The sequence below is a fragment of the Seriola aureovittata genome, chromosome 1, assembly GCF_021018895.1.
Source record: "Seriola aureovittata isolate HTS-2021-v1 ecotype China chromosome 1, ASM2101889v1, whole genome shotgun sequence".
NCBI classification, from domain to species: Eukaryota; Metazoa; Chordata; class Actinopteri; order Carangiformes; family Carangidae; genus Seriola; species Seriola aureovittata.
Window position 1 is genome coordinate 26372451 of NC_079364.1, and position 72089 is coordinate 26444539.

The following is a 72089-nucleotide window of genomic DNA, read 5'->3' on the forward strand; positions in this document are numbered from 1 at the left end:
CTATGGAAGTCTCCGTCCAGAGCCTCAGAAGATGTTATACAGCTGTTATCAGAGTAGCACTTCTCGTGATGACTAAACTGAACTTGTGTAAGATCAGTGTGTGCAGCTTTAATGCTCACTCTACTGTTGTATCTATTGTAAACTCAAAAGCTGAATTTTTCTGTAACAAATGTAATAACACATAGAGTTGGTTTTATATCAAAGAGAACAATGGCTCGACCAGTAGGACGTCGGTGAGCAGGCTCCTGCCCTTGCGTGTGCCCTGATCGAGCAAACCTTAATAGGATTATTTTGGACTGCAGGTCATGACACCTCACATGAATGTTGCCTGTGACCTAATACAAATTTACAGAATATCCCATTCACTGCATTATGGGGAAGAATTAATATAGAGCTAAAACTGGTATGACTGTGTCAGACATTCAAAAGTCGTTTTTGCTTTATCTCATGCTCTGCAAAACTGCATTCAGTGTTTTCTAGTACACATTATTACATAATCTGTTGTATGTACTATGGTCAAAGTACTCAGTTTGATAGTAAGACAATATACAGCTCCTTGTTGCATGCAGGGTGTAACAGTGCTTGTTTCATTAGGTCGTGGCTACAACGTGCAGCACGCCACTCTGACTGACTGGTGCTTGAATACCTGTTGAGTCATATACGTAGACAAACACAGTCATTTTGATTATATATTACCTTATAGGTTAGCTACAGTCTTGATAAAATATAATTTCTCCTCTTCAAAATCTGACTATTTTGTTGTTTTAACCCACAGTTACTGTGAATTTCCAGTTTATTTTAAGGTGAGGTGAATCATGAAATCTGTGCCTGGACCATTCACAGTAGCTGTAGCTGTTAAAAATGTTGTGAAGTAAAATACAATATATCCATCTGAAATAGTGCAGGCCACGTAAAATGGAAATACTGTAGTATACGTTCCACCCAGGGAACGTTCGGTCACCAAGCCCTCAAAGAGAAGTCATCTCATTCTTGGAAATATCTGGAAGATGCTTTCGGTTTTCCTGTCATCAACTCAGACATAACAAATGACGGTGGTTTTCTTGTTATCTGAGAAAATTGACTTAAACAACACCAAGTAACATTGTTACTTTTATTATCAGCAGAAATGTGAATAAATAGAATGAATAGACAGGTTAGCAACACACATGCTGTCATACATTCATTGCTGGATACATTGAACGATACACTGTAGAGCACATGTTGCACACAGAAGATGTCGATATCGTCTTTTCACTACAAAAACGTTCAGTTCAGACATGTGCATTTCCTGCTGCATCAAGCTTTCATCCACTCATGCATGAAAAATGTTACACATAGTGCTGAATTTTATGAAATGATGCTGATGATATTGTAATTTTGTCCTTTTATTTTTATTTCATTATGTGGAATTAAAGGTATTACACTAAAGGTAACTCATGTTGGGTTGCCTTTGTTGAGACCTATACATTTGACTTAATATCAAATTAATGTGGAAGTTATAAGTTCAGAGTTTTAAGAATCAAAAAGCAATAAAGTCAAGTTTGTCTGGAAACATTTGATATTATTTGTTCTTTGTAATTGATTGAATTGAATTGATCTCAGGATAAATAATGACACGATGAGACTGTGGTTTATCAAATGACAGGTGGCTGCTGCTGCTGCTGCAGGTGATTAGAAGTCAGAGTCAGTTCAGGCCAGAACAGAAGTCATGATCAATACGTAACTGGGTCAGGGTGGGTCGCCACGTAAGCGCCAAAATCAGCTGCTGATATGACTTTCACACGCAACTGTGAACGCAACACAATACACATACAAACACTGTGCAGCATTCTTGGGAGGAAAAAACCTTTTCTCCTGGTGTGTGTCTGGGTGTGTGTGTTTGCATGACAGGGGAGAGAGATTTCGTGTGTGTGTGTCTGTTTTGTGTTTGTGAGTGTATGGGTGGGGGGCACTGGAATCACCTTCCCTTCCTGACCAGGCGTGAATACCAGATTAGTAACTGAGCTAATGGTTTCCCCTCCCCTCCCCACAACCCTCCTCTGGCCTTATGCAAGCCCCAGTATTTGCGCTCCGCGGCAATAACAATAGTTGCGTGCGGAAATATCTCGGTCATCCATCTTTCTGTCACCTCTCCCCCTTCAGTGGAGCACGAAGGTGTCATATCTGAGCGTAAATAGGCAGAGCCAAGGAGGGAAAGAGAAACCCCTGATGATGCGTGTCTTAAGGGAGTCATGACCCACAGTGCAAGAAAAAAAAAGTAATTAAAAAAGTATTGTGTGTATACATATATATATATATATATATATATATATATATATATATAGCAGATTTGTAAAGTGATTAGTTACTGGTGTGTTTTGTTTTTCTTACCTCTAGATTGTGTATTGATAGATGCAGTCTAAAGGTGCCATGGAAAGTTTTCTTGTAGACAAACAAAAGTTATCTCCGTATGTTTGTGTGAGTAACTGGCCACACCTGTTGCGTCATGTCCTATTTATTTTCTTAAGGATAAATAATAGTTTATATTTTTGCTGTGGAAGTCAGTCAATCTTTTTTTTTCTATTGGGAAATAAGATATGGATAAGCTTGGCACGCAAAACAAGTCATGCATGACACAAATTAACCCTCCTACACACACACACGCACGCACGCAAGCACGCACGCACGCACACTCACTCACTTACTCACACACACACACACACACACACACACACACACACACACACACACACACACAGACTGCCCCCACTACAACCTTCATTCTTTTTGCAGTGCAAACCAACAGGGCCATCAGCCTATCATACGGGTTAATCCACAGACGATGATTTCAGAGTAGAGGTCTCACTCTGACCCACTTTGGGGAACTATAGGGAATGGGCCATGGTGATTAGTGTATTATTATCAATGGGAAATTTATCATAATCAGTCGTTGTAGATAAACCTCCATGAGAATAATGTCAAAATGGACCAGAACTGTCTTTTCAAGTTTCAGGATAAATGAGTGAGGTCTGATGGCAAGCTGACAGAAAGTGAAAGATACTCCAGCCCCCTGTTATCGAAATCCACAGACGGTAGATTCAGCAACAACATAGGCTAAATAATAAATCAATATAAAATAAATACTGCACTAATAATACTTCGACCCACATAGGACCAAAAACATCCATATGCACATTAATGAACGTAGCAGAGACATCTGTTTGATTAAATGGATCACATTAGCTTTTAAATTGTTTCTACCACCAACAGACAGAGTGATACTGTTGTCAGCTGTAGTTACAATAGCAACATGTACAATCCCATAAGTATCAGTGTCCAGATTCCTTTAAAGAACTTTAAAATAGTAGGCATAATATGGATAAATAAATACAATAAATATTGGAGACACCAATATCCACAAATGAACAGTAAGGCTGGTGAGAGTTGAGTCAATTTACAGTGCAAAGAAAGAAAAAGAAAGACACACAGGAGGGAGCAGCAGTGTGCGTGTTGCAGACAGGCAACTGGGACATTTTTTTTTTTGCCTACGGAGTGATTCCTCCCACAATAGACGATCTGCGGGTTAATCATTGTGCATTGCGTGCAGACTGTGTTTGCTCGGACAGAGCCAAGGGTCGGGAGGTTGTGTACAGAAAGAGTTGAGGGAGGTATCGGGCACCCTTTTCTATCAAAACAATCAACCGGCCGTTTTTTTAGACAGCACGCTAAGTTGTGTAAAAAAAAAAAAAAAAAAAAATGCAGTTATGCATTTCTAGGCCAACAGTGCATTTGTACTCTATCAGCTGGACCGCTTGGATGTGCTTCACAGCCGACTGTTTCTAGATGAGTCCCTCACAAGTTAAAGAAGAAGGTTTGATAAATGTATAACTTTACAAAACAAAATTAGCTTGAGACAACGCTCTGGTGTAAATGAACACCTCTCACTTCTCATGTGACAAAGTAAGTTGTAGCAGTGCAAAATGTAATGAGCCAAATCTACATTTTCTGATGTGTCATCCCATTATTAAGATATGATAAAATATGGGCAACTAAAACACTGGAAGAGCACTGCACCTCCATCCACCATACTTGCTTTAGTGTAAGAACGACACACTACTTCCTGCGTTTGAACTGAGTGGGTCAGAGAACTGCTGGAACAAACAACTCATACAAAGAAAGTGAAGAAAAAGGAAGTTTTCTGACAGACAAACAGACAGTAACTATTCACTTGCTATACTCACATTTAGCCAAAAACAACAGTGGTGTGCACAAAGACTTTCAGAGTCATGGGGAAAGAAGGGGAAAAACAAAACCTCTCTGGTGTGAACTTGTGAATGTGAGTACTCTTCTGTGCACGTATGTATCCTGGTTATCTTGGTCTCAGAAACCTAGAAACAAATGTGCAAGCTGGAGAATACATGTAATGTAGACATTTGTCCCTCTCTTTTGGACATCCCACACCACCCGTCAACATCGTTGCTGCTTCACTGGTTGGACTGGGAGACCAATGCTCCTGACTTTCCCTCTGGTCCACAGTCTTAGCGTTCAACCACCTCCGAGCTGTAATAGACACTATCATTGTTACTTTTGTTAAGCAATGACACTTCCTGCTCTGCATCATAATAATGAAGAAAAAAAAATTCCATATTAAAAGAAACTGGTTTGGACGTTACCAAACTTACATTACTCAGCTTTTTAAGGAGATGAGAGAAGCCCATGTGAATGTCAGTAAGTATTACCAGCCGTTAACACCCCCACTGATAATTTATGATAATGGATTCTTCCTAAACCCACCATGTTTCCATGTGGCCCACGGGTGCACCGTATCTCTAGCCACAGATCTACCAAAAGTGTGCTGCACATTGTACCTCATCCACTTGATTGTGGTTTTCTTCTCTGCCAAATTCACCAAAATCTATTTTTACTGGCACTGCTCTGTAGCACATACAGTGCTCATGTATGTATTGTGTGGCTTATTATTTTTTTTTTTTGGCTTTTACCACTTCCTTGGTGAAGAATTTCAACTTTTAACTTTCTGCACCTCTCAGTGTCTTTGAATAGTTTTTGTGACCCAATTCGAAGGTAACAAACGATCACATGACTCAACACGCAAAACTGTAAAGTTAGCACAGATATATTTACATGTTCTGTCTTCTCTAGTCAAGAAACGTGAGTGAAGAGGGTGTAGGAATCCGAAAAGAATGATTGGCAGAGATGAATAATTCCTTTGCGTGAGGAAGCTCTGGTTATGCAGGTACACGTGGAGCACTGAGGCTATTGAGTGCCAAGCTTTATCTCCTTAATCAGTTCTGTTTGCCACCAGTTAATCATTTGTGCATGCCAGGGCTCAGACACATTGGATTCATTACACGCAGTGGGAGAACAGAGGCAGGATGACGACACCGCGGCTGATAATGCTGACTTAGCCGCTGGACAGTGGTGTAAATTACACAGCACAGTCACCGACCCTCCTTTTGTACCAGTGGCAATAGATTTAATCGTGTGCATTGTGAAGCACTCCAACATCTGATCCCTGTGCCTCAACATGCTCTTTTATGCAACACAGTGAGCGACAAGGAGGCAGGTGAAAAAAAGAAAAGAAAAAAAAAAAAAACACGCACAAGGGCTCACACATTTGGCCACTAGAGTTGGGTGTGTGTGTTTGCAAGGATGCATGCATGCATGTGGATGTTAGTGTGTGTGATGGGGCCTATGTTAACATTCACAGTTTGTGCAGTTTTACAGCATCGTATTGTCCTTATTGGCAAAAATGATAAAACATAAAGGAAAAGTGAGCCACACAATCCAACAACACACTGCTATGTACTTATACATGCATGTAAATATAATGCAATCCAGGCAGAGGTAAATAAAAAGTAAAGATGTAAGTTGCCGGCTGCCTTGTGCCGTGCTGGTATGTGTGATAAGTAAAGGCAGTAATCCAGCAGCTTGTTAGCTTGCAGGCCCTCACACAGCAGGAGATTAAAGATGGTGATCATGATACAGGAATGTTAAAGAGACAGGACACAAAAGCGCTGAAGGATCTGCCACACCGGGCATACAGTACATTTATGTCGCAATGCTAGTCAGTATGTGCGCATGTCTGCCGCTGTAGGTATGTGTGGAGGTATGGATGCGTGTAAACAGGAGAGTGTGTGTGAGAATGACACACGCACACACACACACACACACACACGCACAGAGAGGTGAGTCTGGTTGTTTGTTGCCAATGGGTGTAACCTGGCTTAAATAAATTTCGATCCCTGCAGGGCAGCGCTGCCTGTCATCCACCCATCTCTGGGATGTGAGCATCTCATAAACACAGCAACAAAAATGTCTCCTTGTCTCCTTCTTCTTCATGTTTACAAAACGTCCGTCCACACTCATGCACGAGCACGCTCCATAAAAATTGAGAGCCGACGAGTGATGTGGAAATCCCATTTAATAATGATTGTTTGGATTGGGGAGGGGTTGTTGAGAAAAGACCATCTGACTAGGAAATGCTGCCGATGTCATGTCACATTTGGTGATGGGACGCAGGGTCCACACAGTCTGCCCAGCAGTGCCACAGCAAATGAGGTTACAAATAGATCTGCCAACAGCCCATTTCCCTGCCTGTCAAGTGAGAAATTACTCTGATTTGATCTCAAGCCAGTTCTCAGCTCCCAAATGTAATTTATGAGCAATCATAATTGTAGCAGTTACAAAAAAAATGTTACTGCTTGGCCTCGGGTTAATGTACTGTAGCTTTTTTTTTATTGTCGGATTGAGTGTCTTTGATGTTTATGTGCTCTGCTCAGTGATACTCCAAGATCCTTCTTGGTACCTCTACAAGCTCCCTTATCAGGAATGGACTGTCACTTCCATCAGTGCTGTTAGGGATATTGATTCATTAATTCATTCAAAGGTTGTAGTATCAGCTCCTGTGATATTGAGGTTCAGAAGGTGGACACTATAGCTGCTGTTGATAGTAAGATAAGCAGATAATTCACCATCATCAGACCCTGTAATTATTTGCTTGAAGTCAAAACTGCCGTTCCTGTTTTGGTGCGAGCTCCTCGTCAGCTCTGTCACAATTCACCTTTGTTCAACTTTGACCTCAGTCAGCCAATAGCAGTAATATTCTCTCATTGCGTCTTGTGATTGGAAATGGAGAAGTCATTATTTTAAGAGTTTGTCATTGTTCAATATTATACGACCAGACTACATATACAGCCTTTATTTCTTACTCACATTGTAGCTATGACATCACATCCTTTTTATGCTGAATGCAGGACAGTTCCTGATCAGTGAGCAAAGCCTCTGCGTGCGATCACAGAAAACAAAAATTACCACAAGTATCCATCATTCTATTTTTTGAATGGAAGACCATGATTCACTCTCAAAAAATTCCTCTACAGGCTCAGTGATTGTACTTTGTATCGTGACATAATGACACAACTTGACCTGTTGTGCAATAGGTCAACCAGCAATGATACACCACATCCAACTGTAGGATGGAGCAATGGACTGACAGTAAGCATGACACGACAACATGTGAGTTTCCGTAACAGTGTCATACTGGAAGCTGCAATAGTCCCACATGACGTTGATCACGCCTATTTAGTGGTTATTTCACCAGGCGCTGGGAGTTTCATTCAAAATATCAAAGACACACACAACTCTTCATTGTCCAGGCAGATTTTCTGCAAGAAGGATCTTTTTGGTTTTGCCAGGGTTCCAGATCACAGCAATCACTTTGGTGAACACAGTGTTATCATAACTCACTGAAATGAAATGAAGTTGTACAAAGCTGGAATTATCCCTTCAAGTTGGTATCTTGATTACATATTACAACAACATAAAGCATGTACAAATGGCTTGGAGATATTTAGACACCTGTGAAGGAGTTATCTTTAAACTCATATGAAATATTTGTGATTGCAACACTAAATATCCAAAGTACAGGCTTGTGAATCCATGCAGAGGGCAGTAAAGGAAATGAATAAAGAGGAAAGATGTTCACGCATGGGAGCAGCACCAATTATGTCCTTTCTAAGCATACGCCCCAGTTTCTTCTATATGTACAAAGGCAGGTGAGTAAATGTAGAAGTATGCCTCCTGCATTCCAGCTGCCACAGCGTGACTCGTATACGCTTTCGAGCAATCGTGATGAATGCTCCAGACGTGCAAATAGCGCTGTCACGTCAGCGAGAGAGAGAGAGGTCTGCATGGCCGCAACAATAATTCTGTTCAATATGGTTTGATAATCTGCATAGAGACCGATGATTTAACTGATTTAGCTGGAAAATGCACAACATGTTATCTCTGTGTGATCTCATAGGTATTAGCCTAATATTAAATACACAACACATATACAGAATACTGAAGCAAGCATTGAACAGAGGGATGTGCGTGTAATCTCGGTTTTCCTGGCTCCACAGCGAGCATGTAAACAACCTTGGAGCCACTCCCAGGCACAGATGAATGAAAAAGTTTTTTTTGTGAATGACAGCAGCTGCTTGACAGAGTGTTCTCTGTCTGTCATTGAGGATCGTTCACACTGTACACAAGCTGTTTTCTTTGTCAGTTGTAGGGCAGAGGAGAACTCTGACAGTAAAGACACAGGAGCTGTTTACCACTATTATTGCATTAACCACCCAGAAATAACAATACAATAAAATTGGAAACACTTGAAAATAGAGCCTGCAATGCACTGTGTAATTTTGTTGTGTGATTCAGGTACCAACAAAATACAATGAAATAAAATAAATTACACCCTCTTTTCTGTAAATACCAAATACCTAAGGCGTAACAGTTCTGGGAGCCAAAACTGGACTTTGGGGTAATTGGTGTAGAAAAAAGGGTGTATAAAAACAGACACTGATCCAAGGTGAGTGGTCTGTGGGTGCTGATTTGTGATCAGTAATTAATGTAATTTCCTTAATGTCAGTGTTGAGGTAAGTACATTTAGAAGTCTAAACTGAATAGGTGATGTGTGATTTACATTTTAAATATTGAAGTATGAGCACCCGGATTGTTGTTTCCTCGTAGAATTGCATCTTCTGTTCTCGTTAGACTTTTGCTGTCTGTAAAAACTTCTTTTCTGAATCTTTTACTGCAGTCGATTTCACAACAGTGTTTACTATTATACAAGTGTTTTCCTTGCTTTTATCAGCGTGAATTCGCCTGGCAAATGTTGAGTGTTTGCATGTTTGCCACGCAGTGGGGAGTGACTCTGGCAACAAAAACACAATCTCTTATGGGCTTGCCACCCATAAAAACCACTAGCTGTGCTCAACGGAGCCGGAGGCACTGCAGACAGGACTGAACCCAGATCTTGCACTGCATTTAAAAAAAAGTAACTATAACACACATGATTGAACAAGTCATGTTTATTTGGTGTGATTATCAGATGATGAAAAGTAAAACGTGCAAAGTCAAATCCCAACAGGATTCAGATGTGGAAACTGACTGAAAGTTGACTGGCCCTGACTGATTTGTTTCTTGAAACTCACAAGCCATGAGAAAAATTATTTAAAATTCCAAAAGCAACTGTTTTTCAGCTTTAAAATCTGAGGTAAATATCTGTGACAGTCCGAAGACTGGTGTGAAAGAGAGAAGTGAATATTATGTACAGCCCCAAGTAAATGACTGTTTATGTATGTAGGAATATCACAAATGGGAGAGGTGACACCCTCCCCAGAATCCAGTACCCATCCTCCACATGCCTGACTTCCTGCCAAGAATGTAAACATACAGTAGCTCTTACTTCCAGCATACAGGAAATGAGTGTATTGCTACACGACCCCTGCATACGCCAGTAAATCCCACACTTCCATCACTTTGCGCCAGACTGAAATATCTGAAACCCTAACGGGTTTATAGCCATGAAATTAGGTACGGGTATTCATATTACACACAGGATGAATCCCAATGACCTTATGATTCCCTAACTTTTTATGTAGTGCCACGAGCAGGTCACAGTTTTGACTTATCCTGTGAAATATCTTAAAGGATCAGGCCTTGTGCCCCTCTCACCACCGCTGCTTGCATCAGGTTGGCAGGTGAAAGAGGAGGGAGTATCAAGATGGTTAGAGGAGGAAACATCAGAGAGACTCAGACTCAGATGAGGAGTCTGTTGTGAACCAAAATTGGCAAACTAGCAAACATATCAGTGGTCAGTGCAGTTAACATCTTTTATTTGTTCATGTTGTTTGTTAGCTTGTAACCGGCAGTGGCTGACACAGTGTTAGCAGCTGTGCTAATGCAAATTCTATACTGACATGGTTTCAGGTTTATTTTGAACATATGGGATGGACTGGCACTAATTTTTGATTTCCCTGTGTCTAAGTACCGACTTACACAGTCACTAGCATGGCTGTACTCTCATGTCACCGTCGTCTTTATCAGTCTAAGGCCCCTGTTCCACTCCATTATTGAGATGTTACAAATATGACGGTACAACAATATTTAAAGTGGTCAACCTCTTTTGGCCTCTTAACACTGTACTTCTCTGTTGAATCCAGGGTCACCCACGCCAAACAGGCTTTTTAATGGTTAACATCTTCTGTCAATGCAATTATTCACCACCTTGGTTTGCGGCTGCCATCCTCAAAAACATAGCATTTTTACAGCAAGCTTTTGCATGGCTGGATCTCTCAAGGGCAACATGGTTGTTGAGGTGTCACAGTAGGACTATGAAAGACAATAGGTGTTTCTTGTCTTGTTGCTCTGGGATTAATCATCCTCGGTTGACCCTTGCAGGAGACTTGGTTCCTAAAAAAATTGCTCCCAGAGCAACTGAGAAACATCCTGAGGATTAGTTCCTCATGAATATTTCAAAGGTGAAAATAACCCAAGTTTAAGCACAAGATATCAACAGCTTATTCCCACAACCCCACCAACCTGCCTCGCAAAAGAGAAATAAAAACATGTCGGTATAATTGTCACCTTCAAAATGCTATGCGTCAATGATTCACAGTTATGCAACAGAGAAATGTGCGCACACTGATGAATGTAACCCACATAACAGTAAGCAAGGGTTTAGAACAAAACATCAATGCCTTACAGTGCCAGGCTTAATAACATGGTCTTGTTTTATTAACGAAATTTCATGACCCAGCAGGCACTGCTCTGTTGTTACCTAAACAATTATCAACAGGAAAGGCATGCTCTGTGTGTGTGAAATTTACTTTGGACTATGTGTGTATCCACTTGTTAATAAATACTAATACAGTAGAGTCAGATGTATAATACTTGGACTAATAGTCACAAATAAGGAAAGAAAAGAAAGAAAGAAAGAAAGAAAGAAAGAAAGCAAGAAAGAAAGAAAGAAAGAAAAAAGAAAGAAAGAAAGAAAAAGCCCACAGCTAAGACATCAGTCTTGAAACAACCTCTTTGGTGTTACTGCAGCAAAACCATTAACATTTAATAGACTGGCGACACTGATTTACTTTCATTTACTAAAATTTCATAGATCAAACTGCTGAGGAAGTGCCACTGTGCCCCCAGGAGACATTCATCAAAGACACACGATGAAATGCCACCAGAGCCTGTTGATGATGCCTGATTTCCATGTTGGACTGTAAATCAAAACTCCTTTTTAACTGTCTGTCAGACATTTTTATAAGAGGAAAGTATCCTGCCTTTACTCTCCACCCAGGAAAGTTGTTTTCCACCTTCAATCTGCACACCTGTTGATGGAGGCTGATTTCCACCCGTGCAGACATAGCAGCACAGATGCCCATAAAGTCACATAAAGAAAAAAAATGTTTACCTCACATCATTTGCTCATGGTATTTTCACCTGAACATAATGACACTGAGACTGCCATCTTGCTTTTGAGCTGCCCCAGCTCTGAGTTAATGAAGTGTTATGTTTTTCTTTTTTAATATCATAAATTACTGATGTGTACTTTTACTTTTTTGTGTTTTTTAGTCAGCCCACAGTGTGGAGCAGTAGTTTTTAGCCTGCAGAGCCATATGTTATGAAATTAATAAACCTTTTGTTATTTCTATAGCTAAGGTAAATTTATTTGTATAGCACCTTATCATACACAGAGTCATTCAATGTGCTTAACAAAATTAAAAGAAGAATAGAAGTAAAAAACAGAATAAGAAAACAGAAAGAAGAGATGATAAAACATGTAATCTCTCATTAAAGTGCATGATTAAATGAATAATTGAAGGCAGTGGGAAATAGGGCAGTTTTAGTGTGTTTTTAAAGCAAGTTGAGCAGATTTGATAGCTATCAAGTAGGAGCCAGCAGTGGGCAGCATAGTGGCTGAATGCTGTTTCACCCTATTTAGTTCTAACTCTAGGCACCACTTGCTGAGCAGCTCCTGCAGATCTGACAGACCTATTAGGCTTATTTCAGAAAGGGAGACCATTTAGTGACTTGTAGACAATAAGCAAAATTTGAATTCAATTCTGTGTTTGACTGGAAGCCAAGTGCAAAGGCCTGAGAATTAGAGTAATATCCTGTCTTGTCTTAGTTTTACTTAGAATCCGTAGCAGTAGCATTCTGGATAAGTAGCACAGACATTTTTTTATCATATTTCATGCTCTAGACTCCAGGTAAGCACTAAGTTGCTACTTTCCTTCTTTCTTCCCAAATAGTACTATCTCAGTCTTGTATTTATTTAACTGAAAGAAGTTTTGTTGCATCCAGATATTCACTTTTTCCAGACACAAACAGTCAATGGCACTGAAGTCATTTGGTGAAAGAGATAAATAAATCTGTGTGTCATCTGCATAGCTATGCTAGCTATACCAAAAAAATGTAGTAGTGTTGATAACCGTTTACTGTAACAGTGCCTGACATGTAACCACATATCATTTGGGAGCTTGACAAGTTGGTGATGGCCTTTAAAAACATGGTGTTAGTAATATAATGTATATTATATATTGTTTTATATTTGTTGACACAGAAAAATTTGTTAGTATTTCTTAAGATAAAAATGGAGATGGGTATGTTCATGTTGTTCTGATGTTGTGACTATTACTGATGGCATTTTGTTGGCATTAAATGCTTCTCTGTTATAGTAATTACAATACAGCACTGCTTTGTCCTCCAAGAAGCTGTCAAATTCACATTATCCCCATTAACATCTTTTTTAAACTGTGTTTTGATTATTGTGTCAGGGACGTAAGTTTGATGAAAATTTAAACAAGATAAATTCACTAAAGGAGTGCCTAGATTAAACAGATGTCAAGTCTCCACAGGCTGATTTTCACAGTAAACCACTGACTGGAAGGTAAATTAAAAAAAACATTCAGCTGATACTTTTTCCTCTGTCACTTTGGTACATTTCTCATATCAGAGTTGAAATTCTCAAAACTATTTGTTCAATCTCAACATCATCTCGTCACTTGTGCACATCATAAAAGAAATTTCTCAATCTTCTGAACAAACTGCAAATGCTTTGGCACTTTCATGTAAATGATTATGTACAATCGTCTGCCGTTTCCTACATTGTCAATTGCTTGTGTGATGTTGATCAAAATGTGTCATACTAGTTCTTTGTTGAATAGTCTTACCCGTCAAAATCAGTTGTCATAATCTCTAAAGCATATGTTCTATAGATTTCTTTTAGACTTTTTTGTAAATGTGTCCTGAATTGACGAATTCCTGTCAGGTGTATCTTGAAGTTTCACTAATGATGGGGAATGTGGGAAATGTTAGATCAACCACTGATCAACCAGTTTTCTAAAATAGCTCAGAGGTGCATCTGATGAAACCCTTAATTGGCAAGCATATACAGACAGAGCACAACACAGTGTTAAAATTTCTGGCAATGGAAGAACAACAAGGAAATGAACAGAGTGGAAGAAGAAGAGTAGTAATGCTGCATGGTGGAAGGGCAGGGAGGCAAAAGAGAGGAAGAGGTGGAAGGGGCCAAGGACTCAGACATGGTCCTGATGAAATAAGGGCCACCATTGTGGACCATGTTCTCAATCATGGCCGAGGCTGGCCGTTAGGAGAACAACTGCGTCATCCATCAATCAAATGTTTTTTAGACAGAACAGGTATGTAATCCAACAACGTGCATTGTACTGTAATACTATATACTTACTGTAATGCTTCATAATGCATTTTACAATATATAGTAAATTATATACTTGGCTTGTTCACAAAATTACAGTCCAAACAGAAAAAGCGGAAATGTAAATCCTGGCAAATCTCTTGCAATCAGTCTCCCACATACAGCAATGTGTATTTTCCATTGAAATTGATATACCCTATACCATACAGAAAAAGTCCAGCATTGTGCATTTTCAATCATTGTCATCAAAACCTTAGCCATGGTTTACATCAGAAAATACTTAACTGTCTTGTTTGTAAACAATGACACAAAGACTTGTCATTCTGATGGTACGGACATTTTCATTGACATAAATATTTACTTTTGAGGGAAAAACTATAGGATTTTCAGCAAGGTATGGGCTTTTAGGTAATCCACTGTGTGGTGCTGTACTTCCTGATGTTAAGGATGATTCAAGAAATGTACCAAAGCAAAGTAATTGAGGAAAATCTGTTATATGAGAGAGGTTCTTTACTATTTAGCATATGTTAAGTGTAGAATTACAATGATAGAAAGATAAAATGACAGAAAAGGCCAGGCCAGCAGTCATGTGAATGCCTGCTGCTGGATAAATAACAGTTCAAAAACTGGACCCCAGTCTCTGAGCCACTCTCCAGCCAGTTCCAGGCAACTGCTGTCTAAGCAAGACCTTTGTTATGGTGGGAGTCATTTCATAATGCTAGTGGTGTCTGCACATTGGTTGCCAAGCTCAAATTGAATTATCAGCCTGTTTTCCAAAGGAGGCCACTTGGAAATTCCACTATTATAGATACCATTATCATGCCAGAAACCCCAGCCTGCGTGGGCCAAAAACAACAGTTTGTGATGCTGCACTGTGCGTGTTTGTGTGTGTGTCTCGCTCTCTATATGTGTGTGTGTGTGTGTGTGTCTGATCCGGTGTCAGCAGGATAAGTGACTGTGCATGTATCAGTCTTGACAATCAAAGTGATTTGTACTGAGATTGAATGCTCCAGGTGTCTTAAACAGATCCTTGCCCACATGAGTGCCATTCGTTGATTTAGTGGTTCGTGCCATCGCAGTTATCCAGCTGTGGTTTGGCCCAAAAATAAAACTCCTCCTCTGATTCACAAAGCAAGTAACTGGGAAGCACATAGAAGATTAACTGCCATTTGCAAAGCTAAGCACTGTTGACAGGAGATGTTACAACTTGCATTTGTTTTGAAGAATGTGAGGACTGTAAGTACACACGTCATTAAAGCAATATCGTTATTTCCTCTAATCATAAAACAAGCTGGTGTAAACTGACAGGGAAATGACTGGCAGAGTGACATTGTGCAAAGAGCGGCTGCATTGTTCAGTGTTCATCATGTTCACATTGTGAAATAGACCAATAGATGCTTTGATGAGGACGAAGCACAGCAAGTATCTGTGTAACTAATATACCAATAGCTGATATTTGCATATAGGGAATTATATTTTCCTGCATCTGACATACACAATGAAAACATGTCATCAAGTGTGAACTAGGTAAAAGCCTCCCTCAAGTGAAGCATTAGTTTAGTGCCCAGCTGATTGCATTATGTAACAATCTCTCTATCCAAGGGGCCATCATTAAGTCACAGTCACTCTAGTCAGGTCAGGTCCTAGTGACCCCTGCACTAACAGCTACTGCCCTCTATTTACTTTGTATGGTATTCACCATGTTGCTTTCGAACTCACAAATTCTTGGGGTTTTTGGTGCCCCTCTGGAGGTAAAAAACAATAGCCTATTTTGTCCATTTGGTAACCCAGCCTTGCAGAACAGGTCACATTTGCACTGATGATAAAGTTAGTGCTGTCCAAAGCAACAACATTAAGGGGGAATCTTTTTGAATGTCTGAAAATGACCTGTTTCCTCTTTAAAACTGCACTGATTGATATTTGTCCACTTTTCCTTTTTCTGTAAATACAACATTAACATATTATCACCACATAAAGTCGCCTAATTACATGGAACAACATTAACATTCATTAGAAGTTGTGCTTTAGGCCACCTGATGATTTTCTTTGTGATTTTGGTCTTCAACCCCAGAGTCAAATATCTGGCTTTTTAGTTGCTACCACTTTGTTACCACTACTTTAAAATACTACTATTACTACTCCTACTATATATGCTCCACTATGTTCACCAGCTAGCTGCTAAGTTTTTCTGTCTAACTGAAATTTAACTGAGGCTGTTGCATCTTGGAAACAACGCTGATGAGAGTGGTGAGAGAGAATCAAAATAGTCATACAGTGGGTCATGAAATCAAAAAAATGAGCTAAAAGACAGTAAAAATCTCAGCTGAGGGGAACAGCGGACTTGGTGTCTATGTAGCTTGATTAGTGCAGTTTTAAGGACACAGGTCAGGTTCATCTGCTTTATGAGGAATGTTTTCAACGACCTTTGCTACTTTTTTGATGTAGTTAATAATCTGCAGTACTTTAGTCATTTATTTTGCAAGTATGTACTTAGGTCTACAAGATTTCCACAAGATCGAGGTACTGGCTACATCAACAAACATTACCAGAGTTAGATGTTTATTTCATGGTTTGTTGCTCACAGTGCAAAGATGCATCTGTCATCGTAAGATGCTCCAAATAGTGAGTCACTGGAACACATAGATGTTTAGCCTGTCAGTGAGAATTTGTATGCCTCTAAGCATGCAAAAAGAAAAAAGGCAACTTATAAAAGTGCCGCTGCCACAGGCCAGGTCAGGAGGTTGATGGGACTCAAAAGATGAAGCTGTTGTCCTCACGCAAGGCAACTGCGCAACCAGAGGCAACGCTCTCTTTTTCCCCAAAAGACAAGAGAGCTGTGGACTTGTTCATCCGGTTTTTCACACTCCCGGCTCTGCTACGTGCATGCGAACACCTTGTAAATGACAGAGGAAGCCAAGGTGTATAAAGACCAAGTGCCTCAGGCCTGGGGAGTTTACACAGCGTGTTGCCATTAATCCGCCCTCTCAGATTTTTCTATCCAATCCTGCCATAACCATGCCAATCAAGTGCAACTGTCCTGTGAAGCTAAGTAAAAGCTTTTGGCAACTCTTTGATACGCATTCTTGACAGATATGATGTTGTATCTATGTTAAATCTGCCAAGAGGCACTACAGCGGAGAATCAATTCTTTCACATGGTAAATAAATCTGGCTTTTCTAACTGGGAGGAAATGTGGAAATCTAGTGGGTCCTGCAGCCATGACCATATCATTTTATTTTTTGCATAAATCCAAATCCGTTTTGTTTTCACCATTTATTAATACATTGGGCATCACTGAGCTTGCATGCATGTGTGTCTCAGAGGGACCTGCAAAGAAATTCTCAAACACACCAGAACCAATTACAGTGTACAGACAGCTGCCTCTGACAAAAAGTGAGCTTAGCCACCACTGTTGTAATGTCAGGTCTTGAATGAGGGATCATCGCTTCTGAAAAAGCCTCATCCAGTGGCTTCTTATACAGACACCTGCAGGACAACAGATAATACATACTGATCATGGGATTGGTGGCGTGCTTTTGACACAGCTAATAAGTCCATTACTCATCAGACAAGCTCAGATTCTCAGGCCTCTTAGCAGCTCCATTATGAGCAGAATGACAGAAGTCAGCCCTACAATCGGAAGAGGGTGTGCCCAGAGACAAGTACTGGAAGAGGAACAGGCTTCAGAGAGTAAACTAGGGTTCTTAGCACTCAGCCTCAGGCATGTAACTCAGATTTAAGAATGAGTTAGCGTGTCAAGATAGCGTGTCTCGCAGCAGACCACGCCTGCACCTGTCAGGTGTTCTGTGGCATGCCTGCTTTTCGTGCAGGAGATCATGTGTGCGTGCGTTGCTGCATGCTAGATAGTAAGACATGTTTATAAGCGTGTGCGCTCCCTCTTCTTGTTGCACGCAGCTGCATACCCTGGCGATGATGGACAGCTGTGATTTACCTAACGCCTGCAATGGCTGCAGATCCCTGGAAACACCTAAATAGTTGTTAAGCGCAGCCGTTCACCTACTGGGCCAGGCAACTTCCTCGCCCTTTTGCTGACAAATTAAATCTGGTTACATAAACTGTAGCATTTCTGTCACCTGCACCTATCACAATTACCTGTGCCTGTGGGTTTGAGTCATGGACTCAGACTGAGGCTGTTCCAACCTGTGCTGTGATTGAGTAACATTTTTATGGGTCAAAAATTTCACATTACATTATCCATGCTTAAAGCAAAAAACAATTGTGTAGGTAATATCTGTAGATAACTGCATGTTACAACAACAAGTGAACCCCCAAAATGTAGGTAATGGATACTCCTGCTTATAATCTATAAAAATCAGGTGAAGATTCTCCAAAAGCCTGAGTGGGTCTCTTCTGGATGATCCACTGTCTTCCCGCAATCCAAACCCAAGATTAGGGAAAAGGTTAAAATATAATATCCCTGTGGTCATGATTGTCTTTTCTCTGTGTGTCAGGCTTCTGATGAATGGTGACTTGACCTCAGTGTGCCCCACACATCCGTGCTATTTCCAAGAAAGATCAGCAAAGTTTGTCCTTATCTTTGACATATGTACGTGCCTATTCTTTCTCTTACTAAATAGTTTCTTCATGGATTACGCAGAACAGATGAATGATAAACTCGCATCTATTCTGGCCCTGAATCCTGCATTCATTCTGAAAGCTATGTCTGTACATTTGTGAAGGAAGCTTACTCATGCTTCTTTTGGGGTGAATTATGAAATGAAAATATGGTGAAAAGACAGTACTTTCCGTATTACTGGAAGGCAAAGATGAAACGAGAAGTGCAGGGAAGTTTGAGAGAACCCACATATAATTAATTCCATCAAGTTTCTCATGTCATTGTAAGAATTTAGATTAGAATTGAAATGAAGAGATGTGGTCAAACACCTTGCAATCTAAGCATGGTGAAGATTATTGAAGTATTAATAATGAAGTGAATAATGGTGAGAATAATTTGGTTGTAATATAGCAACTGGTGTACTCTGTGAATAAATGCATGTGTTGATCCTCCATGTTAAATGATGTCAGTCAATGAGAAGAAGATCCAACAGCCATCACTTCCATTATCATGAGTTTGATTATGTGCTTAGACATACCAATCTGTGCATGTTATAGCCCACTTACTACAGATTACACACAGTTTACTCTCACAGTAACATCTAACAAAGCATTAGATGCAAAGCTTTGCATATCATGTTTAATAGTGTGTTTTATGTAATTACTTTTGGGGCATTTCTTATATAATCAATAGTAGCAGGAAACCACATTTTTGAATGTATTTTTCCTCCCTTCAAGGCAGGACACTCATCCTCCAGAGGTCTGAGGCAGGTAATTAGTGCATGCAGCTGAAAGTTGGACTCATTTGAGAAGCTTGAAATAGATTACTTTGCTAAAATGGCATAACTTTAAATGACTGACTATGATGGATTGATTTTATTCAGTGCTGTAATGAGCAGCTGTCAATGACTGCCAGGAATGTATAAAATCAGTCAATAAATTTAGAAATTTGCGTGATTCATAATACGTTGTTTGAATTTGCAAAAGTATTAATGCAACTGGGACATAGTGAGGTGGAGACGGACTCTGACTCATTGTGACCTATTGATTTGTTAAAAAACTTCTTCTAATTCTGATTCTGCATTGAAGGCAGCCAAAAAAAAAAAATAGCAGATCAACAGAAGAGCTCATAATAACTGCATTAATTGCTGTGACTGTGCACTTAAATACACACACCTGCATTGCCAAAAAACACATAAAATATTGTGTGTACGTGACTCACCTTACATACACACCAACTTGCAGACATGCACATTCCCCCGCTGTCATTCCTTCATGCACAAACACACACACACACACACACACACACACACACACGCACACACACGCACACACACGCACACACCCAAAGGCCCAGACTGTGTCTGAAGTGACAGCCCTGTCGTGCATGAGGTGTATTTATGGATGGCCATAGTGTGCCAGTACGGAAATTCCTCTCATACTAGGAAACATCTGGGCAAATTTTATCTGTTGTATCTTTATTCTCATCTAAAGATGCCAGCAAATAGCCTAGTTACATAACTCTACTGAAAGTACATCAGTGGAGTCTGACACCCAAAACTGCCTGGATGATATATACAGTATTTATATATATACATACATACATACAGTACATTTATATATATATATATATATATATATATATACACACTGTCTCTCATAAAGTTGGAATAAAATATTTTTGACCTCTTTCCACTAAATTATTGTGACAATGTGATTTATCTCATTTCACCTGGGTAATCGGGACACATAATATAATCATTGCACCTGGTCAAAAGTGATTATTGATGCTTTATGCCATTGATGATTTAAATAGGAATAAACAGAGGATTGTATCTGAAAACAAAATCATTCCAAATTTAAGGGCAACAGTGTATATATGCATATATATGATTTTTTTAATCTGTCATGTTATCATTCAATGAAGCCAATAAAAATAGGTAATAGGACTGACAAGAGGACAGTTTCTGCTCCCATTGCTGATCTTAGTGTGATGGACAGATCTATTGTCCCAGGAGGTATGTGAACCTTTTGCTTCGGAGTGTACTCTGTTGACCTCCTCTCTGCCGTCCCCTACAGGTTGAGAGGAAAGCCTCTGGTTGCATGACAAGTGGTGAAGGAAATAAGATAATCTCTTTCACTCTCTTGCCTTTCTCTCACTGACATGGTTCTTAAATTGTTTCATGTTGTTTTTCCTGATCCTGGTTGCCCTGGCAACGACTGTACTGTGAGCAGTGACCGCACGACAGGGGGCGGAGCTGTTAGGTGAGAAGCTTGTCAAGTAAAAACACACACACCGGCAGACACACACACACACACACACACACACACACACACAGGCACACGTGCACGCGAACACACACACACACACACACACACACACACACACACTCACACACACTCACACACACAAGCATTGCAGATCACATTGAGATCTGTTCATCAGGATCAAAGAATCAAAAACACCAAAAAGGCCAGAAAGCGTGAAGTCAACCACGGTAGATCAAACGTGATGTGTGTTCTTTTACTTTTCTGAACCCACACTCCTCGGTGGTGGGTACGAGCCCAGACAGACCCCCTTCTGAAAGCCTGCAGCCTATAATTATCCCCCCAGCTGTTTATAGCAAGGCATTTGACCTCTGACCTCTGATGCTCACACTTTTCATAATGACACCCAGCCACGCTAGAGTTCAACAGTCAGTGCTGAAGATAATGAGTGGGGTCATGTGCCTTGCACATAAATGCTAGGATGAGTTCCATTTTTTCCATAACTTGCATGTTTGGGAAACAATGAATATTTATGGATAGTAATTATGAGGATGCAGTGCTGTGAAAATCACTGAGACCATGGTTGTCTCACCTTGCTGGTATTTAAAGAGATGCAACCTTGAGGCTGAATTTTTGGAGGGGTTTATCTGTGACTTAGCACCCTCAGCTGGTGGCACTGAGTAAAATCTGATTTAGGAATCTACTAGTACAAACTGTGCTGCAAGTCTCTGCTCTGTGGCACTTTGACAGTAGTGTTGAGGAAGAGTTTTGCTTTCACACACACACACACACACACGCACGCACACGCGCACACACACGCACACACACACGCACACACACACGCACACACACACACAAATCTTCCCAGCATGTCTTGAGACCTTCAGTCTTTGGGGCTCTGTTGCCTGCTCATGATAATCATGGTTTAAATTGTCCAATTTAAACCATGATAAACCATTAATTGTGCTTTCAAAAACCTGGGCAGGAGGAGAAACATGCAGTTATCATCCCTATTCAGCCACCAGTACAATTCCCCTGATCAAGAAATAAGATCTGATCTAATCAAGCCGTTCATTGCTACCACTGTAATATCAGATTTACTTTGCACACTTCAGCTGAACTATACAATGAGGAACCATCAGTGCCCGTACAGTGAGTACAGTTTTGTGTCCGGTGGACAAAACAACCAAATACAGTGCTGCTGATCCTGTTTGAATGTTCCACAATCACCAAAGTGCAAGACGTGTGAATCTGATTGAACTACTGCAACTTTACTCACTCTTGCATAGTGGTGACCTGGACCAGGATGATCTATGCTCATGCTTATGCAGCATTCACATCATAAACCATAAACACAAGCAGCCAGTGTAAACAAACTGGTGCCAAAATCACAGCAAATACACTATATTGGGCAATTAGAGGCAGGGACTGACACTTAATCGCTTTCTTAGATGAGAAAATCGATAGCACTCCCTTTTGTGTCACTTAAATTTGAAGGTGGAGCAAGGAGATGGTTAGCTTAACTTAGTACTGGAAACGGGGCAAGTTAGGCTAGCTATTACCAAAGATATTTAAAAAAACAATCAAAAAAAAAAAATCCTGCCCCCGTGGAGCTCGTCTAAAGGTTTTTGTACAAATTAAACAAAGATACAGCGTGTTAGTGATGAACTTTTTCTCTTTAGCCAAAAGTTAGACGAGAAGCTTGATACCACCATGACTGTACGATAAATATGACGCTACCACCAGCAGCTGTTTAGCTTAGCTTAACATTAACGTACAGTCTGGAAACAGCTAGCTCTGTGCAAAGGCAACAAAATCTGTCTAATAAAGCTAATTAAGGTGTTATATTTCATTTGTGTAGTGCTTCCCTCAGTTTACAGTGTTTATGCTAAGCTTAGCTAGCTGGCAGCTGGTGGAAGCTTCATATTGAAATAGGAGTGGTAGTAATCCTCTCATCTAACTCTTGGTAACAAAGCAAATACTCATATTTCCCAAAGACTGTTCTGAACTGCTGTGGCTCCATTTCTTTATGATATTTTGCTAACAAAGCGTTACTGTATTGCAGACACTAGAGTTACTCATTTTATCATTCTTATGCTACAGCAACAAACATTATTTTTGATACACTCACCTTTACCCTTGTCAGGTTTGTAATATTGACCATTTTCAATTTGATGACCCTTTGACAAAAAAAAAAAAAAATCTAAATTTAAAAAGTTCAAATTTAGATTTAGACAAACCTTTATTGAGCAATGACTTGATGAAAAATTTCAAATGTTCAAGCTGCCTTCCTTCTTCATGTCCATCATATTTCTGATCAACTCTGGTGAATGTAAGTATGAAAATATGTGCTAAACTTCCCATGAAACTGCTCCCGTCGGACCATATTTCTAATACAGAATACTTTATGTTCACAGTCAACTTGCCTGATGATATATGAGCTATAAAAAAAATATATATAGAATCGCTTTTTGAAACTGACCTTTACTATTCCATACATTCATTTTATCATTTTAAGTTACTGTTACTTAAGTTACTGTCAGAAGATTGGATGTCTTGTATATGTAACATTTCTTTTAGATTATATTTTGAACATATTGCTGTAGTAAATTTTTTTTTTTTATCATACTTGAACTTGAAAGTTGTTTAATTGCAACAATACTTCAGGCATTGCTGTTTTTGTCCAACAGTAGCCTACAACATTGGGATTGTCCATACTCATGAATCTCATGAATTCGCTTCTGAAGATGCCTCAGACTAGAGAGAAGCTGCAGAGCTCAGACTTGTGGGCTGGATACTGCAGACAGGTGCGGGGAGGCACTCAGTGCGGGTCCTGGGTCTTTGTACCAACGCCCTGCAGGCAAACTGTCAGTGGCTGCAGAGCCTCCATCGACAGACTCAGGAACAGGAAGAGATGTAGACGATAAAGTCCATCGTTTGAAGTGGTTCAGCTCAGAGGCACAGCTCAGAGACTCAGACATAAAGGCTCACACTGTGTCTTTCTCACTCTATGTCCTGCACGCACACCTCTTACTCACACCACAGCATGTGAACGGCAGCAAGATGGCGCTCACAGAGAGATTGGGGTCCAACTTCTGATTTTGTAATCTTTGAATCTCTCTGTTTTACGGCCTGTGGCAGTGTTGAGAATTAAACCAAGGGTCCTTGCCCAGTTCATCCCAGCTGTGACTTTAGGAATTATTTACATGTTGGCACTTTGTCCGCCAACAATCCTTTATCAATGAAGAAAAGAGTCAAGGTTGGTGATTGTTTCACTGGGTTTGAGTGTCTTTTACTGGGACTGGGAAGTCAAATGTCAAGTATTGAGCATGAGATCTCCCTGTCCAGAGCCCCACTCTACAAAATCCACTTCCCCGCTGGATTGAGGAGGACTGTCCAGAGAGATACTGCGCCGCTCCCCAAACACTTTTTCCTGCAGTTCAATTATGTCATTGCGGATGTCGGCCATCATGAGCAGAAGGAAGTCGAAAGAGCCAGGTGGTCCCTGGAGACAGATGGGAAATTGAAGAATTGATTAAGGTGCCTTGCATTTTGCAAAATTGCAAAAAACACATTTATGTCTTGTATAAATTGAACTGTGATAGACTGATTACACTAATTAGCTACGAAAAATAGAAGAAAATAACTAATTGAAAAGAACTAGACGAAAACTCTTGATCTGGAAAAGAAAACATGGCCAGTATGGCAGCAAAGAACAGTTCAAATCCAAACTAAACCACATATAAGATATGCATTATGTATATGTTGGATAGGTGACTATTAATAGACTAGCAGATGCAATTGTTAAATGGCAGTACAATTTCTAGGTATACATAGATGTAATGCCCATTCTAAAATAGGTGTGTAAATTGTCTACAGTTACATTATGTAGATGAAGATATGGAGGCTGTTTTTACAGTATAAAATGTATTTGTTTGCATTTGTAAATTAGTGAAGAATGTGTTTAATCCATAAAATAAACTTACAGGGGGACCTCTGGGACCTGGAGCTCCTCTGTCACCCTGTAGATGAGAAACAGCACAAATTAACCCAGTTTCAATACAGCTGTCTGAGACTGGAACTAAAGTTACAGTGTAGCATCATATATGCACAGAGCACCAGCAGTGAGTCTGAGTGCCACAATAAAGACAGTGACAGTAAACCAAGTGGTTTCAAATAAATATCATTATTTATTTGCAGGCATTAACAGAGTTTGTGCAATACAATATATTTGTCAATGTATCTTCCGGGAAGGAGGACCCAAAGAAACAGGAACCATGACAAAGTTAGCTTCAGTGGAGTCTATTCACTCAGTGACACATGTTTGAAGGTATTTCAGACACTAGATGGCGACAGTGTGGCTCCACACAAGCATTAAGCAGACACAACTACAGTCAAGAATTCCAAACACATATAAAGAAAATAAAGATAATATAATGACCTTTATTCCATGACTTCCTGCTGCCCCAGGTGGTCCCTGTATGAATGATAAGACATGGGTATAAGATGTTCTGCAAGCTTTTCAAAAACAACACCTGCAGACTGCTTTCAGCTGAGAAACCCACAGTGAGTGAGTTAAAAAAATAGCTGTCATGGTCACATTATGAGGAGAAATAAGCCTTCGTGGTGCAGACCAGTGGATATACTTGGTTCATGTATGGTGTTACATATGTAGAGCAGTGGGTTTATTTTCCTTTAGAGCAACAGTGTCCTGCTGAAGAGATGCTCATACAGAAATTATGACATGTGGTTTATTATTATTATGATTATTAACACTACTGCTGGTTGCTGTCTATTCAGGTGTGTCGATTGCAGGGTCCTGGTATTGGTCCCAAAGACTTTACACTGGGATGATTTGACTCATATAAAATGAACTTTTATGGCCAATGGGAAAGTTTTATAAGTATAAAACCTTCATGGTTTAAAAAGTCATAATAGTAGTATTTGACCTTGTCTTGTCTACAGTTCAGTAGACAAGACAGTTCAGAAATCTCTTTTAAGATGGTTTTTGGACCACTGGGACAAATATAAAGCAAGGCTGAGAGGCAGCGCCGCATCCAGGTCCCTGAATACACCCATGTATGTTTAAGTTTCATGGGAACTGTACGTGGTGTCATGTGTACTGTGACTACACAGTTAACATTTACTAGTTTACTTGTCATAGTTATTGATCAGCAGGCCAAAGAGCTACCAAGTGAGTTACTGATATGACACAGTTTAGTGAAAGTTTGTAGCAAGTAGCCTAATCGACAAGGGACAACATGATTTTAGTGTTTTTTTGTTTGTTTGTGTTTGTCATAATTCTATGGTTTGCTGTTGTGTTGTGACCTCCAGGTTACAGGACAGTTTTCTTTATGTCACTATGACAACCTGGACTAGAGGATCTGGAGGGAACTAAACCTTGTGATAACCTCTGAGTTATAGAACCAGGAGGTTTTTCTTACCACTGGCCCCCTGCGGCCTCTCTTCATATGCTTCGGGTCAGGCTCTGGACCCATGGGCCCCATGTCTCCCCGTGGACCCCGAGGACCAGGTGGGCCCCTCTCCCCCGGGTCGCCTGTGTTTCCTGGTTCTCCTGGGTGTCCTGGCGAGGACAGATGGTTCAAGTGAAAGATGTTTGGTGAGTGATTGACATCAGACGAATACATAACATAACAGCAATATCATAATAGAAAATACTAAGCTCCTCAGATGAGTCATTGAAACCCTGCTCACTTTAAAGCTCTGGTTTTAGAAATTAAGTCTAAATTTAAACTTAAAGGTGACTAAAACTCACCTGAGATGAGTTTTCAACTTGCCTGTATGTTTGCTTGCTTTTACTGACAATTTTTTTTTTTTTATAACATCTTAAATCATTTTGTGTATGGCATTTTCTTTTCTTTTATTGTTTTCTTTTCTATTCATTTTTTTTCTTCCACTTTCCCTTCTTCTTTCTTTGGTGTTTTAGCATGGTGATATTGTGATGTGATTGTAACAAGCACTGAGTGCATTTGTCAATAACTGTCCCAGCACGAATCTGGAACCAGAGGTGGATTTGAGTCTGTGTCTATCATTTCACTTGCCCGATATTACCTGGTACCCCAGGGGCTCCTGGAGGGCCGGGGAGACCAGGAAGACAAGGGCTGTCAGAACTTTTTCCTGCCCTCCCCAGGGAGGGCTTGTCACTGCTATTAGCCAGGCCAGGTACCTACAAACGCAAGAGGAAAGGCTAAGTAGCATAAATACAGATAAAAGGTGTGTGTAGTTTACTGAAATATTAGCAATTGGACCCCAATCTAAAAATTAACTTTTTGGAAATATAAATTCTTGCTCACTTTGCATCCATCACAATTTACATAAAATTATAACTGTAGTAAATGTTGAGACACAGAGTTTAGTTTTACAGTTGACTGTGATGTTTCTGCTTCTTTGCAATGTTTTTGTAGCTAAAACAATGTGGTCCAGTTGTGTATAGAGTAAACATGTTACCTGGTTTGGTGACGGTGTGTTGCCCAGCCTCAGTTTAAGCTGTAGCAAACTGTTTTTCATGTTCATAAAATCCTGACAGGTGAATGAGCAAGTACCAGCGCTCATCAAGGTGTCTGACTTCCCTGATGAACTCACTGCAAGACGAAACATTTAGATATGAAATTCTTTACATATAAATTCAGGCCAGGCATCCATTGCTATTTTTCCCTCTATCCAATCTACACATGCATTTATAAACAGGAGATTCTCAGTCACTGCTTGATGATTATACTGAAAAAACATAAATCACAGGTCGTGTCATTACACTCGTGAATTAAAATTTAAAAGCTGACCCATGTTCATCTTAGTTTTGATATATCATACTTTGTCCTCTACTGATACTGACATTAGCTACAAACCTGGACTGACTTTAGGCAGGTGGAAGGAAAAGGATAAATTCATTAAGCTCATGCATCTTGTGTATCTTGTGTAGGCCTAACACCTTCCCAGAGTGAAGACGCTGACTCAAATCTGCAGCTGATAACTTGGTGACCACCATAGGGCATAGGAACTTACAGTTGTGCACGGGGATGCAGGAGCGTTGGTCCGGTGCCAGTATGTAGCCAGTGTGACAGCGACACAGGAAGCTGCCCGCCGTGTTCACACACTCGTGGTCACACACGCTGCTTCCTGAGTGCTCACACTCATCAATGTCTGTATGAGATGATCAAAATCCAAGTTTGGAGGTTACTGTAAAATGAAAGCTGTTCGTGCAATGACACAAAGTGAAATGAAAGTCCAAGAGAAAGTGAGCAAGAGCTAAAGATTGAAGATGCTACAGTTCATATATCATGTTGACATTAACACGTCGGTACAGATTAGCTCTGAGATGTTCTCTGTCCTGACAGGTGAGATTTTTGTGGAAGTTGTTCATCCTCACTCCTTGGATATAGGTTTCTTATAGGTTTCTTTCATAATTTGGGAATTGTTCAGCCCTTTGTGTTATCTTTGAGCTATGTATAATAACTCCACATGATATTTTACATCATGTGTCACTGTGGTGCAGGTTTGGTCAGATATCTGCTGAATTGCTTTATGGCAAAGAAGGAAAATACTTTGCTGAACAAAACAGAAGAAGGAGTCATTTTCCAGTTAATAAAAAAAGAAGCAAAGAGGACGTTTTTTGAAGTGGGAGGGTGAGACATATACCAAACCAGTAATAGACATGGGGGTGGGTTGGGTGGGGTACTGACCCAGACAGTAAGGCGATTTGTGGTTGCGGTGTCTTTCTCGGTCGAAGCGATAGCCGGGGTAACACGTGCAGACAACTCGCCCAAAGTTGTCGGTGCACTGCTGCTCGCAGGGGGATGCAGCACACACATCTACGCCTACAGAGAGAGGGGGAGAGAGAAGTCATTAAAGTTATTCAGGATCACTGTCTGAAAACCAAAATCACCCATGAACACTTTTGCTCTTTATGACCACCACCTCCTTCCATTCATAAAGTTCCACATCCACAAGTGGGAACTGCCCAGCACAGCTACAGGTCCTGGGTCACTGTCATGATGTCATGTCTTACTGGGACACTTGAGAAAAGAGCCAGTTCTGCTTTTTCTGCTATGACGGGTCAAAAACTGTGTCCGAAACCTCTACCTCGTTCGCTCTTTCACTGCTCCCTGGTGAGTTAACACTCAGCAGTTTACTCTATAGTGAGCAGTAAATTGAGATGTGTGATACTTATGAATCATCATATTTTCATCATATCATCACTGACAGGTTTAGGGTCGCACAACTGTATTTGCATTCATGAGATGCTGTGCATTACATTGTGGGACTGTTGGCAGAAGGTTGTCTGCACTCATGGCCACAGTTTTATATAGTGTGTAAATTTCACACTCATTTTGGATACTCAAATAAAATGACAAAGGGTAAACATCGTGCACTATATAGCAATATATATATATATATATATATATATATATATATATATGTCCAAGTTTGCTATGAAACAGGCCATGTAATGACTGGACTGCCACACCTGACGCTTTTTAAATTAAATGGGAAACACAGAGCAGAACTGAGGCCTTTTCACTATATGTGATATATACAGCACATACATATATATATATATATATATATATATATATATATATCAGGCACAAACGCATCAGTTGAACATCCCATCAAGGTGCTATTCATTGGGGAACAGTGTTCTCTAGTGGCCAATGTAAATCACTGTTAGTCTTTGGAGGCATACTACAGTGTATTTCAAGTATCGACACTAAACTTACTGTTCACCAGTGTAACCAATCCTGATTAAGTAAGTACAATTATAACTATAACCAGATTTTTTATGTGGATGACTACAACAAAATGTGGCAGCTGTCTGTGCCAAAACTGTGCGCATTTTCTTTTTTGGCTGTTACGTTGTTTGTCCCATTTATGCACTGCAACGTGCAAGTTATCTGAAAAGACGCCTTAAACATAATCACTCCAATTACTCAATAGGTCAAGCATAAAACCCACATTATCTGGACTTCTTTGACGAACGTGGTCTCCATATCGTGTTGTTCTAATTTAGAAAATGCTCAATTTGAAGTATATCATATTAGGACCCTGTGAAGTTCATGAGTCAAATTAAGAGGACAGTGTGTATGGTTTACCTACTTTCAGGTATGCACTGGCCCATCACAAACCTGAATCCTTCACAGCATTTCCTCCTGAAAAAAACACAGAGACAGTGATCACGTTTGTATTTCAACCACCATTTTCAATATGCTTATTTGCCCCCTTGACAATACTGATACCAATCTCATAACTATCCAGAAAATATGAAGCTGCAGTCTGTTAGCTTAGCTCAGCAGAAAAACTGGAAACCGGGAGGAACAGTCAGTCGGGATCTGTCTGAAGGTAACGAAATCCACCTGCCATCACCTCTGAAGTTCACTAACTAGGCCGTTCAAACTTGTTTGTTTTATCGATACAAAAACTGAAGAGCAAAACTCAGTCATCAAACAGACTATACACCAGGGGTGGTTACCTGAGGAGACCAGGTGCATTTAGCTGTCTCAAATGTAAGTCATCTCTTTCACACAAGAGACACATTTAAAATACTGGCTGCATCCACAAATCAGGCCATGGAAGCTAGCTCTAAAATTTCTCATTATATTCCTAAATATACGGGAAACCATACACAGAAACATAAATGAGGCTTTTGTCCGCAATGAAAAGACTTTGCTTGATGAACTGTCGAACAAAAACACCATCATATCCAGGATTTAAGTCACTGACGTGAGCCGCATTACTGAAATGGTGGAAAATGTACACGTCCAGCAAACTGTTGAAAGGCCATTCAGCAACTGACAGTATTGACATACAGACCAGACCTAGAGAAGCAGCAAAATGCAGAGACAGTGATCACAGTAATTGGTAAGCCCAGTTAATATTTTACTTATTAGTAGCCATCATTACAACAAGGTAACTGAGTGAGGAGATCCTGCACAGATAACAGGCCTGCAACTCTATTATCATAGTACACAGTCAAAAATAAATAACATGCAATCAAATCATTTTTGTGGTCATTTCTGCACAGCCAGTTTATATATTACATAGTTACTGCAAACACTGCAGCTCCTGACACATTAAGGCACTACTTATTCTGATTTGGCATATTTCTCTTTTTGCTCCCTATACAGTACTTGAACTCTGACCAAATAAACAACCAAAAACCATTACTTAAACTCCAAGTTTTGACTCTTTTGCAGTCCCTGCTTTTGTGGATGTAGAATTTTTTGAATTACAGCGTTGTGCAATGGAGACTGGGCAACAATTTCTCCCAAAATTGATTTATGGTGTTTGGCAATGACACTCGTCCAGCATTCCCACAACAATCCACCACATGTTACAGACATTACAGTTGGAAAAACAGAGAGGAAATGGCTCAGAAAGTGGAGTAGCACAGCCACGCAACAAATATCACGCACACACACACACACACACACACACACACACACACACACACACACACACCACACACACACACACACACACACACACACACACACATGCACACACATGCACATGCATGTACACACACAACCTTGGAGAAAAAGGGGAAGAACTGCAAAAGTCCTAAAAACTGCATGCTGTTACCGGAGGGGGCGTAGCTTGCTGCCTCATTCACAGCCCCCTCAAGACAACAAGTTGCTTTTATTCTCCTCCAGTCTCCATGCAGTGTAACCCTAAATCACTCTGAGATGCCCCCCGCCCCCACCCCAACCCCCACCCCCTCCTTCTCCTGAATGAAAAATAACCTATAAAACAGTGAGGCTGGCCCAAACTGATGAGATCCAGATGAGAGCAGCTTTAATCTGCAGCCTGTAGCCGCAGAGTGTTGAGAGGGATGGATAGGGCCGGGTATGGAGCGGAGGTGGAGACAGGAGAGTGAATGCTGAGACGAACATCGTCACTCATTCCGTCTGTCAGTCTGACAATCAATCCATCAATCAATCAATCAGTCGGTCATCTAAATTGGGATAATGTGTTGCAGATGCAGGTTTGTCCTGGAGGGGAACTCCATAAGTTTATATCTTTGCCGCCAGACTGATAGAGGTGCTGAATCTGACCTGACTCTTTGTTTCTTTTTGAATGTCATTATCATTATCATTAACCTCTAGCAGTGATGGGTAGATAGGGTACACTCAGTTACAATGTTCAATTTTCAGTACCACAGCAAACTCTGACCACGTTACCTTTGATAAAAGAAATGGCTTTAACAATTTACACTCAGTGACAAAAACAGATTTTAACAATGGGAAGAAGAGCACACCAGGTCCTGAGAAATACCGGAATTAGTTGTATCAAGGCATCCCTATTGAAAGCAGGTGTTTTATTGCAAAATAACTAACAGATCTCATTACTCTTTAGCTGGATTAAGTCTTTTAGAGGACAGATACAGATTTAATGGCAGTTCCGATATAAATTTATTGCAGCTGAGTATTTGCAGTACAACTATTGAACGTTGCTGAATTCAGTGATTCATTTTAAGCAACGGGATCATGTAATATGAGGTAATAAAATACCTGTTGTTCTCTCGGTTTAGACACAAAGTCTAATGTCAGAACTAATCTGTAAACGTCTGTGTTTGAATCTGAAGAAGACACACGTCATGTCATCCCAGCATCTTGTTTTGCTTCATAACTCAAGTCTTCATTAACAGTCATTGTATTTGATGATTTAAACCAACATTTGTTCTTATGACTTTATTCATTTCTATTACTGACAGGTTAGTGAGGGTAGAAAAAAAACACAGAAACATGGTGCACAGCCAAAGACAGAAAAAAGAGCCAGGGTGTGTGCAACTACTCAAAGCTGAGCAAGTACCAACAAAGTAGACCGATGAGTTTAAAAGAAGATAGACATTTATTTATCTGTATAGTACAGGTAATTTAACAACACTAAAGGTTTCAGCAGAACTGCTTCTCAAACAGTCAAACAGCCTCATAAACCCTCTCACCCTCACCTTTCTGACGTCAGAATAGAGGCAGCTGTGTCCGACAATTTCTCTAACCTATAGCCACAAGTAAGCACATGATGCAGTGACGGACGAGGTGTGTGTAGGGGAAGGAACTGTTTCTCTCACTTTTCATGTGACCGAGCGAACGCAACACTATGAACCTCCTCCAGGAGACACTGACAACGTGTGGCGTTATCCCCATCTTTAAATGATATCACATCTCCTCCCTCTATTAACCTCCGTCTTTTAACAAGTGTGGCCGTTTAGAACGGCTATAAACACTTTTGGCCTCACACGTGGTCACCCAGCTGAATGTATGAATGAATTGTTTTCAGGCATAACATGAGCCCAAGAGTCTACGGCCACGCTAGCTGTGTATTACAGTTCATCCTGAATCCCATGAGTATCTCGAGTTAAAAAGATGTAAACCTGGTGGCACTGTAGAAACAGAAACAGAGCAAAACTGACAACCCAGGACAGAGTGTAGCAGAGGGTAACAGTATCTAAATCACAGGACAGGACAGGACCAGGACAGCAGCAGTGAAAGCCATGTTATCTCCCTGCAACACCCTCCGCACCCCCCCTCCACATCCACATACGTCAACAGGCCTCCGCAGCTCTCCCCTGGGTGTTCCTGACAGACAGCACAGGGGAGGCCGGGGTGTCTGGACAAGCAAATGAGGACGGAGGGAGAGGTGACCCGTGTGTTTTTGTTTGGGAATGTGAAAGTATGTTGGTCATACTGGCAACAGGCTCGGTCAACATGACTCTAAAACACAGACCATTACACATTACACTACGATGACCTGTGTGTGTGTGTGTGTGTGTGTCTGATGGGAATACACATCTGTTTCTTTTGTCAGTGTAATAGTTTCAGAAGTTGTAGTGGTGTTATTACGGCTATCGGCAGCTGTGATTAAAAAATGTACAAATCCCAAGACTAGTCTAACTGTGTGTGTGTATGTTCATGTCTGTGATTCTACATCTGTACATACAGCATGCGTGTGAGTGAGAGTCTGTGTGAGGGCTGGGATACCATCCAGTAATTGGGTACAGCCTTTTAATGTCAGTCAGGGCTTATTAGCGAGAGCGATCCATGACGCTAGCAGGCTCCGTCTCCTCCTCTCTCCTTTTTCATGTCCCCTCCGTGCACTTTTACTTCACTCGCCCTACATCTTTCCTGTGATTTGAAACATGTCAGTGTATATTCAGGACGTTCTGTCAGCCTCTTGTTTCACAGTGTTGCTCCACTGGTTCGCTAGTTGTTGACATAATCTCTGTCTCTCTCCCTTCTCCTCAGGCTGACATGTTGTTGGCCTCACCGTTGCCCTCTGTTCATGAAACCTGATGAGGTGTCTGCTTTTTCCATCTTTATTTCATTCACAGGGATATTTTTCTGTCCTCTTAAGATTTGCCGAAGCCAGGAGCGCTCAAAGCCTATAACAGCCACTTTTACATTACAGCACTAAACAGGAATATCTGTACGCTAGACTTCGAGTGTTGATTTCCCAGGATGAAAAGCTCTTTCTTTGTATAAACGCTGTAAACAAAGTTTGGCTGAGGGACAGCAATCACTACCTGGAGAATTTAACCTGATGCTTCAGTGTTTGATCCCCTGACCCTTAAATCTAAAAAAAAAAAATTTGGTTTATGACGAAATACCTGCACATCAGCTGTAGTTTCAGTTTTACTGCTAATGTTAGAAAACACTGGCACCTTAGCATTGACATTGTGAGCATGTAAGCATGTTGATGTGTTTTTAAGTTTAAATCTTAAAACCTACATGTTTTCATAGGCTTTTGAGTCCCTAAGGTTTTTATCTTTCACTTTTATCTATTATTTTTAATTCAAACTGTTCCATGTCTGTCCCAGACCATGATATAATTAACATATCACATAAGAACTATTTCTATGTCTTGTGTTTCTTGTTGTATTTTATTGTACAGCACTAAGGTTGTTTTAAATTAGCTTTATAAATAAACTTGATTTGATTTGATGTTAGCATTTAGCCTCACGGGACAGCTAGCATGGCTGCAGATGGTAATGCTGTGGATACCTCAAGCTGTCTCGCTTTTTTTTTTTTTTTATTTGTTCCTGCAAATTCACTCAGCAGTGAACGCACTGTCACAGTCACGGCCCTGGAGCGCAGGGTTAGCACAGCACTCTTGGAGCACACAGGACTTCAGCTGTAAGACCGTGTGGGGGGCTGAAAACTGGGTCTTCGGACTGACCTCTCTGACCAACGTGGATGTAATGATTCACACAAAGTTCTCATTAACAGACTCACTGCAATGTTCAACCAAAATGAAATATTCAGTTCATCACAATTATTGTACTGAATTGAATGCATTGTACTGAGTGGTAAACATGACACAGTATATTTATCTGTCCTGCTTTGTCCTTGTGTTTATCTTATGTCAGGTCATGGCTCAGCCTGTATTAAGTATGTACCTACTTTGTAAAGGCTGGCCTATTGACTGTTCTGGCTCTGTAAGCCCACATTAAAATTCATATATGTAGTAATTGGCAACAATTTGTACATTTCACGACTGATTTGCTCTGCATTAGGAAATACATCAATGATACAAAGGTTTGGAGAGGAATTGGACAGCCTCTCTTGGCTTCCGCTAACACACTGTCAGTGTGTATATTATTAATTGTGACTGCTGGCTGCTGTTTTTGACAGCTCATGTTGCCAGAGTGATAATTATAAAAAACAAAGAACTGGAAATGCATTGGATATTACACAGCTAATACTGATCCATTGAAAATGCCTCGGCCATTGGCTGTGATACAGATCCTGCTGAGAGCTTTTGTTAAACCTCTAACAACCACTGAAATGTTTTTCCTTCCACTGCTAAAATGATTTCTCAGTTAAGAATTATTTCTAAGCAGCAAAATGACTCTTGGTGATTTCCGGTGGGAAAAAAATATTATGTGTAAAATCCATTATGTCATAACTACTCCACACTGAGTCTACATGCCACTGGCCTGACCTCATTCAGATCATTCTAAACTTGACCCCTGTCTATCCTCCTCTTTTGCCGTTGAGTACCAACTATCTCCCACCAGTCACTGGTCTTGGCAGTGGCTGACCCAGCAGCTACCTGCCCAGTGAGGGGTGCAGGCAGCCCCACGTACGACCCCAGTCTGCTGCTGCAGCCGCTGCCAAAATCAGCATGGAGGAACTGGAGAAAACACCAAGACAGGATCCAGAGGCAGACCTGGGCCTGGATCACTTTACACTGAAGATTATGTGCTTTAGCAAGGGGTCTCCTTCCAGAGGGGGGAACGCTCACTGTTATGGTTTCCCATCCAGTGTTACCATGATTTATTTGTGCATTTGCAAGCAGGAATGTGTTACAAAGACAGGATATTCATTATAGCACCGCAAGAAAACCTCGCTACCTCCCCAGTCCCCAACCTTGACAGCGCGGGGGTCCAGAGATCAGGGAACAGCATGGATGATGCTTTTCATAGATGATGCTGCAGTCACTCTGCATTATGAATCCCCTTCACATTACAAAGTGTTGTTACCTCAGTTTGTATATAAAGTTTCTATATATGAGGAATATCATAAGAAACTCCTGTACTGGTCTGTTTTTATGACTTCTGAAATTAATCCCATCTCTTATCTGTGTATCGACTCTTACTGCAAGAATGTGGGATGATCTGAGCGGGGTGAAGGGGGAGGAAATGCCACGTGTAAGAAATGAGGGAGGACACTGACAGGAGGAAGAGGAGGATGGTTAAAAGACAGCCATGAAGGTTGTTGTCAGCTTAAAGTGTTCCCTCTTGGGACTCTGGTGGGAGGAACACAGGAAGTGGAGCTCACTGGAGGTCAACGGCCTCTTAACACACCAGGACAGGAGACCGGCCATGTGTGTGTGTACGTCTTGTCATTTTGATGGATGCTTCTTACTGATGTGGCTTATATGTGTTACAAGTACAGCATGTTGTATTCATCAGCCGTGCTGTAATTGATTTATTTGCTCAGTTGCGAGCAGCTCAAGAACTTGGCTGGTCGTGTTGCATGTGATGGTGTGATGAAGGATTATACTGAAACACATTAGCATGATGAGACCAACAATAAACCTGAGGTGTAGCACATTGTTGGAGGCCTGCCATCCTCTTTTTTTTTTTTGTATATATTTTCTTTGCTTATTTCTGATGTTAAGTGTTTTGTTTTTGTCTTTTCAATGTGTTGTTATTTTTCTGCTGGTGGGATTTTTAATACTTTTTTTTAATAAGGCGTTCTGTCCAATAGTTCTTTGTGGGCTTTTTTAAATCCCCAGTGAAACTATATTTATGCTTCTTTATAAGCTAATCTAATTTGTACTTTCCACTCATTTGCCTCATAGTACAACCAAGAAAAGCAGCAAAGTCCAACTAGTGACAGCTTGTTTAAAGATGAAAAATTTAAAAATGTCCATCCTAAATACAAAATGTTGTAAAACTCCAAAAATCCACTCAAACCCGCTGTACACATCAGGGTTCTCATGAAGGTGTGAAGGTGTTGAGCACAGCCACATGTTAAGCTCCTTTAGTGTTGCCGTATAATTGCGTGTGTGTGTATTCTTTTTAACTTGTGTGAGTATACATATGTAAAGGTGTTAGTGTGGCGAGTGTGAGCACCTCCTCTCTGTTTATTTGCTCTGCTAGCCCACTTCCAGGACCCAGGCCTCAGGGGAAACATCAGAGCTCTGGCCTAACAGAGAAAGCTTTGACTGGGAGCACAGGAGGTCTGAACCACTTCCACCAGAATACAGGCTGACCTGCACTCCTCCTCCTCCTTCTCTTCCTCCTATGTTATGCCTCACCTCTCCCCACTCGCCTCATCTTTCCATCATTTCTCCTCCTGTTCTCCCATCCCGACCCCCCTCTTTAAAAAAACCCTTGAAACCTTCTGTCTCTAGCTCTAATTTCCTCGCTGTCATCATTCCAGGATCACAGCAATACTTTGATACAACCACTGAACATCTGAACAGACACACTCATACTCAGCTTTAATACTTCTGATTTTCTGAGATGAACATTTTCTATGGGTGCCTGCTGACCGCCCTCCCTCTCCCTCCCTCCCTCCCTCTCCCTCTCATCCACCCATGTCATTTTAAGATGTCAAAGGAATAGTTGGACATTTTAGGAAATATATCATTTGTTTTCTTGCTGAGAGTTAAATGTGAAGATTAATATCTCCCTCATGCCTCTGGAGCCAAGTGCTGATTAGCTTATCTTAGTATAAAGACTGGAAGCAGTGGGAAACAACTAGTCTGGCTCACGATAAAGTAAAATGAAAATTTGCCTGCCAACACCTAATTAACATTACTTAATGTATATAATATAAACAGAAATTTTGCTGGGTTTTACATTTGGTAACTGTTTTTTGGCCACGTTCATCTCCCTAGCTGTAAAATACCCAAAAATCATGTTTGAAAAGGGGTTGGTTTGTCAAAAAACAAGCCTCATGATCTTGTGTTATATCTCACTTACAGGACTAGTTCAGCATTCTGGGAAATATTCTTATCTTAGAGGCAATTACTTGATGTTGCTGTTATTTGACAAACAACAGTTCATCCATGTGTCCAGCACTCCTGTGCAGCGTTGTGGCTATAGTGCTGGTTGCCACATGCAGTTTTGTTAAAAGTTTACTCTGTACAGGCATAATGGTACCAAACCTGTCAACCTCATGTGCTGACAAGACGTCAGCATGCGGCACACAGTCCCTGTGCCCAGATGTTGTTTGACAAAACATCCAACTCTACCCTCCAAAATACTGAGCAATTTCTTAAGCTAGTAAATTTCCTAAAATAAAATGACTATTAAAGAAAGTAAGTGGGATCATCTCATTGGAATGGTTATTAAAGTGTCTCTGTGGGACCAGACCTCCTTCTTCCTGCTTATCTGTCGTTCCATCACACACAAAACCTCAGACACCACAGACCACATTTCCTGATGATGCAGGATGATGCAGCAACTCACCACTTCATTGTGACATGTTGTAAATTTCCCTACATCATTTCGTCACGCATAATCTCCCAGTAACCACTGAGCAGACTTTAACGAAACGGAGGTGAATGATGCATTTTCACACCACATGCCAGGTTTTCAAAGTGTCTTATAAGTACTATGGTTTTTGGTCAAAACTAAATGGGTTTGTAAGTGCTCTGGCATTTATTATTGCCTCATTTTCCCTTATTTCATGATTGTGATAAACACATCTTGAAGTGCGTGTATGAGTGCGTGCGTGCGTGTGTGTGTGTGTGTGTCTCAGGGTTGACAGAGATTTCCCAGGGGACTTTGGCCTCTGTGACCTATTCAGGCTCAGTGTCACTGCAGGAATGTGGCATCTCTGACCCTCTGAGCTGCTTTCTGTGACAGACACACACGTGATCTGCTCTGTCCAAGTCCACAGGGATTTGGAGGTTTGGTATCCTACCTGACAGCAAAGGACAGAAAAGATGTGAGGGAAGACGTGGGCAGATATGGACACACACTCTATGTTTCCAACTATATTTCTAAGCAGAGAGCTGGGAGCAAACATTTGAAATATTACCAAAACTAAAATGAAAATTAGGCCACCTTCCATCAACATCAACTGCCTGTTCAGAAAACTCATCCAACTCCTTATGAGATTTTTGTGTTCATCAGTATTGATCTTTAATGCCAGCTAAACGCATGCATGCCAGCTATGTTTGCCTGTAACCGCTGTAATTATTTAGGCCACACAGACTTTGAGTCACAAACTGGCCCACTGATACCAGATGTCGATAACTCCTGCCCACATTGTGAAACAACAGGAAATACTGCAATATCACTATTTACCAAACCAATGTGTTCCCATCATAAGTCATTGTACAATTTTCTGGCATGAAACAAAGCCATAGGATTACATGGATGAATGTACCACATCAGTATGTGTGTGTGACAGAGAGAGAAGCTGTGTAAAGACACACTTCTTTTTACATGGATGTTTGGATAATGCTTTTTAAATATATATCAATGTGAATGAAACACAGCTAACTAAATGTATAGCGCAGGAGTCAGGGACTGATGGTCCAATATGGAGATAAGGGAAGAGAGAGGGGGGTAAAGAGGGACCAGAGTAGGATGGGTAAGTGCGAGATAAGGCTGAGTGAAAGCAGCTACGCAGTGAGGTCAAGCTAACGACAGCTCCCTCATAACGATGTGTCTTGTTAAATTTTCATGCCAGACAGGAAAGCTATTTTAAAGGGGACGTTTTGCTAAATATCCCACCAGAGACTGTAACTGAGGCTCAAAGTAACAGACTGATAAGACCATGAAGGTCTTCCAGGTTTTCTAAATGGCCGTGTGACTCCCTTTGTGTTGAAAAATCCTTGGAGGTATAGAGAGATTAATGACTCTTTTCAGTTGTAACTCTCCGGCTGTTACTCTCCACACCTCCACTACTCTGAGGTTTAAATTTTGTTACATGAGACAAAGCTTCATACACGCAGCAACATGTGCCCCGTCGGGCTTGTCAACTTCAAACAACGGTGCAACAGCGTCGTTCCAGTCTGTTATCAATTGTCCGATGATTTGTTTTGTTGAGCTATTGACAGTGACAGTGCAGCCATAAAAAGGGGCTGAAAAAAACACTAATCCAGAGCAGATTGTACACCAAAACACAACCATTGTGTTTGTCCAGAGGGCCGTTCAGGTGCACACTAATTAGAAAAAGATGGAAGATGATGACTGGAATTTTTTGGGAGGTCCGACTCTGGTCTATAGCTCTACGAAGACAATTATACCTCCATTAAACACAGGAAGCGTAACTCAAGGGCCTCGTAAAAGTCCTCTCTGAGAAAATGAAGACGGGGACAGCGTTAAGTGCTCCTCAGTGCAACCAAACAGCAAAACTGAGAGCGGTATAGCTCTGCTGAAAGAATGTTGTATCAGCTCCAAGTGTGAGAAAAATGAACAGGGATATGTTGATCACCATCCAAAGCACACAGAGAGGAAACTCTTAAGGGAGAGAGGAGAGTGATAGTTTGAATAGGATGCCCCTGTGGACTTCTGGATGCAATGCAAACAACCCATGAGTGGATCGCGTTCAGTCTGAATGCGCTGCACTCATGAGTGAGTCGGCGATTTTGTTTCCCCATGGCGAGAGCGGAGGTTTCACCAAGCACTTTAACGACCTGAGCTCATGAGCCGAGGGCGAAAAATTACTTTATCCACAGTTTTAATGATGAGGGCTGAGCTGAAGACAGAGCTGTCAGTGACTCACTAAAATCCTCAATGGATGATAAACAGTAGACTGAAGGTAATTTCATCACCATAACACACACACGCACACAGACACACACACATATGTACGTACCATATATGCACACACATGTTTACAGTTTATCAAATTCAATACCAACAGACATCTACAAAGTGAGGCAGCATTGGCAGGATTTACCCTCACACACACACACACACACACACACACACACACACACAGCTACAAGCCTAACGTATGATCTCATTTATGTGCACCTGCACACACACACACACACGCACACACCCAAGTATCAAATGTAGTGATCTTCAGTCCAGACATCTACAAAGTATAACAACATACACATGGACACTTGCACAAACATATTCACATACTACTCATAAACATATGTCCAAACACATGACACGCACAGTGATGGAGGCATCTGGTCCTCGTTACCTCTTTCAGAGCCAAATCAAATCACCTCCTTCCATTCTTCAGTCAGGGCTTTCCTGCTGTTTGAAGTAACAGGCTTTAGCACCTAATTTTACTGTTTATTGTTTGTCCATTTCTGTATTAACCCTATCACTGGAGGACAAGACTACTGGGCAGAGTAGTGAAATGTAAAGTGTGCGAGTGATAACATGTACAAACCACACATTTTTCAGGATGGAAACAGGGTTTTTACAACACAGTCCTGTGTGAGATGATTAAACTCACTCAATACATAGACAAAAGTGCACAGTTTCAATTCAAGTCAGAAAAACTACAACATAATACTTGCTGTAGGAAGTTTTTTCAGCAACAGCAGTATTATAATGGCTGGTTTTATGGCTTGTAAGAGGGGGACCTCTGACTGCAGATCCCAGCAGGCACTGAGCGTTCAACCCTACAGTGTATGAGCCACACACACACACACACACACACACACACACTCACACACACACACAAACACACACACGCACACACACGCACACACACACACACACACACACACACACACACAAACACACACACACACACACACACACAACATACAGCACATAGGACAGAGAACATGTGGACATGTGCAGACATACACACAGGTCTGCTTCTCATCACCTGGTGCAGAAAACAGCCCTATGTCTGCACAACCAGATACAGATGAATAGCACCTCAGTGATGTGATACATTCTGCATACTTCGCTCTTCCTCACTGCATCTGTCTCCTACGCACGGCATCTGCAGCTCTGCGTCTGATACTACACACCAGTGTCCATTCCATGTACACTACTCTCTGCTAACACTCCCACGTCATGTTCTACGTTTTGAAAATTCAAAAATAATAACAGAATAATACACATGCATGGACATATGTCAGTGATGACATAAGTGAGGATGATCTCAATTCGGTGTAAACCACTGAGTGCATATAATGAAGGGAATAATGAATGAATGAGCAAGAAGGTGGTTTCGGATGTGGCTTTGGTATAACAGAGCCATTACTGATATTGTGGGTTTACTGCTGTGACAAGTTAAAATAAGGCCTTTGAACTGTCATGCTGCCCCCTGAGTAATTTATTGTAATTATTGCAACTGCAATTTGCCCAGAAAAGCTGATTGGAAGGAGAGGCCAGAGAAGAGCTCCAGTGAGGAAGAGGGTCTATTCGCAAGAAATCATGTGTTGTTCGAGACCCAGTTCGAGCTTTGGCAACAGTAAACATATGCCATGCTAACCCTGTCTGGACTAACCGGAGACTATCATGTCAGTCAGTCTCTGTAACTGCTTTACAGCTGTTGTCAAATAGACATTTTGACATGTCACAGCAGGAAAAGAACAGGTGTAAATAGTAACGTAATGAATGAGTTGATCCATTCCACTGAAGTAGAGCTGTGTGATATGACCTATAAATAATATTGCGATAGTTTTAGGGCTATATCATGATACTCGATATATATCTTGATATTTTAAAATCTCCTCTAAAGCACTTTGTAAATGCAAGATTGATGCATAAAAATACACCAGCATGATGATTCTAGTCCCTGCAACATTTGTATGCATTAAAACATTCTTGTTTACTGTTTATTTATTAGTGGCTTCTATTGAACCAGTTTTAAATTTGCATGCAAAAAGGCAGAAAATAGCAACACAACAAATTAAATTCTTATAAACGTAAAAACTCGCTTTGGCGCTTTGCGTCTTTTGCCCTCTCCAGTTTCCTCACACACACTGCACCTATGTCACACACACACACACCCAGTAGTTTTATGGGTGGGCAATGAGCTATAGGAAAGAGCGAGAGAAATGAAAAGTCAAAGTGAATTTTATGCCAGCGGATTAAAACAATTATTTGAAAATTTGTACTCGATGTCTGTGATATAGTCATTTACTACGTCCCACCTGGAACAAGCCACAATACATCAAGTATATTTTCGTTATATCACCCACCCCCTACACTGAAGTGTCTTGGTAAGTGTCTTATGCACAACACCAGGGAACTTGAACTGAAAAACTCAAGTCTTGTCAAGTGGCATAAAAAGACAGTGTGGATACAGTATATAAAATCTGAATCAGTACAACAGAAATATGGTTAGTAATTTCCTGCTCTTTTGCTTTGGACTGCACACATGCACAGTTTTATCAGACCACACACAAGGCAGCAAGTTAGACTAAACATCACTAACACACAAAGACTGTACAGTCTGTTTGTGTGTGTGTGAAGCAGGTGCTCTGTATTACATGTTATCTGGGTATCTAGGGTGTTTCTGATCCAAAGAGGAAAATAAAGAGGAGAGGAACAGAGGACAAAGAGAAACACAAGGAGGAGTGAGTGAAAGAGAGAAAGAGACATCCAACGAGAGAATGACACAGCAGAGAGAAGAAATACACTGAGCAGCTTCTCTGATCTCCCCTTCTTGCTCTTTTGATAGAATTCTACGTGGTTTTCCAGGCAAATCCCCCACTGAGGAGAGCACTCAGCCAGACTGCAGCTTTATTTCGTTTGTATCAAAAAAAGAAAAAAAGAAGCCCCCTCTCCTTTGCATTGCTTTATTTCCTTGCCACCATCCTGTTGTTCTCCCTGCTGGGCATATTTTTTATTAACATTTTGTATTATTATCCTTTCTATGCTGCTTGTTAATGGTCCAGGAGCGTTTAGGAAAAGACCTTCTGATAGAAGTGAAGTCTAACAAAGGTATTTGTAAGTTATGCTATTGCTACATAGCCAACGTTAGCACTAACAGCTGTTTATTTACCAGTCTAGAAGAAAGGTTGCAACTTCAGCATCAAACTTCGTTCCTTCACTCACCAAAAGCTGTCTCCAGCAGTGGAAAGCAACACCAATGTTAACTCTATCAAGTAATTTCTTCTACTGAAGTTAGCATGCTAACCAGCTAGCCGTCACTTTCCAATAGCAACTCACTGTAGCCTCTAATCTGTCCTGAAGACGTAGCTCTACTCAGAGGGTGTATTATAACCTCTTGTCTTGAAAACGCAAACAGCAAAAACCTACAAATCGTCCCTTAAAGAAGGGATTCAAAAGATGTTAAAGAGTTGGCTAGCGTGAGATGTGATGAGTTGGGGGCATGAACCAAAAAGGCACATTCACCTCAGGTAACAAAATGTAAGTAATTTTTAAATACATTATAAACCAATGTAATAATTTAATTCATGTTTTTACACCAAATACCGTATATTACGCAAGTATCACCTCTTAAGTATGAGTAATCTGCAATATCTTGACTGCATATGACTCCACATGAGCACCACACCCCATGGATGAGAAACTGTCGACACTATATTTTTGACAGCTTTGCATAGTATCAAGTCAAAACTGGGCAGTAAGAACTTTGTTTGGGATCAGGACTGTGTTGAGAGAGTTATTCTATCATCCTTCTCTCCTGCTGTTTTACCCAGTTTCTGGAGTTTTCTGTGTGTTAAGTGTCAGATTACTATCAAAGAAAAACGCATGAGTGGATTCAATTTTTCTGTGTGTGAGTGACAGACATTGACTGTTTCTGAATCACTAAAACAACTGTTATATGTACTCTTAGTCGGGTCAATTACCAATTAGTTGGGTGAATGCATGAATAACAAACATGGTGTTTGTGGGTGAGCCCCATGCGGCAGCTTACCACATTGTTTTTTTCCTCATTTACTGGGATGATATATCTCTGGCTTTCATCTCTTTATCTATTGTTTTTATTGTGTATGTGTCTTGTTTGCCTCAGTCATGTCTGTGTTTTCTAGATAACTCATTACCAAAGTGTTTATTTAGTATCTAATTTGTGTTTTTGCTCCTTTTCCTGAACAAGCTCTCAGTTGGCCAGTTTTCCCTCCTTTCACACTGACTAATTTTGTGATGTTGGGGCTTGACTGAGTGTGTAAGGATGTGTGTGTGCATGTGTGTGAGTGTGTGGGGGAAGGTTAGCAGCTTTGAAAGTATGTGCAGAGACCACATAGGATCCAGAGTTGAGGTGAGAGCCAAGTCTAATGCCATAAATCCAGGAGGAAACAAAGGAGATGAGAGGGAGCTTTAAGACTCTGAGATACCGCTACTTTATCTGCACTAAAGGTGTCAAGGAGCAAAGTTCACGTGCACTTTCGCACACACTCATCACATACACACTTGGATCCCAGCTAGCAACTGTCAGTTAGTTAATCAATCATCCCAGCCAGTCAATCAGTCAGTCATCCAGCATGTAAGAGTTTGAAGCCAGAGTGTCATTCACCCTGTGACTCTGTGACCCTCAGAGTCTCCCAGCCCAGTGTTATTTTAGAGTGTTAACTGCTGAAGGTCTAATCATCCTCATCTCTCAGAGGGGCCATCACACCAGAGATGATCCCCCTGTGGTTTCATCCTACCCCGTCCCAGGGCACCACGTCCCCTTGAGGTGGAATTAATAGGACACAAGTGGTGGCTGCTGCGGCTCAGGTCAAATCAAGACTGACTAAAGTGTTTCCTGTCATTCTTATTTCTTTTTGCCCCAAAATGACATGATCACTGTTGACAAGTACAAGGACAGGATCAGTTTCTCAACACTAACCTCGCTGACCTCATCTGGGTAGCACAGAGCTGTCAAAACTTGGTAATTATGTGCACTTCAAAACAACACTTAACATGCATGAAACTTGTTGTTTATTACATTTGACCTGGCCTCAACCCCTGCATTAATACTCAAGCTACTAGACAGAGGCCTGGCTTCTGTCTCTCTGGAGCAAATCACACAGGCTCAGCTCTACCAGAAAGAAGGAAGCTGTAGAGTGGAGATGGAGATGGAGTCCAGGCCCGGAGCTGAGTCGGTCTCAGTCGGGTCTCAGTAATGAAGACTTTAAATGTTTCTGGGTGACACACAGGGTAACTTTGGGTGGGGGGGTTGTACTTGGACTTGGTGCTTGTGAAGGACTCTTCGCCTAAAGATAATTTTCCATACATGTTAACAAGGTCTTTTACATTTTCACCTCATCCTGTCTGACCAAAAAAAAAAAAAACTAAACAAACACTCAAATTATGCTATAAACATACACTGTGGCATGACCGTCAAAACCACTGGTATCCACTCTGCAGACATTTTGTGACAGACCTTCATGCCCAAGACAGAATATGATTACATGCGCTGTCATTGTATAAGAAAGAAAGGGAACAACTGATTTGTAGAGATCAGCAAACAAATTGCTAACCTTCAGTAACCCCCTTGAGGCTGTCTTACAGATTGCATAAAACACAAAGCAAAGTCCAAAGCACTAATTCAACCCAAAAAAGACCCACAATGCGGTTCACTAAGGGAAATAAGCAAATCCCAACCCTGCAGTTCAACAACTCAAACCAGCAAAGATTTTAATTGTCTGAGTGAAGCCAACAACAATGTTCACAGACTGAAAGCGACCAAGTACAAAACTGAAACTTATGTGGTCTTTAAAGAGTTGTGGCTCCATATTTCTGGGCCTTTCACACACAAAACAAGAAGTTTGAATTAGAGTTAATATGCTTCAGATTCCCATGATGTTATTGTTATGTAAATCACATTTTCTTTATTATGTCATTTTTTTCCCCAATAACATTTTAAAAATTGCAAATATCTGTTTCCTGTGCTTGGTGGGCAGCGTAAAGAGGCAGATTTAGCCTTTGAGGACCACTTGAGTTGATTTTAGTTAAAGCTAAAGTTATAGCAAAATCTCACAAATGGTGTGGTGATTAGTTAATTTTGTGTTAATACCTTCTGGGTTTGAATGAGCATATACACCACACACAGCAGCTACATAGATAGAAATAATCTTTTATCCATATCCAGAGAAGAAGCACAGGGTCTACAGCCATGCTGGCAGCTTTGTGAGGTTGTACAGAGGCACAGTGATGCTTTTAGCTAAAAGCCTCAGTCAGCTGGTTAACATGTTCACAATGAGTCTAATGTTAAGCAGACACAATGTCCACCATTAGCTTAGCAAATACTGTGTAACATTTGCTAATTAGCACTAAACACAAAGCCGATGGGCATGTCATTGGTCTATAAACCAATAGCATGCAAAAAAATGAAATCTGACCTGAAGGTGGCGCTAGAGGAAATATTAAGGGACTACCAGAGTTACGACAATTCCTCCTGAGGGTCACATGAATGTGTGTAGAAAATTTCATGGCAATGCATCCAATAGTTCATCCCACTCAAAACCACAAATGTCAACCTGATTAGTTTTTGTGGTCAGAGAACCACAAGTTCTGTGCCAGTTTTTTGTTTTGTGCCATTCCTTCCGGTGGATGATGAGAATAGTTTTACTGGATAAGTGAAAGCTTTGACCTGCTGGCAACTGGTTCACCAAAAGGGGGATCGCCAGAATCAATGGGATTAGTCCTCTGGGATCTATGAATTACAGTAAATACCAAATTTTATGTTGATCAATCAAATATGTTTTTGAGATATTTCAGTCTGAACCGTTGCCAATCGACAGACAGGCACTGTCATCTCTGGAAACATACTGCTATTGTTGATAAAAGCAGCTTGGATGGATGTTTACTTTACTAAAATATATTTCCAGATACATGTGTATTGATTTAATGGATGAAAATCACAAGAGAACCCTCATCCAAACTGCACTTTGGCAAAGCAAAGGGGAAACTGATGCTGCTACAATATATCTGTTATGAACACAATCCACATGTGAGACGCATGTGAATGCCAGGTGTAGAGAAGCCTTCCTGCCTTCTGATCAGAAGTCAGCAAACATTCCCACGTCCACAGAGGCAAACCCTGCCCAGGTAGCATGAGTCAGGATTGTAAGCGGTTGTGGTTAAAAATCAAAGGCTGACTTACACTAAACCTCACATTATTAAAGCTTGCAGTATGTCTTAGTAACAGTTGTTAGCATCAGGATGCAGAACGTACTGGAAAGAGTTAGTGAATTTCAAATCTTCCATCAATGGAGTGTCCATGTCTACTGATGGCAAATGGTAATGATGCAGTCGGTCTGTATTTGTGTGCAGTCTGTGAGGACAGCCAGTGAACGAATATCTCTGTGGACGTTTTTCAGACAAATTAAACAGCAAAAATGCATGGAAGGAGCCAACAGTGTAATGATATCAGAGACCCCCACTAAGATGCTTCTGAGGCAAAAATTCAGCCAAAATGACCAAAGTGTGCGTGACTCAGCACTGAGATATTCCTGCAGGCAAAGTCCAGAAACACTGATTGTAAGCATTCCCCTTTCTCTCTCAGCCGGAGTTTCACTGTTTTCATCCAACGCCATGCTCAGCACTTGTGTTTGTGGAAGAGAGTGAGGTCGAGAAATGAAACGGGAGGATGATGGGAAGAAGCCGGACACATGATCCCAATTGCTCTCTTTCCCTCACTTAGTCCTCCCACTTATAGTCATAATCCTTTAATCATTTTAATGAAGGCAAACCCCGTTTTTGATTATATATTTCCAGTTCTATGTATTTACATTCATCAATAACCTACACGGTAGTTTTTATTGGTTGAGGCGGACCCCACCGTCATGGCACTGGATTCAGTTTGCCTCCCTAAGAATGAGGGATTGAGTCTGTAATCCAGTGCAGTTTTATCTTACAGATAACAGCCTCACTGCTCAGTGTTAACTCTCGTCACATTGTGTCAGAGTTGTATTAAGTTACTGCTAAAGCAAACTCAACATCCTACTGCTGCTGCTGCTGCTTCACATTAAATTCTTATGAAAGTTCAACATTGTTTCTGCATTTATGTTACAGACCATAATATAGATTTCCAGCAAAATATATACATCTTTTTTTTCCCCAAGATTTTTAAAGAGTGGATTTTTTTATTGTTTGCTCAGTATGACAAACTCTTGTGATCTTACAGAGTGTGAGTGTTTTTCCCTCAGGACATCCCACACCTACTCAAACATAGTTGTCACAATCTGTTTAGTGTAGGTGTGTGAATTATTAAAAACTCAAACATGGTGGCACTGAACACCGAACACACTGCTAATCTCAGTGAGTGCCGCAGTTCAGTGACTCCATCAGGAAACCAGCATCGTCAGTGGGCTCCCCTGCAGAGTAAGAGGAGGTGCTGCAGTTGAATGCTTAACTGTGAGGTGGGCGTTTCGTTCGGTCCGGTGTAAATTCTACTCTTTCAGCTCAAGCCATTTCTCATTTCAGTTTCTCTCACCTTAAATGCGCAACTGGAAATAGTGATAAAGTTCCTCACTGTACGAGCAAGAATCATCAGGATACCCTGTCCCTCTGTGAGAAGATGATCACTGCTTGTTAACATCTAGGATATGATGGGAAACAAGATGATAATGATGCCACTGATAGTTGGATCACAGTGACAACAAAAGAAGCATCAAGTGTGAGAACAAAGATCAACCGTTTCTCCGTGGCATGTATCATCATCCTGCACTTTATCAAAGCAACAGCCCGAGCTCACACACTGCAGCAGGATGTTATTGGTGTTATCTACTGCTGTAACGAGCCTTGCAGGGTATTTAAACGAAAACAACATGCCAATCGAGTGAAAGGATGGTTAATAGTTCAGTGGAGCCCATCAGTCCTGTTGCAGTTGGACTCCACAGCTGAGAGTGTTTAGAGAGAAAGGGTTCAGAAAGGAGCAGAAAATTAACTTCTCTCTCTCACTGCCAGCACAGACAATACAGAGACACTTCATACAGACTTGTACATAAACAAGGCGAGCTCACACACACTCACATCAAGGCAGACTCTGGGTACAAACCATGTATATTTGGCTTGGCACTGACTGAAATCTGACCTCCAGCGAAGACAGAATAAGAACACGAAATAGGCAGAACAATAGAAATGTAGAAATTGAGCTGATTCACCCTCATCGCTGTGAAAACCACAGCGGAGGGGGAGGAGACCTGCGGCCGGTCCGCTCTTTGTTTGGATGGTGAGATCAGCAAGGGTTTACATCTGCACGACACCACAAAACCCTCTGAGACATTACATTTACATTTTATGTATTTAGCAAACACTCTTATCCACAGCAACACACCCTGAGCCGAGCAGAAGAAGACGACGAGGGAGACCGAGAAGATCGGCGATGGTGATAGGAACCAACTGAGAGAAGTGTGGGGAGAACAGGTTGGCGAAATCTGTGTTCATTAAATAATGGTAGTTTCTATTTGGACATCATCCTAAGAAATCTCTCAATATTTCTTAAATATGACTGTTACACTTGTCTTAAGCATCAAAGGATCCCTTTCATAAAATCTCACTCAAGTTGCTACATAATGTAAGTACCCTAAGTGCCATAATTTGCTTCACTGTTTTGATAGCAACTAAGTCCACTTTCTTTGGGAGGGTGTAAATTTTTCCAAATGGTTCACATGTCATCTTCAATCAAAACTGTAGGAATATGACTTTTTCCCAGATTATTTGAATACGAGAACGTAGTGCCAGGTGAAGAAATAAAGAGAAGAAAACCAGAAATTATTGGAAAATGTTCAGTCTGTCTGGACATGGCAGAGCTGCGGGTACAGATTGGACTGTTAGACTGACCAGGCGAGGGTCAAATACAGTTTAAAAACTTTAATTGTCCAGTTTTAGGTTAGCAACACAAGGTCCTTTGCAAGCTTTAGATTTCTCCAGATGCATTGCGGTGCATGTGGGATGGAGTAAAAACAAAACTTGGTATCTAAGGAGTTTGGATGATGGAGGTTTTTCAAATCTCCTCTCCAAAACCATTAATCAATAGATAAAAAGTTCAAGAAATACAAACATCATCTAGCTTTACTACTTGTAACTAAATGTTATTTCTAAATCCAAGAACCACATCATTAACTACGACCACCATATTCACTGTGTGTGAATGCAGGCAGTGGATGAGGCGCACACATCCATCTAGACAAACTACAACTTCAACTTTCTGTCAGTCCAAACAAATGAAAAGATGTGATGGCCTCCTCATCAGCATTGTGTGGACCCACATGCTGCTCCCGCTGAAACATGAAAGTAATATCTATGCACAGACACAATGGATCAATCTGGTTGCCCCTGAAGTTATTTGCGAAAATCTATTTGATCCAGGTCTGTGCTGAACCGCCCTGAGAAACATGGAAAGGAAAATACAACCTCGTCTAATCCACCTCCTCCAGCACCACACATCTCTTGCGGAGCCAGAAATTAAACGAGACGCAGAGCCTGTTACAGTCTAACCTTGACAGTAAACAGATCAGATGGTCTGGCCTCACACCAGACCCGGTGCCTCATTTATTAAAGGATCTTCTTACGCCAACAACCAAATCCAAGCCAAAGTTTGGCTGCAGAAGAGAGTTATGTTAACGTCAAAGTGAGCGATTTACATTGGTTCTCTCCTGTTGTACGTGATGTATCACGAGCTGAAAGTCTTACAACCTGCCGTGATGTCTGCATTGGATTCATGTATTTCTTTTAACCCATGTTTCAAGATGCTCATACGATATGATATCAATGCACAGTATCATATATTATACCCCTCGAGACGGCATGTAATAAGAGAAAGATGAGCAGGAAAGGAGCCAATTTCTTCAAGTAATATGTCATACCTTTCAAATACTGCCCCCTATACCTTTTTACATGTGTGTGTCTTGTCTGTATTTGTCTTTATTTAAATTACAAAAACATTCATGAGTCCATAGTTTAACCAAATGTATCGCTAGTAATCACTATAAGAAGTCTGTTCTCTCTGTCATCCTCTGAATGGATACAGTGCAATAAAAATAATCACATCCTCTCCTGTCAGACTACTTCTACTTTTTAGGTTATAATGCAGGCCTAACTCCCTGAGGGGGATGCCTTCCCTAAATGTTTTAGCTCTGGACCCAAGCTGAGAAAGTTCAAGTTCAAGTTCTGTTTTACTGTCACAGAGCCAGGCTGGTGGAATTCAGCTCAGTGCAGATGGAAACTGCTGTACACCGAAAGTAATAACAGCTTTGTTAAAGGAAAAGTGACTAACAAACTTCAAAATGAGGTTAGAATAAATGATGGTTATTAAAAAGAGTGAGGAAGACAAGGTAAGGAGAAAAAAAAGAGTAGCTGCTTCGGGTTGACAAATTACGACACTTTTACCAACTGCATCTTCGTTCTATGAGTGATAGTCTTCAGGAAATTATTATTTTTCTCTCTCAAGTGGATATATAAAGTTTCCAAAAGAGAGATATACAGCGTGGAGTTGTGGAAACGACATGGCAGGGTGGTTTAGCGGTTACAGAAACCGTTCCATAACCCCAGAAAGTTTCAAGTTAAGATCTCCCTACAAGTATCCGCAGCAGGGAAACACAGTCAGCTCAATACCAAAATATGAATGTATAATGTAGAGTAACTTGCTGATCTTTCACTCAGTAGTTCAGGCTTATTAGAGCCAAGGAGACCTGGTGTCTTACCTGAAACAAGTGCTGTTCTTCCCTCCTGCTCTGACACAGGGATACTCCACTGTCAGGATCTTACTATCTGGACACTCCGCTCTGAGAAAACAAAGACACATGGAAACTTTATACACTGCTACATGCTCATGAAAGAGAGGTAGAGAGAGACGGGGAATGACATCCAACAAAGGTCCAGGGCTGGACATGAACAGGAGATCTTCATGGTCGATGCCTTAACCCCTAATCCACCAGTTCCACCATAGCTGACTGGTTAGTTAAAGACTGGTGAGTTAAACCTCAACAGTACTTTGACCTAAAATGTCCCTATTTTCACACATTGTTATACACATAAGACATTATACATCGAGCCTGCCTGATACACAGGATTTTTTTTTTTTTTTTTTTCCAAGGGATGAAAAAAAATCTAATTTATACATTATAGCTGAAATGATTAATCAATTAATCAATTAGTGAAAAATAATTGACGTTTTATGGGACAAAAATTAATTAATTAATTAATTGATTCTCAGGAAAATAATCGATAATGAAAATAACCATTAGTTGCAAAACCAACATTTTTGACAAAGATTCTTTAAAGTTTGATTATCAAAGAATCGTGATAAAGATATACTGATAATAAACATGTTACCGTTGAAAACATGCCAGTGCTTACTGATGGACAAACTATGCAGTGGTTACTGTATGACCTCAAACATATATTTGGCATTTCTGTAATGTGTTATCTGGCCATGTATGGCCTGGCTGATTTATTGATCTAGCTCCAAATCATGAAGCAAGAAATGAATGTGTGTGTATATTGTGTTACAGTGCAGTCATACACACTCTACACTGTTTCCACCAAACAGTACAGACTCTTAAAGGTTTTAACTATGCATTTATTTAACTGAGGCCATCAATCCCAGTATGTGGATGTTTCCATCCCGTTGTAACTGAAACCAATGAGTTTACACTGAACATGTAAAACATAAATCTGAAAGTAAAATAAAACATTAGCCTACTGTTGGTTTATTATCTGAGGTTTAACCTGCTGCTCAGCAGTTTGCTCCTCAGTGGTCTCTTCCTTCTGAGTTCACGTGCTCCCCACATCCTCTCTTCACCTCAGGACCTAGGCTCCCCGGGCACGTTAATAGCATCTGTCATGTTATGTCTGAGCACACGCAACATTTGGCTCTCTGCACCGCGACCGATTCCAACCATTTGGAGTTCCCCGTTGCCTTTTGCATTTCCTTGCAAATCACATTAGATTAGACGCGCTACAGCGGTTCATCTGAGGGTCTGCTCTTTGACAGAATGCTCTCACAGTAAGTCGAAAAAAAAAAAAAACAGCAGCAACCAATAAAACAGAGGCTAAACTCTATTATAGATTTGGCACTGTGCACTCATCTGACACAGAAGTCCTTGTTTTGAGTAAATGAAATGTTAATGTGAGTGGAGTGGATGTTTCCATGAAGTTTACAGAGCTTTACTCTCACACTGTAGATCAAAAACTACAATCAAAAGATTTGGCTCAAGTTAAAAAAAACATAAAAAATAATGATGTGTCTGAAACGTTTACTTTTCGTCATGATTAAAATCCTCACCCCTCATTAAACGTATGGATGAGGTTCACAGAAGGTAAAGATATTTTTAGGATCAGGTCCGTGAGACTTACCTCGAGGTGTCCACTGAAAGCGTCGTCCTGATGGAGCTGGCAGCAGATTCCCACAGGAAAACAACACAGATAGCGCCAAATGGTAAAAGAGTCGCACCATAAAGCTGACCCATGTCCCCTCTGCGCTCCGGGACAGATGATCTGTTCAAGGAAAAACGCCTTCACGTCAACACAACGCCACTGTTTTCATCTGTCAGTGACCCGCGAGGGTAGTGCTATCAAAATATCAGAAATCCTTGTCAAGTATCCCGCAGAGATGACACACATGGAGCCTGTGGGATAGTGAGTGCTGCGCCGTGCGTCCGGAGCCCCGTCCCAACTTTACGCACTGAGGCTGAGACCCCTTGGAGAGCTACTGAAGGGTTTACAGCTCCGTGTGTTCTCACTAATCCCTCTGGATTTACATTCCTGCCTCTAAAGAAGGATACTTCCACTGAGTATACAGCCTCACTGCCCATCGGTGGGATGACTTATACCCTTGTAATAACAACAACAATAATGACAACAACAACAAAAATAATAATGATAATAATAACAACAATTATAATGATAAATAATAATCCCATAATTGCCTCAAAGCTCATGCTGCGGATATTTTGAAAGTCAAAACACACATTTCCAAATTAAGTTTCTCAACATGAGCTGGAGGGAAATTCCGGCACTGGGGGGCGCTATGAGACACTGTGACATGTGAAAAATTAAATAATTGTGTATATGTGTTGACTACATCACAGCAGCACGGCACAGAATGTCAAAAGGTGCTTCACTGTAACTGTAAAAGAGTAAAACACTTTGACAATATTATGACAGGCTAAACAAATGAGAGCACAATCTGGCGAACAGATGCTTTTTTTTTGGCATTGCTTTAAAAAGTTGAGGTATGTCCCATCATCATCAAGTTCCATATATGTGAAGCTAAAAGCAGCTTCACCAAGTTTGGATTAAGCAGACCAATGCCAATTTGTGAGGTCCTGTGTGTTGATGCTGGAGCAGAAGATTCAAGATGTATTTCAGCCCAAAGGGAGCCCACTTGTTGGGACTGGAGCAGCGTTCAGTAGCCTAAGCTGCAGCTGTCTGACCGAAAAGGTCATTATAAGTATTCTATATATAAAGGCATGGACTAACAATTCATGAATTCTGACAGCTGTTTCAATCCATTATGATTCAGTGGCAGAGTCAAGACGAGCTCTAACTTTCAGTCTTTCCTTTTTGCCACCCTCTTTTGATTTGGCAGTGCATTTAATCAGGCAGTAGACACATATTATACAGATATGTAAAGATGAGTGTCATCTGCGTAATCTTGACAGGAAACTGATTGGATTTTGTTGTAGCAGGAGTTGGCACGTTATAAACAGTCTACATGATGCACGCTATTTCTAAAGTCCTAGCTGTGTCCCAAATTTCAAGAATGATTGAAGAAATTTATCTCTGATCCTTGCAAAAGTCAAAAAAGAGCAGGGTGTTGCCATAGCGACAACAAATATGTTGCATCAGATGAGACAAAACTTCTGTTTTACTAGTTTGGATCCTGTTTCATTATGCAAATTCTTGCAAAATTGGAAAATTGTAAATGGTTTGGCTAAAGGCAGAAGGAGAAGGACTCAAAAACAGAAGAAGAGAGAGGAAAAAGATTCCTGAAACAGCCTCCTCATAGACATCCATTTACTCAAAATAATAATTATGCACTCATTATTAGTGTGTGTTTTTTTAATCATACTTGTAATCACAGCCTGATTGCTCAAGCTGTAAGTTTGCCATAGGCGTTAAGAGTTGGACTGCCCATGATTAGCCCTGTACACTGTGTACAGAAATAGTATTTTCACATTATTGTGATGAACTGACATGTCCACATCATCATCAGAAACAAGGATATTTAGGAACTTTTTTATCAGTGTTGAAGAGAATATTTCTGTCATTTCTTTAACATTACAGCAAAACGTAAACTGAGAAGATGCTGTATCTTTCTTTTCCTCTACTTGACATATAATTAATTTAAAATAACATTAATACAAATAACAACCTGTAATTTGTATTAATAACAACCTCCTGTAGATGAGTAATTAAGTGAAATCAGAGCCAAATTGTACCATATTGCTCACTGTTTTGTGCTTGAAGAACCCAATAAGAAAAAAAAACAAACTTTAATTATCCTGTAATAAATTTTAGTGGCATATTACACATACATCACTACAAAACAACAAATGTATTAAGTAATGAACAGTATACTAACAATGTCAAAAAAACACTTTTTTGTCATCCTTGAATATGATATTAATCAGTTTTATTCAGGGTGACTTGGTCGCCAGATGCATTACTTGTTAATTCTGTAGGCAGTTCCTGATGATTCCCTGGAAGTCATAAATGGTTATTCCATTGTTGTGAGAGCAGATCTGACCAAGAGTCACCTCAGTGGAAAGCACGGCGCAGTGGTCGGTGGATGGTCAGGCGATGTTAGGTAACTCTGTACTCCTTGGTCTCTTACACCGTCTATTTCCCCCTGGTGCATGGAGTTCTTGGCCACTGTTCAATAGAAACAGCTGGTTTTGTTCACCACACATGAATCATACTAGAAATACACATGCACTCACTTACACACATACTGTATACATGCATGCACACAGTAACTTGGTCTAGCACATCAAATTAAACTCTACAGTCTCCTTTGGCTCCGTTCCCTCCAGAATCAAATAAATTCATAAAATATATAAAGCAACATTATTAAAGAACCACAGGAAAAGGCAGCTGTTGAAATGGCTGCTTCGTTATTACGACCACACAGGCCACGAGTTCTCTTGTTCCCACGAAGGATAGTCTCCTTACTCGGTTTACTTTGGTTGTGGGTTTTATTTGGTGTTTGTCTATCTGCATATACGCAGGCTGGAAGAAATGTGTTTTTCATTGAGGGCTGGGGCCACATTCTGCATCGTTACCAACTTCTTGTCATTCATGAATAAAGTGTCCAGTTGTGAAACATAAAAGCAAAGACAGTGTCCTTAACTTCCCAAAGGACTTAGAGAGGATTTTAAAATTGTGGCACAAAATGGAAATAGCTGTGGTGCTCATTAGTTTTAGCCACTGTGAATATGCTTCTAACAATTACCAGTAAGTCCTAAGCATTGCTTGGAATTCATATATTTACATGCACACCAATAAACTATTACTGGTCCTAACAAGAATAAAAAAGAATGGAAAATTCCTCTAATTACCCTTCCTGTGGAAAGATCTAAAGAAACTAAAGTATCAACTAAATTCCTGAACACTTTTTGACACACTCTGTTTATATAAAGAATCTGATGAATGTTATTTGCAAATGCCAGTTACCGAAACACTGAGCAGAAAAATATGTAGGTGTCTAATTTGAGATGATTGGGACTTACATTAAATTTAGGCTGCCCTGAACAAGTGCAGTAGAGCAATGTTTTGATGAGTGGGTCCCTGTTTTGTTTGTATTTCGTGCTCACACACACACACACACTCACACACACACACACACACACACACACACACACACACACACACACACACACACACACACACACACACACACACACACACACAAGGATGTACATGGCCACCCACAGGCATGTGGGTGACATGTTACATATTTGTAACAATGTTCTCACTATTCCACTTATCTTTGGATGGTGATAATGAGTTAAGGTAATGCAGGTGATGTATTGAGTGCATATTCCATGTATTCAACTTGTTTAATATGCCTCAAGGATACATACAGTGCATGTTGTTTAGTAACAGTGAACATAAATGGAACTTTGTTTAGAAGGAAACTACACAGGGCAACTCTAAAATGTAATAGTTCAATGGTGACGGTTTTCATGAAGTGTGTTTTCAAGTGTGTGTTTTCATTTCAAGTGTGGTGTTCATGAAGTTCCAGGGGCAAATCAGCAAATACCAGTTCAGACCAGGGTTCAAATTACAGTGGGAATGGGGGGTCTGACCCCTTATTAAGAACTGTGCCCCCCAAAAGTGGTAGAAACAACAGTTCGGGGGGGATTGGAACATTTATATATCCTTCTTACTTGTAAATGTAAATATTACAATATATCTAATTTTCATGCCTGGACAAATCTTGTAATATGATTTCAGACACCCCTAAACCACACCATTTCTAAATGTCTCGTCTGCCTGCCTCACTCCCATCAGTGGCTCCTGTAGTGAAGTCTCTGCTCCTGTGTGGCTGCATTAGACTGTGTCAAGTATCTACAGATGAACACATGGTTCAGCATTTCATTACCAATATAAAATGTCATATATGATATCATTTTAGCAAACACTGGTGCTCAGTCATGAGCAGAGAGACAACGGAGGATTAGTTGGTGTGTACCTTTGGCATCAATATGGAGTTTATTATTTCATTTTAACAGTCTTTTGTGTGGCTATGATAAGTCTTATACCTTTTTGATATTGCTTTTATAACAGTGGAGCACAGGAGTTTTACCTGTTGGGTAATTGAACAGTGCTGAACGATAAGTAATTCTAATAGCAATAGCAATTAGAGTAAATGAAGTACATTTACTCTAAGTATTGTACATAGGTTTTTATGCTACTTTACATTTCTACTCCATTACATTTCACAGGGAAATATTGTACTTTCTACTCCGCTACAATTATTTGACAGTTTTATTTACACATGCGAGATACTGTGAGTACAGTAACACTTCAGTTCACTGAAGCATGAGCCTGCACTGTACTGGGTTCCCTTTCGCCCCGACTGTCAATGTATAATTCACACTCCAGTTTCTTTTACCCACATTATATCACAACACTACACAAATACAACACAACAATACTTAAATGCACATACGATCCAATTCTTTCAGTTGACATCAATTTATCTACAATTGCTTTGATTAGAGTCCGCCAGTCTTGGATGACAGCAAAATTGTAACAGCAGTGCTCATTCATACCAGCAAGGCATTCATAACAGCTGACCCCAAAACACTGTTGTTGCATTTTTGTGATACAATCTCAGACTTTGGAGTACCTTCATGGCAAGACCCATTGAGTTCTCATCACAACACACCATCACTGGACTCATATGACATCAGGAGTACCTCAAAGATGCCTATCCTTCCCCACATTAGCTCCAGGAGCACAGTCCTTCATGATGCTATCTCTGTTTTGTATGTGGGGGACATTAGCCTCTCTACATGCCTTGTCTTTAAGGGCCCTCTTTCAGACAAGCCCATGCAAGTGGAGGCTCAGCATCTGAACACCGAGGATTTAGGAGTTACATATTTCTCACATGAGAAACACCCTACTGATGTTGCTTTATCTGGGTGGAGAGCCTGACTTTATTGTTCCAGTTGGTCAGTATCCATGTTGGCGCTTTGACTCCACTCCTACTTGCAAGTCCAGTACATGGTGGAGAAGGCATCAAAGCTCCTCCGTCATCTCTAAACATGAGAATTATCCAAAGTAACAAAGCTGTAACCTCGAATGGTGAATCCATCCCAAGAAAGTATTCTCCCCACTAGAACAAAGTGTGTCCAGAAGTCCTTTTTACCCTTTCAGTCTTTAACCTTTGACTGTGATAAGCTTGAAGTAGTAGTTAGACTTGTATTTGCAAAGCTCTTTCTTGAATAAACTCAAATTGTCTCTCAAACACTCTCTCAGATAGAAATTCTTTCTTTCAGTTTTGTGAGAAAAAAAAAATCTTCTATACTGTAGACATTGCACAATGTTAAGAGAGAAGATACTGCACATACTTTGGCATTGTTTTTTGGCTTAAGTCAATATTTAATCCAGTGGAACACTTGTATATCAGACCTGAAATCAAGTGAACATCAGAGACTCATTTGTAATCTTTTGTTAAGACAAAAACAGTCATAGTTGTAAAATGACTTTGACTAATTCTATTTCCTCATAATGCCTTTTTGTCCTTACAGTCCATCATGATGTCCACACTGAATAACTTTTTCCAGTCATTGTGTTGGCAAAAAATTAAAATCTCCATTGCCTGACAAACATAGCACAAGTATCATGACCTCATGTCACAGAGCTGAACAAAGATAACTTATTTTTAAGTGTGCTCAAAAGGCAAATAGATCTTTATTATAACCTCTGTGTGTGTAGTACACCAGACTCTCCATCTGTGTGTTTGATTGCAGTAGTTCTACTGAACATTCGTGTCATAAAATACATACAAGGAGATGTATGAAAAAAGTAAACCTGGCCCCAGTTTTCATGTCCTACCATTGGATATGTTGCTGCAATTCTGTTTTTTTATTGTAGTTCTGTTGCTTGGAAACTGAGGGAGTTTCAGAAATATGAGTGTTGCATGCCTCTCTTATCATAGTAAACACCTGACTGTTTCAGCCAAATAACACAGAAGTGATTCATCAATGTCAGAGCAGGTCATGTGGAGAGAAACTCTCTTCATTGCACAATGTTTTGGTGTTGGTTTGTGTTTAGCTGAGACATAAGTTAATAAATTGACATTTTAGCTGACCTTTGGACAAACGCCTTGGCTTTCCTTTTTGTTTTTTTCCGTCATCATTTCTGGTAATTTGTTGGTTTTATTGCAGCAGACAGCAATGGATTTCGCTGAACCTGTTCTTTAACAACCACAGACTCCCCCTCTTTTAATGTCTCTTTTTGTGCTCTCATTGTTACATTTCGGCAGGAGTTGAGGTCAGGGTGTCACGGAGTACATGTCTTATTCTACTGGTCTCACTCTAACATGGACCTGGGGCCTTTGCTCCACTGGGACAAAGCATGAACTTGTAAAAACACAGCGGTATCACCTCTTATTGTTTCAAGAAATTCAAACTGGAAAAAGCAGGTTTCGTTCCTGCTTATAAAGAGCTCCAGAGATGTGGCACAGCCAATGGAAAATGGTTTTTTGGTTTACTTTACAAGGTCTTGTCCTCCCACCTTCAGACTGCTGTTCAGCATCTGAGATTTTAGCTCAGGAACCAGGGCTCTTTTGGAAAATTTTATTCTAAATAATAATTTCCTGCACACAAATTGTACAAATTTCCAAGAGCTGTCAAACTACTCGAAGTTTTCAGTTTCCCATTTGTTTGCATTATCTCGAGCAGTTCGAATAGTAAATTCTCTCTCCTGCCATTCATGACCATCACCCTTACGGATTTAAATTGGGGTTATCAATAGATGGGTCTCCCTGCAACATTATTGTGCAATGTGTTTTAGCTTTAGCTGAGAGTGCACAGTTAACTATTAGCATGTAGCCTATTCAGAGCTGTGGATTTTAACTGTACATTCAGACCAAAAGTGGCAAGAGCGGGAAAATAAATTGCTCTGGCTGCCTGATCACACTGTTGAAGTTTGAGGTAGATATCGTAGATGAAATAGACAGCTAGTAAGTTTGTTTGGAATGCCTTTATACATGCTATGACACTAAGTAACAAGCAATTCCCTCCTATTTAACAAAATATATTATAGGCTGCACCTGGGTCACCTACAATGTCTAACACCTTTGTCCATGCATCGCTTTTTTTAAAATTGAAGTCTCTTTTAAGCAAACAGGGACACGTGGTAAAGGATGGGGAAACTTGCTACTGGAATTATCTCCTCCATGTGCTTGAGAACAAATGTTTGATCTGAAATTCTTGTTGTGCTCTTTACTGTTCTCTATCTTGCCTGGCTGCCGACAGGAATGCCGCTGTTCACTTCCAAAAGATGCTGGCTCACACAGAACGCACGTACAATAACAAAGTGGTGGATAGTTCTACACAAAAATGAGGAAGAAACGTGTGTTTAATCTTAAGACAGCTCACACATCTCAGATGTGTATGGCTCTTCAATGAATACTGTCAAGTGTTTGTCACGCTCTGTGATCAATGTTTTGGTGAGTGCATGTTGGTGAAAGCTAACAGAGCTGTAGACTTTTGTCTTGGAAAATGGAAAATGTTCATGTTGACAGTCTTTCAGCATTTCAGAGGGAAAAAAGCAGAAATTATTTTCTTGATCCTGTGAGGCTGATAAATGATATGTATAAAATCTTATATTGACAGCTTCTTAAGAATGAAATTTTACCTGCATATGTTGAAGGCAGTTCTTGCATGTATTCCTTATCTAGTATATTGTGATGTAAACACCGTAAAGTTAATTCATGCTAATGTTAACGTCTTCTAATGTAATTGTGTGAGGGAGTACATGTGCTCTTAACCTGTGTCACATGCAGAAGGTTATGGACACAAACAGATAATTTGTCAATAAGCAATATCACTGCTATAAGCTGCCATTTTACAAGTGTCAACTAGCAAGAGCTAAGATTTAATGTCATGTGGCGTATGGTAAAAAAGTTATGGAAATGTGACGATGAGTGTTCCATATAATTCATCTCGAAAAAGTAATTTTATTGGTCCACAGCAAGTTGCTTAATTTCTAAATACTAAAAATATTGACATATATAAGCTATTATGACGTGTTCTTCCCCTGTATTTAGCTTTCTTCTTCTGATTGTGCATTCAATGTGTAACACAATCCCAGCCATAACAATGAAATGCTCATTTCAACATCATGGTGGAGAAATTATACAACTTAAATCTGCTGTTGTCCTAACCTCAGCGTAATCATCTCATCATTCAGAGATAATTGCAATAATCAAAAGCTGCTTTCCGGCGACAGGTTTTGCTCACAGTTGAATGGATACCGCCATTTCGCCCCCTTTGAGGTCTGCCACCCCTACTGTACCTGCACAAGCTCCTGTGATTAATAGTTTGTAGAAAGCTTTGAAGGGGAGAGTTTCTTTTGCTCTCACAGGTGCACCCAGCAGTCAGCAGCTGAAAACACAGACTCTCTCGAGCAAGTTTGGCTTTAACATGACTCAGACCTCAACACATGTCACCCTGTGCAGCACAGCGGCCATGTGCTGAAGCTGTGTCAACTGTGATAGACTTGGCTCAGCCTGCCGGATGATGACGTGATAAAGTAGCCTACATAAGGAGAAAAAAAAACGACAAAGGACAGGATGTAATATAGAAGAAAATAAACAAAAGAGGAACATTTTGGAAAATAAGCTTTTTGCCAAGCGTTACTTGAGCGGATCGATACTACGCTCATATCTGTCCATTAAATGTTACTGCCAGCATCTCCTTAGCTTAGCTTAGCATAAAGACTGGAAATAGGGAAAACATCTAGTCTGGCGCTATCCAATGGAAACAAAATCCAACTCCCAGGACGTATCAAGCTCACTAATTAGCCCATTATATCATTTGTTTAATCTGTACCAAATCTATAATAAAAAAAATTGTCGTTTATGGTCAGTTGATTAGTCTAGACAGTGTAGTTGGTTTATGCCAGACTATTTCTTGAACGGAGCATGAAACCTCCTTATCAGGGTTCTCAGGGATATGTTATAACTGACCTTCACGGATGCTGGAAGGCAGATTTTGTCTGCTTCCGGCAGAGATAGGCAAACTTTTCCCAGTCTTTTTACGTTGAGCTAAGCTAGCTTCATACAGTATTAAACATACAGACATGAGACGGTATCGGTCTTCTGAGAAAATAAATACATATATTGCCCAAAACGTCAAACTATTCCTTTAAGCATGTTGAATAGCACTATCTACCTTGCCTGAATAAACAAATGAAAGGAGCACTGAGAGCAGAAAGTCAGAAATATTTTCTGTAAAACATGTCACAATGTTCTCCAAGAGCTGCAGCACAGAAACACCACAGCAATGAGATATCTCTTGAGTCACAAAAATGAGTAACTAAATTATGACTACTTTTAATTTACTGAGAGGACATGACAGAAAGTTACCAAAGAAGTTTTAGATAAGTCTATGAGTTATTGAGGTGAACCACCTTCAGCAAATGTTGTAATACCACAAATACTCCCTAGTGATAAGTATTAGTTCTTCTTTTGAAATTTGCAGGATATTTATCTTTTGCTTTCTGAAAAAAAATCCCTGTCCTATGTGTGACCTCCATCAGTCATGACAGTGGTACTTACCATAAGTGTCAGGGTTAATACAGGGTTGATACTTGCTTTATCATTTTTGATAAATTAAAAGCTGTGTAAACTGGTGTAGGTGGGTTAACGTTCAACTACATCCTAATCAGTCAGACCAGGGTGGGGTTCCCGCTGCAGTAGCACCGTGGCCCAGCCAGGTGGAGAGAGGTCACACTTTGTGTGTGTGTTCAGTGATCGGTTTAATGGGGTAGAAACTGGGGCTATGTCTGGAATGCCTCCCAACGCGGCCATGACCTCCTCGGACGGGAGGGATTACAAGCTGTGGGAGAGGACGGACCCGCTTTCTTCACACACTGGGCAGATCCTGCGTCAGACCTGCTGATAGGCATCACAAGGCCACAAAGGAAAAGGGTCAGTGGCTTGTAGGTGCTGCCCTTGACAATTCTTCTGCACATGCAGGCTTGAGAGGGTTTGCAAGGTTTATAAACCCCCCCTGAGTGACTCTACACCGACTGCATAACAGAACAAATACAGTAGATCAGGAGGGAAGAAAAACACCAGCTTTTAGTTCTTTGCATCAGGAACTCTGTAATGTAAACCTCCTTCACAGGAAAGGTTAAACACTTGACACTGTAGCACTACAGGACTTTCAGAAATCCATAATCCACAATAACATACTGCTTTGAATTTCCAGCATGCATCATCACAGTAAGAATTAGAGCCTGTGCCTGGCAGTCATCTACCCCATTTAGCTAAATGGGACCACATGCAGACAAAAGTCAGATATATGACAGTGAAAAGTGTGCATAGTTGGAACTCTGTTCCCCAGGCTGAATTTTGATTTATGCCCTGCCTGCATGAAGTGGGGAACAGAATGGGGAAAATGTGTAAATCTTCTCTGTGAAAGTGCAAAATTAAACAGCTCTGAAAAGATAATGTGAAACCTTGTCGTGAATCAGGCTGCACAGTCATACCTAGTACAGCTGTGTGGCCTGGGACAAGCATTCCTGCATGCAGTAAGTCACACTCAGAGATGGTGGTAGAAGACACACAATGAAAAGGAAAGGATTATTCATCATTCTATTCACATTCAAGGGAAATATTTTATGTCTTGACTGACATTGTAGGGGACGCTGCCCCTAAGGGAACAGAGACAGGGCGACTAATGGGGCATGGGGCCAATTTTTCTCTCAGTAATGGCACACTGAGCCAAAGACGAGGTCTGCTCATTGTCCACCCAGCACCAGGCTTCCAAGGCTAATCGCTACGCTTTAATTAAATGGACAGTGTGCTTCTTAGGAACCCAGAGCTAATCAGATCTACCGGCTGAAGAATGATGACAGGCAATTCTAATTAGAGCTGCATACTAAATCTTACTCCCCCTATATGTGAGGTCTTGCTAACACACATCGTCACCACGTGTTCCTTTTTGTGTGTGTGGCTTTAATAGACAAACAAGGTGAAATACTGCAGGGGCTCTAAACCTGCAAAAAGAAAAATAACTGGCACTCATAGTATCAATTATGGACAGCTGCACAATGTGTGTATTGCCTCCAATATCCAGAGTCACAGCAACGAATTCCTTCTGAAGTATTAAGTCAAGTCAAAGGCATTTGTATTACTCATAATCACTGTCACTATCTCAAAGGCTTTACGCAATCACAAGGAGAACAAGACTAGGTCATTACCTAGCATAAGGCTGGACCACATCATGGGCAATTTGCATTCAGCCTAGTGTCAGCTGGTTTCGACCTTTTATCTGTTTTCGTCTCTCCCACCCTGCGCTCACAGATACAGTGTTTTAATACAGCCCAGTCCCAATAACATGTCCCATTTACACGTTTTTCTGTTTATGTTGTCAGACAACGGATCAAGCATGAAATAATGACTGAAGCACGGCCCATTGAGACTGCATGTTAATCTTCAGTTATTTCCAAGCTGCTGCTCTGCTGCTGCTAAAATCCACATTTTATAACCACAACATCGTCTGACAAAATCACAGCACGTATAAATTAAAGCATACATTACAGACAAAGGCTGTGCTTTGATTTTGGCTGTATTATCTTGTAAAATGATCACTTAGAGAGAAAGTTAGAAGATCATTTGTGTCAGCTGCCCTGAGGTCAGCATAGAGAAGATATATGCCTCTGGAGGGAAAGCCCAACCTCAATACAGGCGACTTCTGTATTGAGGTTGGGCTTCTATGGAAATTAGAAATGGTCTCCCCAAAAAGATGCTAGATTTGCCACTGAAAAAAAATGTTTGCTAATGGGACCCCAACGAGGTAAAATATTTGTGATTGACCCAGTACTTTTATTGTATTACTTTAATTACATCTTGCTGATAAAACTTTTAAAAATGCTCTTATGTTGGATTTTGAATTGGACCTGTACTGCTAATGGAGTGTTTTTAGTAGTCACACCCAAACAATAGAATGGGTTGTTTGTCATTGGCTTGTGATGGCGGACACCCTTATGTTTGTGAATCTGTATTTTTCTGGCCAAATCCATGCCCGCCAGTCCTAAAAAGTTCTGTCGTAGGCCATTTTCACACCAGACATATAATAGGAAAAGCACTGGTGTGACATTAACAATGGCTCTGTTGTGTTTAGGTGTCACAGTAAGTCATGGCAGTGTGACAGTGAGCCAGCATGAACAATACCGGGACCCTGAAACTGACCCTGAAAAAGCAGCGAATGGAATTCATTTGAATCATTTATTTTATTATTTATTCTCCATGTGCTTTTCATACATTTGTGAAAAAAGCTCTATTTCAAATCCTGTCCACACCTGCCCTTAATTCTCCCCAGCTATCCTCTCACATGTAGCAGCCTCCACACACCAACCCTCTGTCAGATTGTCCGTTTACCTCTGTAGTCGTAGCTTTCCAGTAACGATCCTTACTGCTCTGCCTGCAGGTTTACGATACTTGTTTTTATTTCGTTTGTTTCATTTGTTTTGTTTTTGTGCTCTGTTTCTTAGTCTTACTTTTGATTCCAAACATCCATTTCCTGAAACGTTACACGCATATTTTCCAATTTTCTACTTCAGCGGCTAAAATTGTTGAAGTCTTGGCAGTTTTATGATGCTTGGTTAAGGTTAGGGAAAGATGCTGGTCATAGTTTTAAAGAAAATAACTTTGGCTGTTGGTAGGAAACAGGATACAAATTGCACTCTATGTTCACACACTTTGTGTCCCTAACATACACTTTCTTATAAGACTACAGCGTCATTTTTCTCTCTCACTTGGAACTGGAACGGTCTCCACAGACCAGGAAACACGACACACAAACTGAAATCCCAGAAGAAAGCTGAAGTCTTAACTAAGTTTAAGCTCATTCAGTGAAGAGGATGTATCAAAACCTGTAATAGTGAAAACTTACAGTAAGAGTTAACATTTTTTTTTTATCCTTACACATGAAGACATCAGTTGAAACTTCCTCTCTAATCACAGCAGGGTGGCTGATCTAAACAGGGATTTACAATCCACATTAAAAATCAACACAGGTTTCCTGGTTACCACTAGACTTTGCATGGCAGCCGCTTTCTTGTTTATAAAGCAACACTAGCTCTGTTTATGAGGAATTATCAGTATGACTGGAACATGTCTTTGGCCAATCACACTGTTTGGTTAAAACTACCTATTGTTTAACAGTTTCCTTTTACTCGCCTTGCACACAGAATACATGCTGAGAATATAAGACAGACCTGCAGTGTTCCCATGGTCACTGACCCAAATAAAAAACCCCCTCCCATAATTTCCTTTATGAGGACGACAAGGCACTTGTCCCTGCAGATTTACAGGTCAAAGCTTTGAGACCCGACGTAGATATGTGAGATGCAATATAAACAAATACTGAACAAATTGGACTTCAGGCAACAAATAAATTCTGCAGCCTTTAACAAGGTGGGCTTTATTCTACAGAACGGGCAGCTTCGGGAAGGGCTGATTTTAAAACTGTAGAGGTACCAGTAAGCGGGAGCAGATGGGGACAGTGGGCAAACCTCTTGTGGTAAAGCCCCCAAATTGCTCTGCGTAAATGTTTGGTTTTATTATTTGGTGCTCTTTACTGTTCCCTGTAAATGTGGAGGAGTTTATGAAAGTCGTCATCATGGTAAAATGCAGACTGCGAGCACAGAGACAGTTGTGTCATTAGCAAACAATGATTTGAACAAGCGGGGATGAATTAGAAGCGTTTGATCTTGCTAATTGAGAACATGTGGTGACGAACGACAGTCTACTACAGAGAGAGCGGAAGAGGTGACTATTGGTTGTTGAAAGGCGAAAGTAGAGGTCTGTAACACAATATAACTGTCTTTCAAACTCATACCTCTGAAGTGAGAGAGGCATGAAAAACAAGAACCCTCCCCTGAGCGTGCTCACACAGTAAGACATCATCAAGTCTGATCTTCGGTGAAGTCCTGGAGATACTTTGTGTTTTGAAATTAGCTTTTTTTCTGTTATGACATGCTTCTGCTTTAACCAACTTTCTTTCATATCTTAGAGAACAGCTGTCAGCGGCACAGACAGTCGTGCAAACTTGTGTTATATGTGAGTGAATGGGTGTTTCCATGTCAGAAAACTAAGACAAAACAGATGGATAGCATTCTAGTCTATAAAGGTCATGGCCAATGTTGAAATAATGGTACAGCACTGTACATCCAAAGGTGAACAGGTTTCACTGATTCTCATCAATCAGTTCAACAGTGCAGAATGCACCACATAGAGGATAAACAGTATCTGTGTTTGGTCACATGATCATTGAGTTGTAATTTATATAGCTTTCAAAATTTAGACGAGATACTTACACACACAACATATACTGTATAGATCAGATCAGTTTGTACCACTGAGTGTGTAATTGGGTGTTTGAGTGTGATGCATATATTATAGTAGGTACAGGACAGGACATCAGGGGAGGAGCCAGGACAATGGGACCTAATTTTTTTAAATGAACACACTTCCCATTAAGATACCTGTGCATGTGTCTGGTTTTATATTAGTTAAATAAACTCTATTACACTATAAAGTTTATTTTACTGCATCCAAATTTGGTTGATATTCTGTTCTTAGTGATGCTTTCCTATGAAAATAGAAATGCAGTAAATTTGTTAATGAAGACTTGTCCTTGTCTGTATTTACCAAATGCAAGAACATAAACACTTATTTCACAATTATATTGTTGCTTCAATTTGTATTTGTATCTTATATTGATATGTATGTATGTACTGTATGTATATGTGTGTGTGTGTCTGTATTTTACCACAGGTGGCAACTTGTGGTAGAATAAAGCAGCTGTTCCACTCGCCAGGCTGTCGCTGGTTTCTGGTGTTATTAGCTACACACCGTCTCGCCCTCCCCATGCTGAATATCAGAGGAAGAGAGAGAGTAAGGCATTTTCCAGCTCTGTCAAACTGTGATAGAAGTTCACACGTGTAGACTGGTGTTGTGTGAAGTTAATTACCTAAACATCACAGAAAGTGATGTTTCTGAGAGTTTAGTGCCTCAGGCAGCCGTGTGTGTGTGTGTGTGTGTGTGTGTGTGGCAGTGTGTGTGTGTGGTACAGGGCACTGAATGAATAGGCGCATCTGTGTGGTCTGTTTCCCTGTGCAGCCTGACGTTCACCTCCCACTGTGATACAGCGCCAAGGCAGAGAAGGGAAGGGGTAAATAAGGAACAAAGGGGTTAATAGGATCTGAGACAGGCTCTTTCAGGTCCATAGGAACAGAGTCATGACAATAGACACAAAATCTGTCTCCCTAAGTGCCTGATTTAACCAGAACAATTAAATGCAGCTTTTTATCTTTGGCTAGCCGCTGTGCGTTAGGTGTCATGGGACACATGAAACATCTGTCACATCATCTCTTTGATCTGAGAACCCTAATGAAGAACTTATTATGATCAAACTGACAGAAACACAATGAGCTGTGATCTTCATGTAATCCAAAACAACACCCTGGGAGTAGCCAGTAAATAATAAAGCCCTTATGCCCTTAAAGCCCTGAACATTGTCCAGCCTGAAGATATCAAATGATATTCAATGCCTTTAGTTCTTTTCTCAAATCAGTGTAAAACACATGGGAACTTCTTAAAGCCGACTTTCTGTGCATCACATGTCGAGCCTGAAATGTTTCTTGTAACATCATAGTCACATAATCATCTGACTTCCATTATTGGTTTACTCTTATTTATTTATTTCCCCTGGCAGGCGAACAGAGCCGAGGTGACGCACAGTCGACAGAGCCTGCTGCCTGGGAGTGGTGTGTAAGCTCAGGCTGTCAGGACTGGGGACAGCCGTCAGGTTAAAAACATGGCTCAGTCTGTAGAGATCAAATAAATACTGTACATGTGTATCAATATGTGGCATTGCCCGAACAACTGATCAGTCCTTTGATCCATGTTATCGATCTTCACAGCATCACGTGACAGAATAGCTGAGGAGATATTATGGATCTAATGCTCGGTGTAGATTTTATATTCTATATTTTTCAGGATATTTTTAGAGATGAATTTATCTTAAAAAATGCGTTTCTGACTGGAACAACCTTGTATTTAGTGTCACTGGTATTCTAGTAACTTCCGTTTTCTCTCTCTCCTCCACAGGATGGACTATTATCTCAACAAGAGCGGACTTATAACCGAAAGACCACCAGTTAACTGGTTCCTTACAGCGGATATCTGTTAATCTGAGTAGATAAAGTGAGTAAAATAAATGTGTTCATCTTGTTAAGCAAATGCTGTCATGGTACTGGTGAGCAAAGTATTTAACCCCAATTTGTTGAGTCCCTGTGTAAATAAAAGTAAAACCACAATGTCATGCTCTATTAAATGTTCTGCCTTCACAGTTTTACTTGCAGAATTATGCCAAACTCTATTGTGGAAAATGGAGAAATAATGTGAAAAAAGTAGAATATATTGCATGAGAACACAGTTTGTTTTCGTGGACATGGAAGAAAAAATCACAGAATTTTGCTGATTTTGACTGAAACCACAACGTTCAGATAATCTAATCTGGACTGGATGTGGGCACAGTCCCACTTTTTCTTCTATAACAAAGTATCTAGAAAACAAGGCACCAGCTGATGCAGTGCGGTCCACTGGGGTTGAAACACCACTAATAGCACCCTTTCACATCATCCTCAAACCCTCCCAACATTTTGTGGAGTTCAAAAAATGCATTTTCGTGCAGAAGGGGCTGTCAGCAAACACAACAATGGAGATAGTTTGAATAGAAACGAGTGTCATGTGTTTTTGCTTAACGGCGCTTGGCCCAGTGTTTACACGGAGCGGAGAGAGGCACACTGAGTCCAGCTGCTCCGGAATATTTGGGCCTTGCGGTCTTTAACACATCTTCATTGTAGCTCTCACCAGCCCTCCCTGCAGCTGCAGTCCTGCACCATGCTGTCCCCCTGAATGCACAGCAGGGGCCGTTTGGTGTAGTGGAGATATGTGTATCAAGATATAGCCTGTATAGTTTAACACATGTTGTGCTTCCACTGCATTCTGACTCTTTCTGAAGTGAGGGTAGTTGAAATTGTTTGGCAAAGTCTTTGAGCTGTTTCTCATCCCAGATTGATGTTTTATTCTTTAACATCTGGCTACAACATAATGTGACCTCTTATTGATGCCTCAACAAATACTGTTTTATTATTTTGAGGTACAAGTGTGGA

General features: G+C 40.5%; 1 protein-coding gene across 1 annotated transcript; it reads right to left on the minus strand.

The window, feature by feature from the left end:
* Positions 1–20037: 20037 nt before the first annotated feature.
* LOC130174504 (collagen and calcium-binding EGF domain-containing protein 1-like) lies at positions 20038–54891 on the minus strand. Its single transcript, XM_056384395.1, has 11 exons — positions 54516–54891; positions 52862–52942; positions 29963–30015; positions 28549–28683; positions 27872–28009; positions 27317–27450; positions 26921–27035; positions 26293–26432; positions 25290–25325; positions 24835–24870; positions 20038–24353 (listed from the first exon to the last, which is right to left on the minus strand). Exons 1-11 carry the CDS (start codon positions 54626–54628, stop codon positions 24165–24167), a joined length of 1170 nt encoding a protein of 389 aa, XP_056240370.1. The 5' UTR covers positions 54629–54891; the 3' UTR covers positions 20038–24164.
* Between the last annotated feature and the right edge of the window lie 17198 nt (positions 54892–72089).

Coding starts and splice junctions, on each gene's coding strand:
- LOC130174504 (XM_056384395.1), bottom strand. CDS start 54,628: ATGGGTCAGCTTTATGGTGCGACTCTTTTACCATTTGGCGCTATCTGT. Junction 27,036..27,316: donor ACACACCGTCACCAAACCAG/GTAACATGTTTA, acceptor TTGCGTTTGTAG/GTACCTGGCCTGGCTAATAG. Junction 26,433..26,920: donor AGGAGCCCCTGGGGTACCAG/GTAATATCGGGC, acceptor TGTCCTCGCCAG/GACACCCAGGAGAACCAGGA.